Source organism: Microcebus murinus, chromosome X (assembly GCF_040939455.1).
Source record: "Microcebus murinus isolate Inina chromosome X, M.murinus_Inina_mat1.0, whole genome shotgun sequence".
Taxonomy (NCBI): Eukaryota; Metazoa; Chordata; class Mammalia; order Primates; family Cheirogaleidae; genus Microcebus; species Microcebus murinus.
Genome location: NC_134136.1, coordinates 99,100,545 through 99,166,783, shown reverse-complemented (window position 1 = coordinate 99,166,783; position 66,239 = coordinate 99,100,545). Strand labels below are relative to the sequence as shown.

Genomic DNA, 66,239 nt, shown 5'->3' with positions numbered 1-66,239 from the left:
AAGGGTCGTTGCCTGGGGTTAGGGGAGGAGCCAAAGGGGAGACGTTGTCTAATGGGTTTCAGGTTTTTTTTTTTTTTTTTTTTTGAGACAGAGTCTCGCTTGTTGCCCAGGCTAGAGTGAGTGCCGTGGCATCAGCCTAGCTCACAGCAACCTCAAACTCCTGGGCTCAAGCAATCCTCCTGCCTCAGCCTCCCGAGTAGCTGGGACTACAGGCATGCACCACCATGCCCGGCTAATTTTATATATATATATATATATATATATATATATATATATATATATATATATATATTATTTGGCCAATTAATTTCTTTCTATTTATAGTAGAGACGGGGGTCTTGCTCTCGCTCAGGCTGGTTTCGAACTCCTGACCTCGAGCAATCCGCCCGCCTCGGCCTCCCAGTGCTAGGATTACAGGCTTGAGTTACCGCGCCCGGCCGGGTTTCAGTTTTTTAAGATGAAAAAGTTCTGAGACCTGTTTCACAACAATGTGAATATACTTAACACTTCTGAACTGTCTACTTAAAAATGGTTAGAATGCTAAATTTTTTTGTTATGTGGGGTCTTCTTTTTATCACAACAATAAAAAAAGAGAAAGAAATGCAGCATTTCCAGCTCCCTGAAGCCTCCGTGCCCCTTCTCAGTCCCTCCCCCTTGTCCAAGATAACCACCATCCTGGTCTGTAAAAATAGCTTATCTGCTTTGAAAAGATTCTAGAGTTACTAAGGGAGAAAAAAGTTCATCAGATCCCTTTCCTCTGACAGGAAGACTCTAAAATCTGAAACAAATTTGATAGTGCATACCATGATGCCTAGCATACAGAAGTAGCTCAGAAATGCTTGCTAATTCTGCATGAACTGAGGGCCCTAGGCTTGTAGGGTGAGGAGTGCTTAGGAGAGAAAAGGGAACCAAAGAAGGAAGATGAAAGTGCTGGAAAACAGACGCCAGCTACTTTGCAATCTTGCCAAAGGTCAGCCCTGCATATTTATTACAGGTTTATTCACTGCTGATGCATTTTTTTTTCTTTCACCGTGTTGACAACATGATCTGTAGGTTCATATCTGAACCCAGCTCAAAGTGTATATTTATTTTTTTGTTATTGCGTGCATAACACTAACTGCTTATTTTCATACCAGGATGTTTATTGCCAGTGTGCATGGTGCAAGACCAAATAGATGTGCCTGTTAATGCTTGCTTCCAAATTGCTCAGGGGGAAATTATAAACTCAAGGAAATTTACGTTCACTTCATTTAAAAACTGTCTTAAAGACTCAATCCACTGGATTTTTTTTTTTTTTGATTATGTGCTTTCAAATGTTATGAGGCCATCAAATGTTCTCAAAGAACAAATGACAAAGCTGTAAGCATGTGATCAAGAAAATGGATAAAATTGTTATTTTAGACCACAAATGGTAGTGACTAGGGCAGAGCTGAACAATCTTTTTACAGTCTTGAAGCCAAGGGAATATGATACACTGCTTTGATGTCAGATGGTAGGCAGATACGCTAGGTGCCTCGGAGACAGTAAAGGTATTGTCATATTATGCTAAAGATTAGTTATTTGGATCAGTGGTCTCAGACCCAATGATCTCTTTTATAACACATATTTAATAAACCCCTTATATTAGCCTGAAATGAAATTCATAGGTGATATCACATACTACTACACATAGTTGTTCAAAAAAAAAACAAAACAGTGTAATGTCCTGGTGGAAAGGAGAAGTAAAAGGAAAGTAATGTACAATAAAATAACATGCTCCTCAAAATGTAAGCTCCGAGGCATGGCAGCACTAGAAGATATAATAAAGTAGTCAGATGCTTATACAAATCTGTAAGTGATAGCTTGTGATGCAGACTGAACACAGGTACGCTTTAGTGGCAACTCAAATAAAAAAAAAAAAGCGCTTCTGCCCATGTTGTTGTGACTTCCCAACATGGTGAACAACTCTTGGAAAGTTCTAAGCAAAACAAAATGCAACTACCCTTCAATTTGTACAGTGTTTGTGTTGTTGGAAAATTAAGTGCATATTTTCACCTATGTGAAGGTTCAGCAGGGCATTTGAAGGTCATTTAGAACATAGGGCAATTTCCAATTCTAGAATCACTGGCCCCCACCGTTTAAATGTCAATAGTGAAGTTAGGGTGTACTTTAAAATAACTAAAAGAGTGGAATTGAATGTTCCTAACACAAAGAAATGTTAAATGCCTGAGGTGATGGATACTCCAATTACCCTGATTTGATTAATTCACATTGTATGCCTGTATCAAAACATCACGTGTACCCTATAAAGATATACAACTATTATGTACTTGTAATAATTAAAAGTTTAAAAAATTAAAAAATGTCCATAGCCCCTCAACCATTGGGACAACTCCAAAAATGCCACCATCGACTTCTAGAATGCTCTCCACCCTGGACAATACTACCTCTCATTTATAATATCTGATTTAGAGTTAAACATTTTATTTTGCAGATCACTTTTTTAAAATGTTAAAATCTTTAAGATTTCAATCTTTAAATCTTAAAACACATCATTGATAAAAGGATCCATATCCTTAGCGATTCCCCTATTTGTGATTAATATTCCTTTGTATTTTTTGAAATATTTGATCTTTGATTTTACAGTCCTACCAAAAAGGAGTTTCCCAATATCTGAGTCAGTAAGATCATGAGGTCAATAAATAAAATTACATAGCACTTTTTCTTGGAAATACTTACTTTGTATTTTAGTCATTAACATAATAAGTTGGCAAAAGGGAAAAAGAGCCAAAAAGAGAAAAATCCTGCAGGTTGTCTCATCAAGAAAAGCAATTTAGGCCAGGCGCGGTGGCTCACGCCTGTAATCCTAGCTCTCTGGGAGGCCGAGGAGGGTGGATTGCTCGAGGTCGGGAGTTCGAAACCAGCCTGAGCAAGAGCGAGACCCCGTCTCTACTATAAATAGAAAGAAAACTAATTGGCCAACTAATATATATAGAAAAAAATTAGCCGGGCATGGTGGCTCATGCCTGTAGTCCCAGCTACTTGGGAGGCTGAGGCAGGAGGATCGCTTGAGCCCAGGAGTTTGAGGTTGCTGTGAGCTAGGCTGACGCCATGGCACTCACTCTAGCCTGGGCAACAAAGCGAGACTTTGTCTCAAAAAAAAAAAAAAAAAAAAAAGAAAAGAAAAGCAATTTAATGAGAAGAAGGTGTCATATAGACCCAGGATAGCAATAAATATTGTAATTATTGTTTTGTTCCATTTTTGCAATTATTCTGTTTAGTTGTATTTTTCAAAAAGGCTCAGTAATTGTGAAAATTATTTATTAGCAACGTAAATATAAATCAAATATCCTACAAATGCTCTCAGTCCCAGTCTATAGCACACTGTTCTCAGGTGGAGATTTCATATGTCTTGGAGCTGGTGGTGTGCTGGAGCCAGCCAGCATGGGCTCAGAAGAGATGACCACACACATGTATCTTCCCAGCTCTGCATTTGGTGATGTCAAGTTGGTAGCCCGAAACCAGCAGTGATGGGAAAATTGACACCACAGAAATTGGCAATCGCTGCGAATCAGCTCCACCCCCATCTCCCACTTCCAAAGAGCCCGCTGTTATTACAAATATTTATCAGCTACCACTATATGGGTTGGCTTATAGAAAAGAGGGACCTGTTGTGGAAGAACAAAAGAAAACATTGTTACAAACTCATTTGGAAAAGATGAGTCCAAATTGGGTTCTCTAGTGTTTGATCAAATTCCAGTAAAATACCAAATTATGGTTCATAAATCGCCAAGGAGCCAAAATTAAACAAAGACATTAATTCACTAGTATTCAAATATAAATTTAGTACCAAGTATGGAAACCAAACAGTCTCCATAGATCCTTTCTGGAACAAGGCCAAGAGATAAAGTATATAATGTGCAATAGATGAATGTATATGCTGCTAGGATAGCACCCTGTCTAGTGTTACTACTTTCCTCCCATTGCTGTCACATTACCCCGATTTATTTTATTTATTTATTATTATTACCATTTAAGGTAGGCTAGGCTAAGCTATGATGTTTAGGTGTTTAGGTATGTAGTTTAGGTGTATTGAATGCATTTTTTAACTTGTGATATTTTCAACTTACCATGGGTTTGTTGGGATGTCATCCCCCCAAAAGTCAAGGAGCGTCTGTAGTTTATTTGGGAGGAGATTTTAGGAAACACCAGTAGGACAGTGGGGAAGTGAGACAAAGAAGGGTAGGTAAAGCAGCCACTTAAGGGTATGTTGTCAAGCAAGTTACCATTGTGGGCAACTGGAGCTTAATCCTGCTATGGAACTCTGGGTGACAAGGTAGAACCTCGCCTGAGATGCAAGGACACTGTTTGAGGGCTGCTCTGGTGTCCAGAGACAGTCTCAGGGCAGTGCAGCAGTTGCTGACTGCTGGAAGTTGGGCTGGTATGCATGAAAATGGTAAGTGCTGAGGATTGTGAGCAAGGTACCAAGCATCTGCTACAGATGGAGGAAACAGGCTTGAGCGTGGTGTTTTAGTTTGTTTTGATGCTTATCTTTAAGTGGTTTCGGTGATTTACATTTATGGTTGAAACTCAAAGCTGACTTTCGGCCACTGTCACGCCTGTAACCCTAGCACTTTGGGACCCCCGAGGCAGGAGAGTCGCTTGAGGCCAGGAGTTCCAGACCAGCCTGGGCAACATAGCAAGACCCCATCCCTACAAAATAAAAATAAAATGAAAAGTTAGCCAGGTGTGGTGCACATGCCTATAGTCCCCGCTACTCAGGAGGCTGAGGTGGGAGGATTGCTTGAGCCCAGGAATTTTAGGTTACAGTAAGCTATGTTTGGGCCACTGTACTCCAGCCTGGGCAACAGAGTGAGACCCTGACTCTAAAACAAAAACAAAACCCAAAAAAACCTGACTTTCTGTCTACAATATTCTCTTGTGTGCACGTTCATTTTTCTGGCCCCGATAATGCACAGGGGCTGTGCCCCTGCTGTTGCCCACACAGGCTTTTTCTTGCGCCACCTTCCTAGAGGTTGTGGCTGGTTAACAGCAGGGCGAGGGCCTTGGTGTTCAAACAGCTTCTTCTGGTCTGACTTGTTATGTATTCTTGGTAGATGTGGTTCAGGACAGTGGAAAACATGGTCTAGGCTGCTATTACAGCAGAAGGGCCTGGAACCTTTAAAGCATTTCTACAAACAACCTGATCCAGTTTTATACTTGTTGAACATGTTCCTCCGGCAAGGAACAAAAGGCCAAATGCAGTTAGTCACTCTAGAAGGGAAACTGGCAGTTTGTATTCCAAGAGGACTTTATCTCCTCCTCTTTTCCTCCTCCCAGCCTCTCCCCACATCCTCTCTTGAGATGAAGTATTCCTTCCTAAGCAATTTTCAAGGTCCAAAGAATGATTGCAGAGTTCATAGCATGCAGTTTATGGCATGAAAAACACTTGGCAGAGGAAACAATAACAAAGTCAATGCCACTTTGCCTGTTTTGCGATAAAAGGTAAATTGCTGTCTCATGCAGAGCAGTGAGAGGGCTGGGCCAACAGCTCTGTGCACATCTGTGCCCTTTGGTGGCTTGAGGGTGGGGGAAGGCACACACTTGTGGGTGTCAGAGGCTTTGGCACAGGCAGTTTTTGGCCCTCTGCTCTCTGAGCAATCACCTGGAACTAGGGCTGCCCCTACGACTCCTTAATATGGATTTAAAAAGGCACCCCTTCCTCCCGGAGCATGCAGCCCTGTGCTGGGGCCCACAGCTTGGCAAGTGGGGTGTGGGATGGATTTCAGCTCACACTGGGCTCCCTCTGCCAGGTGTCTGTGTGCAGGGCAGAGCCCACACACTGCACCTGGGGACCCTATTTGGGACTAGAGAAAACTTCCCTCCATCCTCCAGACTGTCATAGGCCACCTCACCCCAGGTCTTTTTTTTTTTTTTTTCTTGAGACAGAGTCTTGCTCTGTAGGTAGAGTGCAGTGGCATCATCATAGCCCACAGCAACCTCAAACTCCTGGGCTCAAGCTATCCTCCTGTCTCAGCCTCCTAAGTAGCTGTGACTACAGGTACATGCCACGATGCCCGGCTAATTTTTTTCTATTTTCAGTAAAGATGGGGTCTTGCTCTTGCTCAGGCTGGTCTCGAACTCCTGAGCTCAAAGGATCCTCCTGCCTCAGCCTCCCAGAGTGCTAGGATTACAGCTGTGAGCCACTGCGCCTGGCCCACAGTTCACTCTTTATCTCACTTCTCTGTAAGTGCTTGGTTCAGAATCCTAAAGAATTATTCTTTCCACTTCGGAGGACACCTCTGAATTCCTGTCTCAACTTGCTTCCTTTATAAATTACCTGGATATCCCTGCCTCTCTATTTCAGTTGGTTTACCTAGATCATTGGGCCTGCTCTATCAGCAGGTCCCCTCCACCCAAGGTTACACTGGTCCTTCCCAACAAAGTGGCATCACTTTGTGGCAAGGTGTCTGAAGAGGCAAATTTCCTTTTTTTTTTAATGTTAAACAAACAAAAAGCTTAAAGGCAGGGAAACGGTCAGTGTAGAGGGGAGGGAAATCTGCAAAAGAGGCCCAGGTGCCTTCTGGGAGGCAGGTAACCAAGACCCCAGTTCAGTGATTGAGAAGACTCTAATGGAGGGCCATAGGCAAGGGGAAAGGAGACAGGGAAAGGGAGGTTGGCCCCTGCGCTGAACCGTGCTGTTGATGAAAAGAAAGCAGGATTTCTTTTCAGACACCAGCAGACACCAGACATGGGCTAACTGGGTTCTCCTGCAGGCAAGCCACCACCCTCAGGAAAGAGTTGAGTGAACAAATCAGGAAGTTGCCCTCTGGGCAGCTGGCTCTGGAATGGCCACCCTCAGATGTAATCTGGACCAGGAAGCCATTGCTGGAACCATTGGCTTCAGAGTCACACCGGACCTGTAGTAACCTGCACCAGCAAAACAGAAGCTTCCCACTATGTCACTTTCCCCAAAATGAGTTCTGAATTTGTATCACATGACTGCGCCTGATTGGTGGAACTTAAATTACACTGCTGCAAGGGAGTCTGGGAAATGTAGTTTTTCTATTTCAAGGCTCAGCTATACATAAAGGCACACTGAAAAGAGGTTGAAATAAATGCAGAATAGTTGTTTCCATCATGGTTCCACTATTTGAAAACCTTCAGTAACGCTCTAGATAGCACTGTTGAAGGGAAGCCAGGGTCTGGGTCCAAGATGCAGGAGACACCAGCCATGATTTCCAAACTGTGGCCTATAGATGCCTGGGGACACTTGGAGACATCACAATATGTTCTCGAACCTCCTTGCACTCCAGTCATTTTCTGTGGACTGAAAAAAACATGTGACTTCCATATATGTGTTTGCCTATTTTAAAAACATGGAAGCAATTGTGATTCAAAAAATAGAAATCAGTTAAAACCCTTCCTTACACATACCCTGTTTCTCACCCATAGTTCCCTCTCATCTGCTTAGAATGGCAATACCATCTCCTTTCTCTCTTGCTGATTACTATCAATCAGTTAAGACTAATCTACCTCCCCTGGCCTGAGGGGTAGAGAATTCTCATCTGTTCTTCTCGATATCCTGGGAAATTATACTAATGATAAGAATCCTACCACTCTGGGAGGCCGAGGTGGGTGGATTGCTCGAGGTCAGGAGTTCGAAACCAGCCTGAGCAAGAGTGAGACGCCCATCTCTACTATAAATAGAAAGAAATTAATTGGACAACTAATATATATAGAAAAAATGAGCCGGGCATGGTGGCGCATGCCTGTAGTCCCAGCTACTCAGGAGGCTGAGGCAGGAGGATTGCTTGAGCCCAGGAGAGTGAGGTTGCTGTGAGCTAGGCTGACGCCACGGCACTCACTCTAGCCTGGGCAACAAAGCGAGACTCTGTCTCAAAAAAAAATAAATAAAATAAATGCTAACTTTTATTGGCTTCCTTTGTGCCAGGCCCCATGAGGTAGGTACTCTTACTAATCCATTTCACGGATGAGGACACTAGAGCACAGAAAGGCTGCATAACCTTTCCAAGGTCACTTACTAGTCAGTGGCAGCTGTGACTCAATCCCAGGCAGCAGTCTGGCTTCAGAGCCCATGCTCTTGGCCGATACTCTAATTTCCTCTTATCCTATCTATATTCTACTGCTCACCCTGCTATCTATCTATCTCCATCCATCCGTCTATATTGCAATCTGTGTGTCTGTCTCCTACACAAATAACCAGTGTTTTTCTATGATGTTAAAATGGGGGTGGGGCAAGTCAAAATTTTCTCTTCCTTCCCAACACATTGAAAATTCTAGGACCAGGGCCCAAGCTGCGTGATCCTTCCTTCTCGCATCCTCCACTGTCTGTTAACACAGGGACTATTTTCTCTTTCGACAGAGAATACCAGACTAAATTATAGAGCAGGCTACAAAATTGCTACCCTCAGCTCCCTTCTTTGCCTGTTTTCTCTAAAATAGGTTTTTTCTGTTGGTTGTATAAATATAAGACAGAACCCACCACTGCTTAAAATCACGTGGGAAAGTGTATCATCAGCTCCGAGCTCTGTTGGAACAGAACTCCTGGCCAGGATCCACTGAGTATTCCTCAGGAAAAGATGAAGTTCCTGGAAACTCCAGCTCACGCATCAGCATTCTTATGTGAACATTAGGAGAGTAAAATTGGGGATAGCTTGACATTTTCCCAGGAATCAGGAAACATTTCCATATCTGTGCCTTTGCCTTCATTGTTTATCACTCTCTCTGTGTAACACAGACAACACTTGCTGGTGTTTCCTGCGCTTCAGTGCCTAGAAGGTTCTACTTACAGTTGCCAATAGCCTTATGAGGCAAGCTAGCTGGTCATCCCCTCTCCTGGGTGTCAGCCACAGATCTTGGACATCCTGGAGGTACCAACTTACCCCAGACTCATCTCTCTTTCTTGCTTTGCTCAAACTCCCTTCTCTTCCTTTTCTACTTTTAAGTGTCTGATTTCTGGTCAGCCCACTTGCTTGAGATCATAAACCAGACATTTCCTTTTCCTTCTTGGAGGTAACTTATAAAAGAAACATTCTATAGTCATGTTTAAAGTATGCTCTCTGGGCCCCTATCTGGGAAAGTCCCCCCTGCCCATGGAGTGCCCTTCCGAAGCCTTGTGTGCTTTGCAGGAAACAGCCAGAAAACAATTCAGATGGATCAGGCATGATAGCCTGGCAAATCTTTCGTGTAATTTATACATCCGAAACCCTCATTTCTTCTAGTGAGCACACTATTTCATCAAGGCACATCATCTGCAGGAGAGGTAGGAAAGCTCATTAAATATACTTAAGGAGTGACTTTTGTAACTCATTATTGTTTTAAAACATTTCAATTCCCATAAAGGCTAAATGACCCAATATATCCACAACCATCTTAGAGGTTGCCAGTTCAATCTATGGAGAGAGTGGCATGTTGTCAAAACAACTTTTTTGCAAGCCCTCTAAGGAAAGCTGAAAAGAAAAAGTTGGTTTGAATTACAAAAATATTATGGAGTCTATGAGATGTGGCATTTAATCCTCAGCTAATGTTGTCATTGAGGAGCACACCCACAATGCCAAAGAGAATTTGAGTTGAGAGCAGTGGTTCTCAGCCTTGATTGAACATTGGAATCACTTGGGTATTTTTAAAACTCTCCATGCCCAAGCCCTACTCTAGGCCAATTAAATCAGAATCTCTGTGTGTGGGCCCTGGGCATCATTACATTTTATGGTCTCCATTGATTCCAGAATGTACCCAAGTTTGAGATCCACTAATTTAGAACACTTGGACCTTGGTCACATCTGCTTAGGCAGGCCCTCCGTACCAGCTCCACCAGGTGTGTGGGGCTGGGCAGAGGGTATCACATAACTGGTCAGGCCAACCAGACCAGGCTCACCCAGGCCAGCCCAACATGCCTGCTGCCCCCTCAGCTATTGAAGCTACATGAAAGGTAGATTTGGAGCTCAGGTAAGGTTATCAGATTCCAGAGCACTGAAAGCAGGAGAGTCAAGGCACAGAAAACAGACAGACACCAGTGCACATTAAATGGCAATCTATGATGTCTTTACTGGCCCTGCTCCAAAGCAGGGTGTTGGATTTGCCAATTTGCTGTAATCAGATGATAGCCAGTTGAAATGGTATTCAGGCCGGGTGCGGTGGCTCACACCTGTAATCCTAGCACTCTGGGAGGCCAAGGCAGGAGGATCCCTTGAGTTCAGAAGTTCGAGACCAGACTGAGCAAGAGTGAGACCCCCCCCCCCCCCGCACACACACACACACCCCGTCTCTACTAAAAAATAGAATAAATTAGCCGGGCATAGTGGCGCATGCCTGTAGTCCCAGCTACTCGGGAGGCTAAGGCAGGAGGATCACTTGAGCCCAGGAGTTTGAGGTTTCAGTAATGCCACTCACTGCATTCTACCCAGGGTGACAGGGGGAGACTCTGTTTCAAAAATAAAATGGTATTCTATTGATATCAATTGATTCAATGACATTAGATTGAAAAAGAAAAAAGACCCAGCAGACAGAGGGCACAAAGGGGGCTTCTGAAGTGCTGGTCATGTTGTTTCTTCAGCTGGGTGCTGGTTACACAGGTGTATTCAGTTTGTGAAAATGTGTTCACCTGTATACATTTATATATGTTTATATATACACATTGTGCTTTAGTAAAATGTTTTTTTAAAGACCCTGCAATAATAATAGATGCCGCTGAAAATTTAAAAAACCACTAGCCTGTTTATAGCAGTGAGTTTGATAACAGCCCAGGTTAGACAACATCTAAAAAAAAAGGACTTGGTTAAATAAAGGTTCAGCCATACAATGAAATACTATGTAGCTACTAAAATTTTATGTTGTAAAAGATCATGTTATGTCATGGAAAATACTCACAATCTATTTTAAAGTTAAAAAAAAGTGGAATATAAAACATTGTTATATGTGTATTACATATTACTGTGCATTTTTCTATGCACAATTTTTTGATGTAAATAAACATATTAGGCATATTTGAAATAGAAAGTCAAATAGAAAGAGTGTGTAGACGGGACCTGGCTTCAAATTCCAGCCCAGCTATTTACTAACAATCATTTGCCCTTAGCTAAGTTGCTGAACTTTGTAAAATATCGCTTTATTGAGATGTAACTCACATGCCATACAATTCACCCTTTCAAATTGTTTTTCAGTATATTCACAGAGTTGTGCAACTATGGCCACAATCCAATTTTAGAACATTTTCATCACTCCAAAGAGAAACCCTGAGCCCATTAGCAGTCATTCCTCATGTCCCCTAGTCCCCTCAAGCCCTGATGACCACTAATATACTTTTTATCTCTATGTAGTTGCCTATTCTGAACATTTCATATACATGGAATCATACAACATATCTGGCATCTTTCCCTTAGCATAATGTTGTCAAGGTTATCCATGTTGTAGTTTATATAAGTACTTTATTCCTTTTTATTGCCAAATAATATTCCATTGTACAGATAGACCACATTTTGCCTATCCATTCATCAGTGGATGGACATTTGGGTTGTTTTCACCTTTTGGCTATTATGAATAATGCTGGTATGAGCATTCATGTACAAATTTTTGTGTGGATGTATGTTTTCATTTCTCTTGGGTATATACCTGGGAGTGGAATTGCTGAGCCATTCGGTAACTACGTTTAACCTTTTGAGGAGCTGCCAGACTGTTTTCCATGGCAGCTGTACCATTTACATTCCACCCAGCAGCACACAGGGGCTGCAATGTTTCCACATCCTCACCAGTACTTGTTATCTTCCATCTTTTGGCCATTGTGGGGTTTTCTAGAATAACATTTTTTCTTTTTTTTTTCTTTTTATACATGTGCCTTTTTATTGTCTATATTTAAGGTGTACAACATGATGTTTTGATATACAAAGTAAAATTATTACTACAATCAGATTAATGTATCCATCCTCTCACTTAGCCATAGTTATGTATGTGTGTGTATGTGTGTGTGGGGGTGGGGGTGGTAAGAGCACCTAAAATCTACTCTTTTAGCAAATTTCCAGTATATAATATAATATCATAACTCATGCAATATTATAGTCCTCAAGCTGTTTGATTTGCATTTCCCTGATAACTAATAATGTTGAGCATCTTTTCTTGTGCTTATTGGCCATTTGTATACCTTCTTTAGAGAAATGTCTATTCAGATCCTTTGCCTATTTTTTAATTAGGTTATTTATCTCTTTATTAGTGAGTTGTAAGCATTCTTTATATATTCTGGATACAAGTCCCTTATCAGATAAATGATTTGTAAATACTTTTTCCAATTCTGTGGGTTGTCTTTTCCTTTCTTGATGGTGTCCTTTGAAACATGAAAGTTTTTAATTTTGAGGAAATCCAATTTAACTATTTTTTGTTGCTGCTTATTTTTTATTGTTGTTGCTTATTTTTTTGTTATTGTTGTTGCTTATTTTTTGTTGTTGTTGCTTATTTTTGTGTGTCATGTCTGAGGAGGCTTGCAGAACAATATATTTTAATCTTTTTTTCTAATTTTATTTTTTTAGAGATGAGGTCTTGCTATGATGCCCAGGCTGGTCTTGAACTCCTGGGCTCAAGCAATCCTCCTGCTTCAGCCTCCCAAATCACTGGGATTATAGGTGTGGCTACCATACCCAGCTTAATCTTCATATTCCTGGTGCCAAACACAGAGCCTGATATATAGCAGACACACAATAATTGAGAACTGAGATGACATATTTTTCTTTATCTGAACTTGGGAATTCACTGAGCGCTGTATCAATTATCTATTGCTATGTAACAAATGATCTCAATTTAGTGGCAAACATTTTATTTTATTAATGATTAGGTGGGTTGATTGGACAGTTCTTGTCTGGACTGGCTCATGTGTCTGTGTTCAGCTTGCATGTTGGCAGGTGATTGGATTTTCTAGGATAGCCTCACATGTCTGGTGGTCGGCAGACTGTCAGATGACATGCCTTGATTCTCTTCCATGTAGCTTTTAACCCTAGGATACCTCAGACTTGTTCATATGATGGGTCTTTGAGTTCCAAGCCCAAGCTCCAAAACTCAAGTGCTTTTCAAGCCTCTGCTTGTATTGCATTTGCCCATGCCCTATTGATCAAAGCACTTCACATAGCCAAGCTCAGATTTAAGGGATGGAGAAGTAGACCCCAGCTCTTACGAGAAGGAAAGAACTTGTGGTCATTGGTGTAATCTACCACAAGTAGCTTCTAAAAGGACACTCTTTCAAACAGTTTATAATGTCATTGTGGGTTTCATTCAACAAATATTGAATATTGTTTTAGTCTATTTTGTGCTACTATAATAGAATAACACAGACTGGGTAATTTATAATAAACAGAAATTTATTTATTGCAGTTCTAGAGGCTGAGAAGGCCAAGATCGAGGGGCTGGCATCTGGTGAGGGCCTTCTTGCTGCATCATCACATGGCAGAGGGTGAGAGGCCAAGAGAGGGAAAGGGTGATGAACTCATCCTTTTATTATATAAAGAACCCATTCCGAAGATAACAAACCCACTCCACAAATAACAGCATTTATCCATTCATAAGAACAGAGCCTTCGTGGCCTAATCGTTTCTTTTTTATTTATTTATTTATTTATTTTTCCAGCATATTATGGGGGTACAAATGTTAAGGTTACTTATATTGCCCTTGCCCCCCTCTTCCACCTTGAATCAGAGCTTCAATCATGTCCATCCCCCAGTTGGTGTGCATCGCACTCATTATATATGTATATACCCATCTCCTCCTCCCTCAATCGCTTCTTAACAGTCTCACCTCTTAATACTACTACAATGGCAATTAAATTTCAACATGAGTTTGGGAGGAGACAAACATTCAAACCATAGCAAATATCTACTAGGTGTCAGGCACAGTTCCGGGCTCTGGAGATATCTCAGTGAGCAGAACGAAGATCCTAACCCCTATGGAATTTACATTCTAGTGGAAATTATCACAGGAAAAATTGCAGATAGATTCCCAAGAAATTGTCCTGGTGGTGGTGAAAAGTTGTTTGCTTGTATCTTGAACTGCAATCAAGATTAAATCCAGGACTTAGTCTCTGGGAGAGGGACACAGAAATACCCCTAAGAACACATGTCATAAGAGGGGAAGATTACAAGAGATCCAGAGAAAGAAAAGCAGGCTGCTATAGAAAATGGAACTTTATTTTTATAATATTTTTTAAATGGGTTTGTATCAGTCTGAGTTCAATCAGAGAAATATAACCAGTAGGAGATATAAAGAAGTTTGTTGCAAGGAATTTATGCGGTCATGGGAGCTGGTGAGGCTAGTCTGAAATCTGGCTGAAGCTTAAGTCTGCAGACAGAATTTCTTCTTCTAAGAAAGCTCAGCTGTGCTTTGGAGACCTTTCACTTGACTGAATCAGGCCCAACCAGATTATCCAGGAATATCTCCCTGACTTAAAAGTCAACTGATTATGAACTTTAATCACGTCTACAGAATACCTTCACAGAAACACCTAGATTAGTGTTTAATCAAATAGCTGGGAGCTGTAGCCTAGCCACACTGCCACCTAAAACTTACCATCACAGATTTAAGCTGACAACTCTATGAATATACTAAAAACCACCGTACACTTTAAATGAGTAAGTTATATGGTATGTGAAATATATCTTAATAAAGCTGGTTTAGAAAGTGGGTTAATTCCGTGCTTTTTGGAGGTCTAATTTAAAAAATACATAAATATGGGCTTCTTTAAAAAAAAAAAAGTCTCATTATGAATGTGTTGGCTCAGCCTGGGAAGTCAGAACAGAAGCTAATGCATGCAAAACGTGGGCTAACTCACCCTGAGCCTGGCACAGTTCTGCCCTCTTGGCTAGAAGTCAGAGTCATTTCTCCATGGCTTCCTTACTGCCTCTGTGCCATAGACGAATTAATGTTTATACTCCTCGGCCAGTCACTGAAGGAGACAGTTTCTGGGAGGGCCAAAGAGCACTGTCTGTGCTAAGAGTCTAGAAGGCTCCTGGGCTGCTTTGGGAATGTAGGACCTGGTGTCACCTCCTAATAAAAAACATGCCACTTCCAATTAGCTCTGTCTTCTCTATGCTCAAGTAGCTCTGGCCTGTGGGCAGCTGTTAGAGCTCAGCTACAGAGACAAATAAGTAGGTGGTGAATATAAAAAAAAAAAAAAGTGTGGTGAGGGTTAGATGTGTTCCAGGGATTTAAGGACAGTGAGATCATTCTGGGCTAGAACTGCTTAGAAAAGGCCCTGGGGAAAGGAAGGATGAACAAAACATGGATACAGATGAAACAGGAGGGCACACATCAGGGCTGGGGACAAACAAAAGGCTAGAGGAGGGAGGAAGCTGGGCTGACTGCAGGAGAGCGCCTGGGAGGTGGGTGCAGGGCAGGGAGGCTCTCTAAGGATAAGTAGAGGAATGAGGGCTGGATGCAAATTAGTGGCCCCCACAGTAGGGGTGCATACCTCAAGTGGGGATCCAGATGACCCACTGGGGTGGGGGAAGAAAAGATGATAACTTCTATTGTATTTATTTTTGGCCCAAAGAGTAAGAAAATAATCTCAACTACTAGATAATATATGGATTGAAGCCACCATACTCCTCCCATCTGTAGGTCAGATAGTTACAAGACAAGAGCAACATCCACGTTATCTTGAAGGCAGAGTGGGAGTTCCTCAATTGAGAGGATGATAAGCCTCATTGTTTACTTTCAGCATTTGGTAACATATTGAAGTTCTCTTCTTCCTGGTTAGAGTGTGTTTACAGATTCTAGTATCCAGATATAATGAAACCAAGCCTCACAAAAAGAATCAATGACTTTGAAGAATCCACAAAGGAACCCCTGTTTGAAAATAATATTGATAAGGCAAGAAGAATCAAACAACCAGAAAATGTTAGATTTCTCCTTTTGACAATGCAGCAAATGTTGCATTTCTCCTCCTTCTAGAACATTCTTTGCCCATCACAGTTAAGTCAAAACAATGATTATCTGCTCTTCCGGCACAGCAGCCATGGCTCTGTGCTACCCCATGGCCATGGGCCTCAGCGAGGACCACAAGGTGACCAACAATGTCAGCAAGCCAAGGCATAGCCACTGCTCCCTCACCAAGCCCACCAAGTCCGTGTGGGACATGATCTGAGAGGTAGTGGCTTTGCCATGTACAAGCGGCATGCTATGAAGCTGCTAAAGGTCTCCAAGGACACACAGGCCCTCAAGTTCATCAAGAAAAGGCTGGGGACCCACATTTGTGCCAAGACAAAGTAAGAAGGAGCTGAGCAATGTTCTGGCCACCATCAAGAAAGTGGCTGCCAAGGACTGAGCCCTTCCCCACCCCCACCCACTGTGCATAACAAAACCTTTACAGAAAAAAAATAACCATCTTTTCAGATCTGAAAAAAAGATTGCTCAAGGTATTCAAAATTATTCAGGTGGCTGTTGGAAATATGGATATATAGCTTGCATGACGCCACAAGTGGAAAATTCCATACCTAACCTCATGTGACAGGCCACAGTCAAAACGCAGTCAAAACTTTGTTTCATTTTTGGGAAGTGCTGTTTCTAAAAAAACAAAAAAAAACAAAAAAAAACAAAAACAAACAAACAAAAAAAAAACTTTGTTTCATGCACAAAATTATTAAAAATATTGTATACATATATAATGAGTGAGATGTGCACCATCTGGGGGATGGTCATGCTGGAGACTCAGACTTGTGGGGGTAGGGGGGGAAAATGGTCATTTATTGAAACCTTAAAATCTGTAACCCCATAATATGCCGAAATAAAAAAAAATATTGTATACAATTACCTTCAGGCTATGTGTATAAGGTATATATGAGACATAAATAAATTTAATGTTTAGACTTGACTCTCATCCCCAATATATCTCATTTTCCAAAAAAATATGAAATCCAATAAGGAATACTCAACCTGTATACCATTTACAAATAAACAAGTATGCATATAATGGGGGAGTATTTATGAATGTACACAAGCAAAAAAATTGGAGTTCATTGCTTACAGCAAGGAGAAGGTTTTTCTTCAGAGAATAGTACATTCTCTGATGATCATTGTTAGTACACAGGATGCCGTTGACTGGGTTCCCATAAAAGCAGACTTGGAGATAAGTATTTGACTGCAAATGGTTTAATTGGGAGATGGCCCCACTGGGCACTAGGAGGGAAGCGGGGATGTGAAGCAGGGAAGGGAAGAAACCAATACAGGGTGTGTTAGTGAGCAGGTTACCTCGGTGGGCAATTGGGGCAACTAGGAAATGGTGTAGAACCTACTGCAGAGTTGCCCCACCCTAAGGGAAAAGGAAAATGGAGCAGTTACACACCAACTTCTGCCATTGTTGGTCAAGAACCACTTCTGGGGCAATTGTTTCCCATCCTGCCCTGTGCTGGGGCAAGCCCAAGAAAGCCCTCAGACTGTTGGCCCCAGGGCCTTGGAGCAGGAGGGTATGGGTGTGCATGGGAATGGTGAGGGCCAAGGGATATGGATGGGGTGTCCACAATGTCTGCTACCTGGACTTGTTTATGGTTCAGATTTTTATAATAAGCAGCATTTACTCTCTGTCTCATTATTCTTTGTTTTTTCACTTTTTACTTGTCAAACCCTTGGCAGGGCATGAGGATCCTGAAGGCCTTAGAGATAGTGCATTACCAAAGGCAGAGAAACAGCCCAGGCAGCCTTTTCTGCATTCTTTGGGGCCATCCCATGGTACTCCCAGTACATTCTAAAGGAGCTCCTGGGCTACTGGGCTAGACAAAGGAAGGAGGTTTTTGTAAAATGTTGCTTGGGGGTCTAACATGTAACACTGCAACAGAAAATACTGAAAGGAAAGGGTGGGGATGGGGGTTCTCAGGGAGCTTCCAAAAGGTTCAGAGAGTTCAATTCAGTTAGGAATGAAGGCAAGACTCCCCACGTTAGCTCTCATTCAGAAGTCAAGCTAAATTAACACCAGGTCTGTCCTAAAAGATTGGGCCATTTATGACTTGCTGTGGGCCAGCCCAGAGAAGTCTGGGCAGCAAAGGAGACAGTCTGAGGGGCTCCAGCACCAGAGAGGGTGGACTTTGCCCACCACCTGCCTGTACCAAGGCCATCTGTCTACCAAACAGGTCCTTCTATGTATCATGCTTGAAGCATGTGCTGGGGAGAGGGATGAGCAAGCCCCATTCTATTTGGTCATTCTACTTTGGAGGAATAGAGCTTTGGGCTCTGTCTACAAGGGAGGGACTGCCACTTGGGTATAGAGTGCTTCCAGGGCAGGGTGGAGAGGCAGCAGACTCCCAGCTGCCCAGGGCAGGCCCATCCTTTGGGCAGGAGAACTAGGAAGCTAGAAACAGTAGAACACAAGGAGCCCCAACTGGCACATTCCCCTGACAAGAAATTTTTATTGGGGGCAGGAAAGAGACAACTGAAGGCTGTTCCTTCCACCATTGAGGGGATAGGAACAGAATGAGAGGCAGAAAGTAGATTTAGGAGGGTGCCAAAGATATGCCACCATTTCCTGATTTACTTAAGTGGTTCCATCATTAGAATGACTTATGGGTTATCGTACAGAGTGTCGTGGCAGTGTGTACAGCTAGTGTTACAGCCCTTGTTACAGCTCTTATTCGTTTGACCGGGGCACACGAAGAGTCGGAGAACAGCCTTTATTCTTCCAGGGCCGACTCAGCACACTCTCTTTGTGTCTTCCGATGTTCTCCCCTTCCTGCCCTTCTGCCCCTGCTTTTATACCCTTGGTAGGGCTCAAGAAGCATCCAATCAACTACAAGCTTTAACATCCAATCAGCAACAAGCTTTAACATCCAATCAGCAACAAGCTTTAACATCCAATCAGCAACAAGCTTTAACATCCAATCAACAACAAGCTTTAACATCCAATCGAAAACAGTGGGATTCAAGAATTACCCAATCAGGATCACCCAAGCAGCGTGGCGGGAAACAGGCCGCTGCACGAGGGCCTGGGGCATTCTGGTGGCACGCGGGGTCCCTGGCGGCATGGGGAGTTCCGGGGTGGCTGGGTGCCTTTAACTGGCCACGCACAGCACTGGCCCCCAGAGATGCGGAACTACGGGGAGGCGGCAATCGGCCATGTCCCGGCTCTCGATATTTTCTGCATCAAGAGGACCCATGTTAAAATGCTGCTATCATTAGTATATTAACATAGGTGAATGCAGGGGAGGGCTCAAGCTAATTGATACCTTGGGACCTGCAGGGAAGAGCTATGAGATACTTCAACAGAGACAGCATGTCAGTGGGAAGGGGTAGGAATGGGCAACATGGAGGCAAAAATCTGGAAATTAACAATAGCTTTTGTGTGGCAAGGTGTGAGATACTTTGCTGAAGTTATTTACGTTGATCCTTACTGCAACCTTAAAGGTAGGTTATGTTATCTCTGTTTAACAGGTGAGGAGATTGAGTCACAGAGAGGTTAGGTGACTAGCTGTGTTAATGCATCAGGTCCTCTGAGAAGCAGAGGCCCAGAGGGATAAGACACATGAGAGATATGTGGAGGAACCGTCTATGAAGAGCTCAGACCGAGAGAGCAGGGGGATACAGAAGCACCTTCAGATGGCAATGTCATCTGATGTCAGATTCTAGTCCCTGTGGAGGAGAGAGGGAAGGAAGCAGGACTGGGAAGGAAGAGTCTGGGCCTGCAACCAGCTCTAGGAAAATCTCAGCCAAGCCTTGAGCCAAAGTGACCTGTTGGAAGAATCTCATATCTCCCAGGGATAGCTAATACTAGTGCCCTGAGTCCCTGACTGTGCTCAGTCATGGGCTGGGAGCAGACCATGGGAAGCACAACCTGGGTACAAATGCAATGGTGGACCCAGAGAGTCAGGAGCTGGGCCATCATTCAGTTATGCTCCTGGGAGTAGGCAGTCTGAGTGGCACACTTTCATGGCCACCATGATAGCCTGAAACCACATGGCCAGTAAGTAAATAGTGGGACGGGGATTTGAGCTGAGACCTTTCTGATTCGAAATCCCACTTTTTTTGCCACTATACCATATACCCATGGTCTTGGGAAGACAAACTTTACAGACTTGCCAATTGTGCTAACGGCTTACCTCATGCCAAGAATGCAGCGTTGATAAAGGAGGCACTGGGCACGTGTTCTGAACTTTCTCAGATCATCCCCAGAAGTCATGCAGACTCCCACAGCACAAATTTCTAAAATTGAAATTTAGCTGGGTAACATGCACTTTTATGAAGAGATCAGAAAGACGAATGAAAATTTTAAATTCTATTAAAATTGTTTTTTCAATTCTCACCCATTCCTCCCAACTCCCCCCCCCATGAAAACACACAAATCCACAAATATCTACTGAACACTTAACTCTATGCCAGACTCTGCACTAGCTACTGGGTCTACTACATGGAGTTGATGATATAGTGGGGGAGGCAGATGTTAACAAAAAAACACAAAAAATTATGGATAAGGTTCTGAAGGAAAAGACCCAATGGAGATTGGGGCAGGGGGAGTGTCAAAATGCTCCAGGGAGGAACGGTGTTGGTTGTTAGTAGACCAGCGTCTATACCACAATGTATGTTGTTAACTCTTTTGAGCATGAGAACTGCTGGAAGCCATGCCCCTGCACTTGACTTCTCTTCCATGGGCCCTGTTTGTATTTTCCAGTGGGCATAGCGCATCATTTTTAGGAGAGGGTGTTTCTTGACTGCGACGTTTATAGTGTTTGAATTCTTAATCCCTTACAGTTGATTTGAAAACATATAAATAAAATAAACACACCACATGGTTCTAAGCTTATTTTTTTTCCCTGGGAACAAACTAGATTCAAGCTTCCTATCAGTTGGCTGTTCAGACTATCACAGTATAATGATTAAAACCCACATATTTTATGCTGCCAGTTGGTAAGATGGCAGGGGGCACTCTCCGATTATATTGTTTAAAGGTTGTAAAGCTCTGCTATCTCCTGGTTACAAAAATGTTTGCCTTTTGTTTGACTGACTCATTTTGAGGCTCACTTGTTACACTGCTTATTCAGATTGGAAATCATTAAACAAAATGATAGCTCTTGGTTTAAGATACAGCCATCTAGGCCGGGCGCGGTGGCTCAAGCCTGTAATCCTAGCACTCTGGGAGGCCGAGGCGGGCGGATTGCTCAAGGTCAGGAGTTCGAAACCAGCCTGAGCAAGAGCGAGACCCCGTCTCTACTATAAATAGAAAGAAATTAATTGGCCAACTAATATATATATATATAAAATTAGCCGGGCATGGTGGCGCATGCCTGTAGTACCAGCTACTCGGGAGGCTGAGGCAGAAGGATTGCTTGAGCCCAGGAGTTTGAGGTTGCTGTGAGCTAGGCTGACGCCACGGCACTCACTCTAGCCTGTGCAACAAAGTGAGACTCTGTCTCAAAAAAAAAAAAAAAAAAAAAAAAAGATACAGCCATCTAAAAACAAAATGCTTCTTGCTATTGAGTGCTCATCAGTTTCTCACTCTTATTAAAAATCATTCTTTTCCCATATGAATGCTTACAAAGACCAAGCTTTTATTAAACAGACTCAAAACTCTTACCAGTCATCGCCTCGTTAATCCTCACATCCTTCCCTGTTAAACAAGGACAAGTGTCGTTACACCACACTGGGCCAAGACCAGAAAGAGTTGCGGTTCAGTGGGCAATTATGGTTCTTACAGGAACAAACAGGGCACTCACTTCCCACTGAAGTATCAAGCTTGAATCACAGAATAATAGAGTATTAAAGCTGGAATTTTCTGTAAGGATGGAGAGGCAGGGTTGAAGAGCAAGTGTCCTGGAGTTAGCCAGTGCTCGCTCTCAAACGGAAGCTCTGACGTTTACCCCCTTGGGCAAAGTTCTGAACCCCTTTAGGCTTAGACTCTTCACCCATAAGATGGAACTAACGAAAGTATCTGCTTCACAGTGTGGTTGTGAGATCATGCAGATGAAGCACTTAACAGAACGGTCAGTAAATATAGTTTATTATTAGGTTCAAGTTCAATTCTTCAGGGATTTTAGAGGGGAGGCTACTGAAGCTAGAAAGGTTGCATGGTTTACCAAGGTCCTAGAGTTAGTTAAGGTCAGGCTAATACAGGAGAGAGACCGTAAACTTCATCCTCCCAGTAACGAACTATTAAAGAGAGTGCAGCGATGATATCTGTGTCCACCAACAATGTCTTTTAAATTCAACCCTGCTGCCAGGCGCGGTGGCTCACGCCTGTAATCCTAGCACTCTGGGAGGCTGAGGCGGGCGGATTGCTCGAGGTCAGGAGTTCAAAACCAGCCTGAGCAAGAGCGAGACCCCGTCTCTACTATAAATAGAAAGAAATTAATTGGCCAACTAATATATATAGAAAAAATTAGCCGGGCATGGTGGCGTATGCCTGTAGTCCCAGCTACTCGGGAGGCTGAGGCAGGAGGATTGCTTGAGCCCAGGAGTTTGAGGTTGCTGTGAGCTAGGCTGACGCCACGGCACTCACTCTAGCCTGGGCAATAAAGTGAGACTCTGTCTCAAAAAAATAAAATAAATAAATAAAAAAAAAATTCAACCCTGCTGGACAGACTGGAGCAGACCCACCCTCTCCCCAGCTTACCCCTCTGTACTGGCCTGGGAGTTAGAAGACCTTGGACAAGTCTTCTTATCCTGTTAAGTCTCTATTCCTCCTCTTGAAAATGAGGGATTGACTTGGCTAGAATGTGGGGTGTCTAATCTGGGGTCCCCAGATGGTGCTCTGAAGGTGACTGAACTGAAACTTGACTAAAGAGAGTCTGTGGCTTTCATTATGGGCTCTGAAACCCGAAGAAAGTAAAAACCACTAAAAAAAAATTCTCAGATCTCTCTGGCTGTGAAATTCTGTGACTCTAAGGGCAGATAATGGCCCAGCTGGGCTGTCTTGACTGACTGAACACACCAGCTTCCTGAACAACAACTTTTTTCAGTGTTGTACCTTGTCAAAGCAATATCAAATAATATTTCACAACAAAACCCAAGGTGGGCATTTGGACTCTGCTTTATAGAACTTGGGATACAGAGAAAAGAAGTGAACCCAGACTTTTGCACTCCTTGAAGCGAAGGGACAAAGGAATAGTTACATTTTGAGGAATAAAAAAAAATTCAGTTTGCTATCATGATGTGAGAGAATGGGAAAAAAATCTCCTTCTTTACCTGGCAACGAGGAGAAAGTGGATAATACAAATTATGTCAGTTGGGACCTCAAGAAAGCAGATGATGAGACAGAGTTAGGAGCATAAGAGATTTATTTGGGGAGAGGGAGAGAGTAACACCTTTGAAAAACAGATGGGAAAGAAGCCAGACCAGGCAAGGAAAACCTTCAAACTATGATGCACCTCTGATGTCCACAAAAGAAAATGTGGATGTGGGGTCCGAGGGCAGAATTGGATGGGGAAAGCTTTAGATCATGATGCAGCTGGGGCAAAGTCTCAGCCAACTCCACAGGGAGCTCCAGAACAAGGACTGCTTGTGACAGGAGTCCCATGTTGGGCAGAGATGTCCAGGCCCTAGTCCCCGCACCACGCCCTGTCGTTGGCTAAAAGTGCTAACAGCTAACTGCACCCTTTACAGCTGAGCATCAAGTTCTTTCTTGGAGGGCTATCTATGCAGTGCACCTTCATGATTGCCACTCAAATATAATTCATTCTCTGTGCTTTTAGGAAGCAAATGAAAGGCAGTCATCTCTGATGCCAGTGAAAATGAGGGCCGTTGGGTCCAATGGGAGCAGATTTCATCATTGACTGGAGTAGCATGTGTACCAGATACTCCTCCACAAAGGTCTATTATTTGGGCCAGGCGTGGTGGCTAACGCCTATAATCCTAGCACTCTGGGAGGCCAAGGCGGGCAGATCACTCAAGGTCAGGAGTTCAAGACCAGCCTGAACAAGAGCGAGATCCCCCCCCCCCGTCTCTACTAAAAATAGAAAGAAATTAATTGGCCAACTAAAAATATGTAGGAAAAATTAGCCGGGCATGGGGGCGCATGCCTGTAGTCCCAGCTACTTGGGAGGCTGAGGCAGGAGGATCACTTGAGCCCAGGAGTTTGAGGTTGCTGTGAGCTAGGCTGACGCCACAGCACTCTAGCCCAGGCAAAAGAGCGAGACTCTGTCTCAAAAAAAAAAAAAAAAAAAAAAAAAGGTCTATTATTTGACTGACCAGGAAGTCTTTGATAAGGGAAATGTTTCCATTTGTGAAACTTCCACAGACATCACAGATGAATAACTAAAATACTCTTAACCTAAACTTGATTTCCACAAACACACAATAGGGCACAGATGCCTGACTTGGAAGTCTGAAGTTTGGAGTCTAATTCTCCTTCTCTTTCCAAAGTGGTGAGTGGTGTTAGATTGAATGTTTTCATAGTGAGATTAACAGATAAAAGTGGTACTTGTTTTTTTAAATTATCTAAGTCATCATTTCTGTGACTACATGAAGAACCAGAGAGAGAAAATGAAGTGTTTATAGCCAGCCATTTCTTCTCTGGAAGGGATGCCTCAGATTTGTCTTTGGATGAATTCCAAGGTGATTTTCAATCCTTTGCCCTTTCCTTTGGCAGCTTGGGTTGGAGTCTTGAGCTTTTATTTCCCTCAGAGAGCAGTGCATCAGGGCAGCCTTTGTCTAGGGGTGGGCAAAACCAAGCCCAAACTCAAACCAGTTAGGGATGCCTGGCACTAATCTATAACATGCATTTCACTGGCTATCTGGCACAGTCCCTTTGGGGAGCCCCTTATCATCCTTGTCTCTGCCCAAAAAACTTCAATGAGTAGGTCTTTCGAGTGTTGTTCAACGCTGGTTCCTACCAGGGAAACTGATAGGGGCCAGGGTGCCTGCCAGTTGGGATAATTTTTAGCTACAAGTAACAGAAAGCTCTGATTCCAACTGACTCAATCAGTAAGGGAATTTCTTAGCTCATTATATATCAGAGACTGTTGTAAAATTTTCAAATCAAATCCACTTATTTTTTTAAATAATGATACATGGAACTGGGTGCCAGGGACTCAGAGCTGAGTAGTGCTTCTAGGGTCATAAGTACTGAAGCCCAGTGATTCCTCTGGAACTGTCACATGAAGCTGTTTCTCCAGCTGGGCTGTACATGGCTGTGTAGCCTTCTAGCCTGGCTCTCTGGCCCTCCCAGAGACTCTGAAAGCTATCTAATATCTTAAATAAACCCCTTAAACTAGTGAGAGTGGATTCTGATGTTGGCAACAAAGACCTCTGAGGGATTCAGAAGAGGATATGTTTAAAATTAACCCAATAATGTCCCCATAATTCTCAAAAGATTGAGAATCAATTTCTCGGAATATTTTTTTCAAAGTAAAAGCAATTTTTTCAAATTGTAGCAAGATAAGAATGCTTTCAGTTCTTCCACATGTGCATTTACTTCCAAGAACACCAACAATCTCCCAGCTGAAGAATTTCATAGGCAAGGAATCTGTTGAAACAGAGATTGCTACTTTGCAATGGCTAGCTAGCTGTTTCTTCCATGGGAGTCTAAGAGCCCCATGGCATTAGAAGGGCCTGGCATTAGAAGATGCCTGGCACTGACCTATAAGAGGAACTTCAAAGTGGTACCCTTTCCTTTACTAGTACCATCATCTCTTATTGTGAACTTTGTAATTATGGGACTGAAACACCATGTACAAGCCACTTACTGTAATCAGAAATCTCCAGAAGTCCTGATGCAGTGTTTTATATCCTGCACTGGCATGGTAAAAACTATTTATGGTTATCAGAAATCTCCCTAGAAGGGTAAGGGAATAGAAATGTCATTGAAAACAAAAATGTCACATGAGTATTATATCAGACTTAACTGACAAAGTCTGCCCACTTCCTTCCATTATATAATGGACAATGGTAACTATTATGCAATTAGTCCATTCTCTTTTTTTTATCTCAAGAGTAAAAATAGATGGTGCCCTGAATTTCAGGGTTACTGGAATTTGGAAAAATTTCCCCTCTAGTGAAGTTTCTACTTACTTTCACTATTTAGAGATTATTATTTAGATACTCATAATTTCAATCTTACATTAATGTTTTGTTCTTATATTGAGATTGCCTTTTTAAAAAATCTGTACTCCAAAACCCTAAAGATTCTACACACAAAAAAATCTGTTAGAACTAATAAATGAATTCAAAAAATTTTCAGTATACAAAATCAGCACACAAAAATTAGTTGTGTTTCTATATGCTAACAATAAGCAATATCAAAAGGGAATTTAAAAAACAATTCCATTTATAATAACACCAAAAACAATAAAATACTTAGGAATAAATCTAATCAAGGAGGTGAAAGGCTTGTGCACTGAAAACTAGAAAACATTTATGAAAGAAATTAGAGAAGACACAAATAAATGGAAAGATATTCCAAGTTCATGGATTGGAAGACCTAATATTGTTAAGATGCCAATACTTCCAAAAGCTATCTACAGAGTCAATGCAATCCCTATCTAAATCCCAATGGCATTTTTTGCAGAAATGGAAAAATATCCTAAAAGTCATATGGAAGATCAAGGAACCCCAAATAGCCAAAACAATTTTGAAAAAAGAAGAACAAATTTGAATGACTCATATTTAAAGCTACAGTAATGAAAATAGTGGGGTACTAGCATAAAGAGACATAGAGACTAATGGAATACAATAGAGAGCCCAGAAATATGTATTTATGGTCAAATGATCTTTGACAAGGGTGCCAAGATCACTCAATGAAGACCGGATAGTATCTTCAACAAACAGTGCTGGGAAAATTGGATATTCACATACAGAAGAATGAAGTTGAACTCTTATCTTATACCATATAAAAATTAACTCAAAATGGATTAAAGACCTAAGCATAAGACCCAAACTATAAAACTTGTAGAAGAAAACATAGTATAAAAGTTTCATGACATTAAATTTGGCAAGAATTTCTTGGATATGGTACCAAAACCACAGGCAACAAAAGCAAAATAGACAAATGGGACTATATCAAACTTTAAAACTTCTGCACATCAAAGGAAACAATTGAAAGAGTGAAATGACAACATGTGAAATGGAAGTATTTGAAAATCATGTATCTAATAAGGTTAATATCTAGAACATATAAAGAACTCCTACAACTTGACAACAAAAAATCAAATAACTTGATTAAAAATTAGGCAAAAGACTTGAATAGACATTTCTCCAAAGATGATATACAAATGGGCAATAAGTATATGAAAAGATGCTCAATATTATGAATCATCAGAGAAATGCAAATCAAAACCATAGTGAGATATCATCTCACACCCATTAGGATGGCCATTATGAAAAAACAAAAACAGAAAATAACAAGTATTGGTGAGGATGTGGAGAAACTGGACTCCTTGTACACTGTTGATAAGATTTTAAAGTGTTGCAATCACTATGGAAAATAGTATGGAGGTTTCTCAAAAAATTAAAAATAAAACTGTCATATGACCCAGCAATCCCACTTCTAGGTATATAGCCAAAAGAATATAAAGCTGAGTCTCAAAGAGTTGTTTTCACACCCATGTTCATACCAGCACTATTCACAACAGCCAAGACATAGAAGCAGCCCAAATGCCTATTGATGGATAAATGGATCAACATGGTATATATATATATATATATATACACACACACACACAATGGAATATTATTCTGCCTTAAAAAGGAAGGAAGTCTTGTCACATGATACAATATGGATGAACCTTGAGGATACTATGCTAAGTAAAATAAGCCAGTCACAAAAAGACAAATACTGCATGATTCCACTTATATGGAGAATCTAAAGTAGTTAAGTTCATAAAGACAGAAAGTAGAGTAGGTAAGGGAAGTTACCTCACTGGTATAGAGTTTCAGTTTTGCAAGAGGAAAAAGTTATAGAGATCTGTTTCTCAACGATGTGAATACACTTAACACTACTGAACTGTACACTTAAAAATGGTTAAGATGGTAAATTTTATATTTCTTATCACAATAAAAAAACCCAAAATCTCTGTAGTTAAAAAAATATAACATGAAGTTTCATGTCAAATCCAGAGACCTCTATCATAACTCTGCTCCATTAGCATTCAAGAATATATCAACAAATAATTTCCATATTGATTTTTTCTTGCCCTTTATTAGCGTGCAACTGGGACTCAGACTTTGGTTTCCTGTTCAAGTGAAGGCCCCCCTAATATTGTCCAGAATGCAATGCTTAGACGTTACCTGCCCACGCTAGTAGAAATCCATTTATTCCCTCACTTTTGATATCCTCTTATAAGAATCCCTTGAGATTTTTAGTGTCCCAGCCTGAAAATTCCCATCTCTCTTTGTGGAAATCAGTACTCACAGCACCCTCTTGACACTGGAGAACATTACAATCACCACCAGTTGGCCACCAGACCACCAGGCCAGGGGAACGCTGCAACTGACGGGACCACTTGTCCCCACTATAGCTGCCAAAGAAGGGATGTAGACTAAGAAGCCATGTTATATGAAAAGAACAAATCCAGTGGCCAGGGCTCTTTAGACCCATCCACATGGCCACTTTACCAGGCTAAGCCTGTCCCCTGCAGGACTGCACTAGGACAAGTACATTGGTTTCCCACACTCCAGACCTAGGAATATTGCTACTGATTGAAAGCTGCAGTCAGCCCACTGCTCCAGTCTCCCCCACCCTCATAGCGACTGCATTGCAGGATCCCTAGTGCTGTTCTCTACTCCCAGTGTTTGCTGTCTGTGGTCCAGGTCCATTTCAACAGATTTCATCTCTGAATCTCGCGGAAAAGACTTGGTGCTGACAGTACCTTTCCTTTCAGAAAGCCCTTGGCCTTCTTATGCAAATTTTCCCATCCCTCTGCCAGCAACCTTCAAACTCTGCATATTATAAATTGGCTCAAGGAGGAATAAGAAGAAAAGCTTACTGGGTACCCAATTACGACACTTCTCTCTTTTATTAATGGATGAGTAGGGTGGAGCTAGGGTCAGAAGGAAATGTCAGGGTGGGAGGACTAGCAGACTATTCTTCACCACAGTTTTTTTCCTGTCTGCCAGTGAGTTTATCACCTCTGAAAAGCCCAATGACCCTCCTTCAGTACTCCAATCTTTCTCACCCCTATGCCCAAAGAGAAATCTTTGGATCTCCAATTCTATCTTTGAAGACTCCCTGTAAGTGTTCATTGAGTTGAATTCCTGGAAAGATAGACAGACAAGGGTTATTTCAAACAAGCACACTCCCTTGGCTTCAAATCAACTGTCATTGTATTTTAATAGGGCACAATTACCTCTACAGGCAGTGGAAGGTGGGTTAATTCCAGGTTTGGCAGTGAGGATTCACTCTAAGCCTTAAAGACTATCACCCGCAGAATTCCTTTCTGGGGTCTTGGTAGAGAATGCGCTCCATTTTGTAGAAGACATAGCCATATACAGAAGAGGAGGTGTATGTATGGGTGTGGGGGTATGTATTGTGGGCGGAGGATAGCCAGTTACAGGCAGAAAGAAAGATGCAGAGTCTGAGAACCAGGTTAGGGATGAAATGACCCTTAGGTGGCCTCCAGGTGCAGAGGAACCAGTTCTGAGTTTTCCACAGGGCAGTTCAAGTTCATCTTGATACTGGCTGATACCTTATACCTTCCTGGAAGACAACGAGAATTTTCCCAGAAAATAATTTACAGTCTAATGCATTTCTACAGGTTTTGAGGTTACAATTTAGATTTCAAAATCCACCCAAGATAGGATCACATTTGGTGACATTATCTCCCAACCAAAAACATTTATCAAGTGCCTTCCATGTGTGAGACATCATGTTAGGTGTTAACAGCTTTGATTATTTAAACCACGCAGCACCCTATGAAATATGTACAATTATCTCTACTTTGTAAATGAGACAATTGAACATCAGAGAATCTTCTCCAAATTCAAATGGCTTGTCAGTGAAAGATAGGGATTTCAAACCCAGATCAGACTGCCTGCTAAGCCTGTGTGTGCCCACTATACCATGACACTGCAGTACCTAGAAGTTCTTGCTGTCTCCTTTTACACCTTGGGATGGAGATGGTGGCAGCCACAGTGGAAGGAGAAAGAGGGATGACAGGTGTGTGTAAGCATAGCAGAGAAAATGGGCAGAAAATGGCCAGACCAGTAAATAGCTGAGCAATGATGGAAAAGTGAGGAAGAGCCTGCTCCAACACATTCCCAAGTATGGTGCAGCCTTAAAAAGCTGGGAAAAGTTTAAGATACTGGATTTGAGGAGCTGTGTCACCTCCTGTGGTATTGTATATTAGAATAGTTATTCTCTTCTTGCATTGCCTTTATAGTCCAGAGCTTGTTAATTCAACAGATTTAAACAATTAGTTCAGGGTCAAAAGCTGATTCCTGGGTCTTTCAGTTTTATAAACACATAATGTAGTAGATTGCATTATTATCCTCAATTCTTCACCCTTCCCTATACACCATACCTTTTGTCTTGTGGCTCTGCAATTCTTCTCACTAGAAGCAGAGTGTATTTCCCCATCTCATTAATACTGCACTTGGCCTTGTGACATGCTTTGGCCGATGGGATGTTAGCAGATGTGATGCAAGGAGACGCCTGAAATGTGCTTTTGCAGTTGGGCTTGTTCTCTTGTTTATATGCCATTGTTGTAAGCAGAACATGGCCTAGGGAGATGACTAGTTCAAAGACAGTGAGAGACAGCTGGAATATACCTAGATCCAACCTGCTTCTTAGAACCAAGCCCAGTCAAGGCTAGCTTAGGTAAGCCAATCTGCAGATGCATGAGCAAGAATAAATGGGCCAGGTGCGGTGGCTCATGCCTGTAATCCTAGCACTTTGGGAGGCCGAGGCAGGTGAATTGTTTGAGCTCAGGAGTTCGAGACGAGCCTGAGCAAGAGCGAGACCCGTCTCTACTATAAATAGAAAGAAATTAGCTGGACAACTAAAAATATATAGAAAAAATCAGCCGGCTATGGTGGTGCATGCCTGTAGTCCCAGCCACTCGGGAGGCTGAGGCAGAAGGATTGCTTGAGCCCGGGAGTTTGAGGTTGCTGTGAGTGAGCTAGGCTGACGCCACGGCACTCTAGCCCGGGCAACAGAGCGAGACTCTGTCTCAAAAAAAAAAAAAAAAAAAAAAGAATGATTGTTGTTTTAAAACAATGAATGAGTTTTAGGATGCTTTATTATACATCGTAACCGTGGCAATAGCTGACTCATGTATGAAGATATAACAGATATAAGCAGCACCCAACAACACATACCTAATAGGGTGTGTGTGTGTGTGTGTGTGTGTGTGTGTGTGTGCATGTGAATGTACCCTGAAGGGGGTTTCAGCATGCATCTTTCACCATAAGAGCATCCTCTTCAAAGCCAAAAGAACCATGCATTTACATGCATACCAATACTAAGGGGATTTCTTCTGCTTGTTTTTTTTTTTTTTTAACTAAACAGTAGGACAGCTGTTCCAATGCCCATCATTGGAATGTTGTGACAAATACTTCTAAAGTTTCCCTTCCCTACGGGTGACACCTGAGAACTCAATTCCCTCCTGGATATTCATGTGAAACCGGAAGCCTCAATGATGTAGAGACAGCCATGGTGGGCATAGGAAGGATTGGCCACAGGATTCTGAGCAGGGGTGTGCTGTAGCAGACTTGCAACAGTTTGCAAGAACTGATTGTTAAATTGTCAGGAATTTTGCAAGTCAGTTGTTAAACATGGTCATTATTAAAAATTAAATTACGTAAACATACACTAGACCTCACCCTGTAGTTCAACTCTGTTCTCAGTTCCCAGGGCCCGTCCTGCAAAGTGGCTATTGTAGCAGGTCACCTGACTGTGGGTGTGTCCCAGTTGTGATTCCTGAACTTCTCCCTTGTGCCCAGGCACTGCCTGGTCAAAGCTCCCCCAAAAATCCAAGCTCGGATCCTGTTATGAGGAGTATTCTTTGGTCCTGTTCTATTTCTATTTAGGAGCCCTGATTTGGGCTGTAACGCAGAGCTTTTCCTGGGCCTGAGTTCTTGCTTTGCCCTTGAATATCACTCTCCCAAGTTCTGTGTTCTCCCAAACCCCAGCCAAGTGACCAGAGCTTTTAGCCTCTCAAAAGAACTGAGTGTTGACTGCCTGCCTTGACCTATAACGCCTAACCCTAATCCCTAACCTTTAACCCTAAGCCTAACTTTAAATCCTAACTCCTAACACTAACCCTAAATCTTAACCCTAATGGTTACTCAAACCCTTAACCCCAACCCAAACACCAAACTCTACTCCCAACCCTAACCCCAAATGCTATCACATAACTCTAATCCCTGCTCCCTAACCCCAACCCCAAACCCAACCCTAACATGTAACTCTAACCCCTAACCTTAACCCCCAAACCTAACCCTAACTCCTAACCCTCACCTGACCCCTAACCCCCAATCCCTTTCTTCAGAATCCTCTGCCCCCTCACCTCCCACTGCTGCAACTCCTTTCCCGTGCTCCCTCCCAGGGTCAGCTGAGCCCTTTAAGGCCAGGCTAGGCCAGCCAGCTGGAAACTCTGGTCTCTACTTGAAGGCTGCTCTATGTGACTGACCAGATTTGAGTCTAACTTTTTAATCCCAGCATCTCCCCACCTATCCCACCCTACTCTCAGGAATGGTTTCTTCCCCAGCCCAATCCCAAGACAGAATGACAGGCTTCAGTTATCTGGGAAATTACTTTAGGAGGAAAAATTCTTCCTTAATGTTCACTAGATTAGACAGCTTGAACTCTAGAATCAACCTGCTCAGCCACTTAACTCCTTGTGTAACCCTGGGCAAGTTACTTAACTTCTCTGTGTCTCAATTTCTTCCTCTGTAAAATGGATTCTATTTTCTTATCATCATTATTATTATTTTAGACAGAGTCTGGCTCTGTTGCCCAGGCTAGCATGCTGTGGCATCAGCCTAGCTCACAACAACCTCAAACTCCTGGGCTCAAGTGATCCTCCTGCCTCAGCCTCCCGAGTAGCTGGGACTACAGGTGTGCACCACCACGCCAGGCTAATTTTTTTCCTATTTTTAGTTGCCTGGCTAATTTCTTTCTACTTTTAGTAGAGATGGGGGTCTCGCTCTTGCTGAGGCTGGTCTCAAACTCCTGACCTCAAACGATCCTCCCACCTTGGCCTCCCAGAGTGCTAGGATTACAGGCGTGAGCCACCGAGTCCAGCCCATAAAATGGATTTAATAGTAGTACCTCTCTCATAGGGTGGTTGTGAGGATTAAATGAGTTGATATATAAAAGCACTTAGGACAGTACCTGGCACCATAGTAACCACTAAGGAAGTGTTTGCTTTTGTTAACATTATTATAACAATTGCCAAAAAAAAAAGTATACATTTTCCTCTTCACACTCCCACTTGCTTTTATAATAAAGGCAAAAAAAACTAAACATGCTTATTTTAGAAATTTAACAAAGAACAGAAAAGTATTAAAAAGAAGGAAAAAACCCACATCCAGCCAGTTACTTACATTTCAAGGACAAAAGATAATTTGACTTTGCTAACAGTCTGCGTTTTAGTAGATTTTTGAATTGCTGTAGCCATGCCCAGCCAAGCAGAGCTGTACTTTGATTTTATTTTGCTCTTGGCACTTAACTGTAATTCCAGGCATAACATGAGGTCTCTGTATGTTTGTCTTTCCCACTAGGTTGGAAGCTCCCAGAGGAGAGAAACAGTGTCGCTTTAATCTCTGCATAGCCAGTAATACCCAACACAGAGCTAGGCCGGGAAAGATGCTCTCTAAATGACTATGCGCCTTGTTTCCCACAGTTGTAACTAGTTTGGAATTCTGTTTCACGGCCCTTTGCTCAGAAATGCAGGTTTCTAGCAGAACTCTCCCTGAAATAAAATGTAAGAAAAGAACTCCCCAGTGGAATCTGGTGGAGTTTTGTATTACCTCTTCTCACAAATCTTTAAAAAGACCTCTTCCCTCTATCGGGTAATTTCAAACATTTTTACCATAGGGTACATAGCTCATTAAAAAGCAGTAATTTTCCACTTGCAGGTACAAAAATGAAAAGAGAGCTGGCCAAAGTTATTCCCCAAAGAAACATGGCATCTGTTATGAGCTTATGATTTTTGCTAGCTTCCTGCCAAAGACCACAAACCAATGGAGGGTTCTCGCTTAACACAGATAACTGTACTCTAATCGACATTGTTCCCTCTCTTAAGCAAGCTTACCAAGTGGCAGCAAGTGCCACCCAAGCAGTAAAATGAGAAATGAGAGGCTTAACGTAGCATGAACGTGAGTTGTTTCTTTAAAATTGTTTTTTAAGAAACGTTTGGAGGAAGCAAGAGAGAAGATTGAGCAGACATGTCAGTTTCAGCGGGTGATCCTGCTTTCCATCCTAGCTCCTTTCCCTTTCATCTTCTTTCCAGTTGGCCTGATGCTCACAGCAGAGAGAGCTGATCTAACCATGCTTTTCCCTTTCCAGAAAGGCATTTTTTTTATGTTTTCATGCAAACCTAATATTCTCACTGAAAGCGAAGTAGGGGAGAGAAGCAATAAAAGAGTGAATGTGCAAGCTCATAGTCCAAAAGAAGAGCAGGCTCTTCTCCCAAATTATGAGCAGCTTCTAAATCACATAGAGCATCAGCAGAGGCAGAAAACAGATGTATGCGTATGAAAGATATGCTTACGTATTATATAAATCTATGTGTCTGCCTCCAAAAGCTGATGATTAAGAAGTAGAAGAAAGTAATCAAGGCCTGACTCTGTATACCAAAATCCAAGAAAATGCCAGGGCTGTTTGTCATTGGTGTTTTTCCTCCCCTGTAATAGAGCCTCTTCCCTCTTCCACAAGCATTTTACAAGGCTATGTTTAGAATAGACGTCAGAACTGGGAAACCAACTTTCAAAGCAAGACTTTCCCAAGGGTGTCATCTTGTGGTGCTTCTGTGTATTACAATATCACTTTGACCTGAGGCCCACAGGGCTGGAAGCAAGAGGCAAACAAACAACTGAGAAATCAGTCCTTTCATGATTTACAAAGTCGAACCTTCGAGACTTGGCATTGGATCGTGTGTTGCAAGTGTCAAACACACAGGTGTTGAGAGATGGTTAAAAATGTTAAAGTGCTGCTAGAATGTGGAAATCATACATTAGGAGACAGAATGTCTGAACACTCACCTGGTTTCATGAATTAGCACACCTGAGTCTTTTTTGATAATCAAGCCATAAAAATGTTTACAAAGCACCACTGAGGAGAGAATCAGGAAAATGCAACTTCCAGGGAAAGAATTTAGAATCCCTGCATTTTAGAGACAGAAGAATCCCTTTAGAGGTAGGCTTACCCTGGGGACTCCGGTCCTGCTTTTAGGGAAAATGAACTCCTTGAAATTGAACATAAAGAGTATAGTGTATTGGCACATATGGGTATTTTACTTTGTTTTTCTTTTTTGCAGTTTTGATGTCTAGAAACATATGAGTATTTTAACACTTAGAGAATCCACAGTTTTTATCAGATTCTCAAAGGAGTCTTTGGCCTAAAAAAAGACTAAGAACTAATGCTTGAGATCCTAGCCTAACCTCATACACTGTATGAAAATTCTGTCTGCAACAGCCTTGACAGGTTCAGTTACCCTCAGTTTGGACTTCACTGCTGCAGAGACACCATTAGTTTGAGGCTATTGTTTAATGCTAATTGCTCCTTTTTTTTTTTTTTTTTTTTTTTGAGACAGAGTCTTGTTTTGTTGCCCAGGCTAGAGTGAGTGTCGTGGCATCAGCCTAGCTCACAGCAACCTCAAACTCCTGGGCTCAGGCGATCCTCCTGCCTCAGCCTCCCGAGTAGCTGGGACTACAGGCATGCGCCACCATACCCGGCTAATTTTTTCTATATATATTAGTTGTCCAATTAATTTCTTTCTCTTTATAGTAGAGACAAGGTCTCGCTCTTGCTCAGGCTGGTTTTGAACTCCTGACCTCGAGCAATCCGCCCGCCTTGGCCTCCCAGAGTGCTAGGATTACAGGCGTGAGCCACCGCGCCCAGCCTAGTGCTAATTGCTTCTAAGCATTTGGCATTTTCATATTGAATCGGACTGTGCTTCCCTGGAATGTCAACCCACTGAGCTTAGTTCTTCTCATCCGAGTCCTTTTCCAAATGGCAGGCCTTCACATCTTTTGTGCTGCTTTCATGTCCTTCCTGCGTGTCTTCCCTTTGCCAGGCTAAACCTACCCAGCACTGAGAGCTTTCATTTGCCATGGCTTTTGGAGGCTTAGGGTTCCAGGTACCCTCTCCATCTTTTTTTTTTTTTTTTTGAGACAATGCTTCTTTGAAACTTAACATGCAAAACTGAATGCACTACCCCCAATGACAGCCCCTTCCACCTACAGATTGCCTGACTTGAACTTGTTCAAAACACCCAGACACTCTTTTCTATTTCTGCCTCTCTCTAGTTTAACCAAGAGTCTTTCACCCTTTCCAAATTAAAGAGCACTCCTCTTAATAAACAATAAGAAGAAAGGAAAGACGAACTAGGAATTGTAGAATTCTTTCTCCATCTTTTGTTGGCATCGCTTCACCCACCCCAAGCAGACCTACCCTTTCCTTATTTTATTTCTGGTCCAAATATAGCATAAAAACTCTTTTATTGCTAACATAAGATTTTTCTCAAATCTGAGCTATTATAGTCTTTTGATTTCCATTCTGATAAATTTATGACATGCTTTGTGTTTATCCTTTGCTGATGTCTGGTTTCTGTTTTTGTACATAACCCTTTAAAATCAAAGCTATTGAAGAGCTGCAGCCTCGATGACTTCTTTAGATCTGCCCCATTTCGCTTCTCTCCTGCTTCCTTTGTGGTTATATATTATAAATAGATTTTTAGGAATCACTTTCTCTTGCTCATGTCTGTCTTTTGGACTCTCTGGCCATGAGCTCATAGCCATATTTTCTTGTGAATTTTTAAAAGTATTCTTTCTCAAACTCTCGGGATGTGCCTAGAGGTCCCTTTCTTGGCTATGTCAAATTGTCCTTGTCATTTTTTCCTGTTTTGTGTCACTCCCACTGTCACCTCATTGATGATAATTAGCACTGGTATTTCAGTTCTCATGGCTTCATCAGTGCTGCAAGGTAATGAGAGGTAAACAAAAGAGACAGTGACAAATGATCAAAGCCCGAGATGAAACTAGGAAGAAATGGATAGAAAGGGCCATTCTGGAAGGAACTCGGCTGGAGACAGTGGCTCCTGCCTATAATCCCAGCGCTTTGGGAGGCCGAGGCAGGAGGATCACTTGAGACCAGGAGTTCGAGGTTACAGTGAGCTATGATCATGCCATTGCACTCCAGCCTGGGTGACAGAGTGAGACCCTGTGTCAAAAAAATAAAAATAAAAAATGAGAAGGAACTCTATGAATGCTGACTGGGTCTCATAATTTTCCTCTTGGACTTGGCCTGATACAATTGCAGCAGCGGTGGATTTTCTGAGATGAGGCATGCTTCCACAGCCAGCAATGGAGTGAACAGAAAATGTGCAAGGCCAGGGTGGGTGAAAACTCTTGCCTCATTCTTACCTTGGGTACACTAATTCCTGGGCCACCAGTAGCACAAGTGTCCTGAAACTTCATGAACTAGAGGACCTGGACCTCTGACAATCCCATGGCTGAGACAGTCCCAGAAATCTGGCCAGGCTGAGCACACAGACTGAAGCCACCAGAGCCTGTAGGTGAGGGACTGAGGATGGCTGCAAACAGGCAGACCGTCTTAATATAAACTCTGCAGGCAGCAGGCAATTTTGTGTGAGAGACTGTCATGTTTGTGAAATGAACAATTCCCACTGGCCCTGGCAGACGCTATAGGTGTCCTGCCCATATCAGCTCAGCACTCACCAGCCCTCAACGTGCTGACAGCTCTCCATTGTGAGCATCTGCGACTCTGCCTGGGGCTCTCTCCAGCTTCAGAAGTGGGTCCCCCACATTCCCAGGGTAGGCCAGAAATTTCAGGCAGCAGCCCTGAGCCATTGAGGAAAGGGATTTGATGGCAAATCCAAGGGATTTGATGGCAAATACCCTAGCTTCTCACCTCAAGTGGGACAACTTGGAGCCACGTGCTTACACAGTCTCCCAGATGTGCCCAGCAGAATAGAGCCCCAGTTACCCAAACTGGTAAGCCACTCGCTGACACCAATAACATATCCTGTGCTGATTGACTATCTTCCTTTCCCTTCCCCACTTCCATACCAGTGCTTCCTGGAATCGCCTCCCTGGTAAACTATTTGCTCTCAGATCTTATTCTCAGGCCTTCTGGGGGGCTCAGCTTAAGACACTCCCTAATTACAGTTCTTTAAATCACACCCCTTGCTCCCCCTTCCCTCAGGGCTCGCATAATGACCACTCTGGGGAAACTTCTTCTGCGCCCTGCTCCTAACTAGTCGCCTTACTTTGTGCCTCCCTGGGAAGGTGGTCACGAAGCAGCTGCCATGCTTTTCCACGTCCATTCACAAGTGGCCCCTGCCTGTGAGCCAGCCTGGCCACTCACTCTGGTCGCCTTCCTGCCAGCTTTCACCAGTACCCTAAGGTAGTGGGTTTCAGGGCATCGTCCAAGGATCCCCACATCGGAACTACCTGGGGAGCATGTTGAAAATGAGGTTTCCTGGGTCCTACCAACTGAATCAGAATTTCTGGAGACGAAGCCCAGGAATCTACATTTGAAACAATTCCTCAGGGGATCTTGCACAGTCGGAAGTTTGACATCAACTGCTTGGATGTTTTAGCAGTCAGCAATGTACCCCAATCAGTTATTTGCCCAGCCTTGTTGAGCAAAACCCACGGTACTCAGTGGACAATATCCAGTGCTCCATCCCTTTTCCTGTTTCTGCATGGCCCTCCCTGAGGTTCTGTGTGCTTTTCCTGCCCTCTCTGGCTTCTGACACTATTTTGCTCATTTGCAGAGGGCAGAAATGCCTGAGGGGTTAGGCTCCCTGGGGTGGAATTTAGCCAATGACTGACAGGTGTGAGCATCTGCAAGTCTAGCTGCCTTGTCTGGATTTGGGACACACTCTTACGGTGTTACTTCCTCTCAAGAGCTCCCCTGCGGGATCAGGCTGAGGCCAGGACTTCACTTAAGATCATCCCCTTGCTTAGTTTCCTCCCCTTCTCTGTCCTGCCCCTCCATTCTCTCCCTGCCTTCCCTGGGAGCATGTCCTTAATAAATGACTTGCACACAAATCTTCATCTCAGGGTCTACTTCTGGAGACATTTACCTAAGAACTTACTTACTTTTTCCTGGCTTTTGCGATGTGAATGAACTTGAGAATAGCTAATTACACAATAAATAACAATTCTGCTCAGTATCAAATTGTTCACAAGGACTTTAAGTTATATTCAAAGAAGATCCCTGTGTGGGTGTAGGTCATGAAAGCTAATGCCCTTTTTCCTACTCTACCATTTCCTCCTCCCTTTCAATGGCAGCTAATATTTAATTAGCACTTACTATATTCCAGGCACTGTTCCAAGCACTCTCACATATGTCATTTAATTCTCACAACAACCCTATGATATTGGCAGGTTTATCATTTCATTTTAGGATGAGGAAACTGAGCACATAGACAGTGACTTGCGCAAAGTCACACAACCAGTAAGTGGCAGAGCCAGCAATTAATCAAGACAGTCTATTTCTGTCATCTGTGGCTGACATGGATCTCTCCCTTTTTAGAGACACATATTTATTTGTTTGGCATAACTTTGACATTATGCCCTGTCTTGTTCACCATGCACTTCTGTGACTATATCTTGTCTCATCCCAAAGATATAAGCCCCTTGAGGGTAGATCCCACTTTTCATGCCACTGTAGCTTCTCCCTGGGACGAGGCATGCCCTGTATGTACTTGTATATTGGTTGATTATATTCTTCATCAATTTCCTCTTGCCCTGTCCTTGGTCGTCTTTCTTCAGCCACCTCCTCTAGCTACAGGCCCAGACTTTCTTCTCTTCTTCCATGTCCATCACCAGCATATGCCATAACCAGTAGGTTGTCTAAATCTTAAATACTATATAACCAAGTTGTGTGTATGATAATATTAATATAATTTAAGCCTACATAAATCCCCTAGTCCTCTTCCCCAAATCAAGATATATTTAAAATACTTTTCTGTGTTGTCCAATTTGGTAGCCACTAGCCACATATGGCTATTTAAGTTTAAATTTATTGAAATTAGATTAATTAAAAATTCAGTTCCTCGGTCCCACTAGCCACATATCAAGTGCTCAATAGCCATATGTGGCTAGTGGTTACCATAGGAGGAATCACAGATACAGAACATTTTCATCATTGCAGAAAGTCCTCTTAGTGCCACTTCGGAGGCTAGCATAGCTGATTTTTCTCTTGAAGACTAAATAAAATTACTTCTTTCTTGCCAGCTTCCATAGACTCCTATACACTGCTACTAAAATCGCATTCATGTCCACCCTAATATACAAGGATGCTAGTATGCTGCCTGTGATGTGAGCTGCAAGATGGAAATGAAGATAATCTCTTCCCTAACCCCACTGGGTCCCAGGGAACATTGGAGGCACCTGAAGTTTTGCTGGCTACAGCCCTGCTTCCTCATTTAGGGGAATTTTCTGGAACATCAAGCACATTCAAGCACATTCCCTCTTGTTTATCAGCACTCACCTTCACTGAGTCCTCGGTCCTTAAAGGACATGGGAGTATGAAGAGTTTTAACACAAAACTACAGGACCCACTTTTTCCCTCTCAATGTTGAAATCTCTGGTTAAAAACAAAATGGGACGGCAGGGCGCGGTGGCTCACGCCTGTAATCCTAGCACTCTAGGAGGCCGAGGCGGGCGGATTGCTCAAGGTCAGGAGTTCGAAACCAGCCTGAGCAACATCGAGACCCCCATCTCTACTATAAGTAGAAAGAAATTAATTGGACAACTAATATATATAGAAAAAATTAGCCGGGCATAGTGGCGCATGCCTGTAGTCCCAGCTACTCGGGAGGCTGAGGCAGGAGGATTGCTTGAGCCCGGGAGTTTGAGGTTGCTGTGAGCTAGGCTGACGCCAAGGCACTCACTCTAGCCTGGGCAACAAAGTGAGACTCTGTCTCAAAACAAACAAACAAACAAAAAAACGGGACAACTCAACAACAAAAAATCAAATCATCTGATCAAAACAATGGAAACTTAAACAGACATTTCTCCGAAGATGATATACAACTGGTCAATAAGCATATGAAAAGATGTTCAACATCATGAATCAGCAGAGAAATGCAAATCAAAACCACAATGAGATTTCACTTCATACCCATTAGGATGGCCACTATAAAAAACACTAAACAAACAGAAAATAACAAGTGTTGGTGAGGATGTGGAGACATTGGAACATCTGTTCACTGTTGGTGGGATTGTAAAATGGTACAACCATTATGGAAAACAGTATGGAGATTCCTTAAAAAAATAAAAATAGGACTACCATATGACCCAGCAATCCCATTTCTGGGTATATATCCAAAAGAATTGAAAGCAGGGTTTCAAAGAGTTGTTTACACACCCATGTTCATTGCAGCACTATTCGCATCAGCCAAGAAGCAGAACCAGCCCAAATGTCCATTGATGGATGAATGGATAAACATATGATATATACATACAATGAAATATTAATATTATTCAGCCTTAAAAAAGAAGAAAATACTGTCACATGCTACAACATGGGTGAACCTTAAAGACATTATTTTAAGTGAAATAAGCCTGTCACAAAAAGACAAATGCTGCATGATTCCACTTATAATTAACTTAAAGTTAATTATAGTATACTTAAAATGGTTAAGTTGGCAGAAATATGTATAAGAGGGAATCTAAGAGGACCAGAATTGCAAAGGTGAGGAAGATTAAGTAGTGTATCAGGCAGGTCCTTTCAGGAAAGAGATGGAATACTCGAAACTGGAATTAAAGAGGGTTTAATAAAGAAACTATATACAAAATGAGAGCAGGGTTAAAGGAAGTCAATAAGGGTTGGTGAAAGACCCCATCACCATCCTTTGGCAAGCAACAGAGGAAGCCACTCTCACACTTAGGCCTGAAGGGGCAAGGAGAGGAAAGGAAGAAGTCAAATTAGCCTTGTTCACAAACAACATGATCTTATATTTAGAAAAATCTAAAGATGCCACCTAAAAAACTGTTAGAACTGATAAATGAATTCAGTAAAGTTGTAGGATCCAAAATCAACATACAAGAATCAGTAGCATTTATATGTGTCAACAGCAAACAATCTGAAAAAGAAATCAAGAAGGCAATCCCATTTACAATGGCTACAAATAATATAAAATACCTAGGAATCAATTTAAGCAAAGAAATTAAAGATCTATACAAGGAAAACCATAAAACCCCAATGAAACAAATGAAGAGGACACAAAAAATGGAAAGATATTTCATGCTCATGGATTGAAAGAATTAATAGTTTTAAAATGGAATACCATTCAAAGCAATTTATAGATTCAATGCAATTCCTATCAAAATACCAATGACATTCTTCACAGATAGAAAAAACAATCCCAAAATGTATATGGGACCACAAAAGATCCTGATTAACCAAAGCCATCCTGAGCAAAATGAACAAATCTGGAGGCATCACACTACCTAACTTCAAAATATACTACAGAGCTATAGTAACCAAATCATCATGGTACTGACAGAATAACAGACACATAGACCAATAGAACAGAATAAAGAACCCAGATATAAATCCATGCATTTAAAGCCAACTCATTTTCAATAAAGGCACCAAGAACATACAGTGTGAAAAGGACAGTCTCTTCAATAAATGGTGCTGGGAAAACTGGATACCCATATGCAGAAGAATGAAACTAGACTCCTATCTCTCACCACATGCAAAAATCAAATCAAAATGGATTAAAGACTTAAATATAAGACCTGAAACTATGAAACTACTAAAAGAAAACATAGAGGAAATGCTCCAGGACATTGGTCTGAGCAAAGATTTTTTTGTGTAAGACCTCAAAAGCACAGGCAACTAAAGCAAAAACAGACAAATGGCATTGCATCAAGCTAAAAACCTTCTGTACAGCAAAGGAAACAATAAACAAAGTAAAGAGACAGCCCACAGAATGGAAGAAAATACTTTCAAACTATCCATCTGACAAGGGATTAATAACTAGTATATATAAAGAGCTTAAACAACTCAATAGCAAAAAAAAAACCCTCAAAAACAAATAATCCAATTAAAAATTGGGCAAAAATATCTAAATAGACATTTCTCAAAAGAAGACATGCAAATGGCCAACAGGTATATGAAAAAATGCTCAACATCACTAATCATTAGAGAAATGCAAATCATAACCACAATGAGATATCATCTTACTCCAGTTAGAATGACTTTTATTAAAAAGACAGAGAACAACAGATGCTGGTGAGGATGTGGAAAAAGGGGAACCCTTGTATACCGTTGGTGGTGGGGATGTAAATTAATACAGCCATTACAGAGAACAGTATGGAGGTTCTTCAAAAAACTAAAAATAGAACTACTATATGATCTAGCAATTCCACTACTGAGTATATATCCAAAAGAAAGGAAATCAATATAATGAGGAGATATCTGCACTCCCATGTGTATTGTAGCACTAGTCACAATAACCAAAATATGGAATCAACCTAAGTGCCTATCAGTGGATGAATGGATAAAGAAAATGTAGTATATACACACAATGGAATATTATTCAGCCACAGAAAATAATGAAATCCTGTCATTTGCAGCAACATTGATGCAGCTGGAAGTCATTGTGTTAAGTGAAATAAGTCAAGCACAGAAAGACACATATTGCATGTTCTCACTCATATGTGGGAGTTTAAAAAAAAAGTGAATATCATGAAGATAGAGAGTAGATTGGTGGTTACCAGAGGCTGGGAAGGGGTAGAAGGGGAGAAACAGAGGTTAATTAATCGGTACAAATATACACTTGGATAGAAGAAATAAGACCCAGTATTTGAAAGATCAATTGTGTGACTATAGTTAATAATAATCTAGTGTACATTTCAAAATAGCCAGAAGGGAATAATTGGAATGTTCTTAGCATAAAGAAAAGATAAATATTTAAGGTGATGGATATCACAATTACTTTTATTTAGTCTTTATACATTATATGAATGTACCAATTATCACATGTACCCTCAAAATGTGTATATCCATTATGTATTCATTTCAAAAATGAAAACAATTCCCAAGAAAGTCATAGAAAATAATTTTTTAAAGTATACAAGAAAGAGGATAGTTTATCTAAAAACTCAAAATGACATATTAATTTTGTACTTGGGGACCAAATGTGTATTAATACATAGACTGAAATTTAACTATGTTGAATCCCTTCAGACTGCTTCCATGACCTAATATTTGGAATTCTTGAATTTTGCACTGTAAGAAAATCAATTACTTTATTATCATAATTTTCATGTTTTGTTTCTAAAAGAAGAGACATGAACACTTTCTGGCTGCTATTTCCAAGTACTTCTCCAGAAATAACACACTGTGGGGTTGGATAATTTTATTTTCAATAAAGGAAAAAAAGCCAAATTGGATGAAAATGTCTCCTTTTAACTTGTGTTTTAAAGAACTAGAGATATTTTGATGTACTAAGAAATGATAATATGAATGTACCTTACAGGTCTCAGGTCAAATTTCAGAATGATCATTTTTATGTCCCTCAGCAGCTCATTCTATGTATTTAATCATTTTACACATTTTAAGTGTACAGTTCAGTAACTCATTCTATTTTAAATAAGTATTTTGATGCCTCCTCTCTTTATCCAATAACCCACTGTGAAAGTAAGTTAGACAATTGAATAAAAATAACTGAAAGCTACAAAATGGTCAAAAACCACCATAGCAGGTGAAGCAGTCAGCTGAGTAAGATAACAGCCAAGTGGCTGATTCCAGAACAGGGCACCACTAACAGGAACTCCAATAACTGCCCGGCATACCCAGTCAAAACTTGACTACAGAATGAAGACAGATTCCACTATTATTTTTTAAAAATCATGAACCTCAGAACACTTTCACAAACCCCCCAGGTATTCTTAGTTGCTGAAACTGCAGTTGGAAGTCTTGGATTCATATCTTGGTTTGACCTCTCACTAGCTCTGTGACCTTGAGAAAGTTATTTTCTTTTTCTTTTTTCTGATGCTCAGTTTGTGTATATACAAATGTGGACTTAAAATCTACTTAGTGAGCTTGACCATCTGGGCACACCACCGTCAGAGGCAAAGACGAAGAGAATGTCAACTTGGCCTTGGCTTAAGTTGTTTTCACGTCAACTTACTATTGAACCAGCAGATGGATAAAAGCTGAGCAAAGAATAAAAGTGATAATGATCCAAATGAGTGAACAGATAGATGTAGCTCATCAAAGCAGCCCTAACAGAGCGAGGAGTCTGCCAGGTTAGAGAAAGAAAAAACTCAAACTCATCATATCATTAGGCTGGGACATGTCACCATAGCAGTGGTTTTCAAAGTATGGTCTCTGAACCAGCATTTTTGACCTGGGTATTTGTGAGAAATACAATTATTAAGCCCCAGCCCAGACCTGCTGAATCAGAAATGCTGGGAGTGAGATCCAGCAAATTTTGTTTTAGCAAGCCTCTCCCAGAGGATTCTGATGCACTCTCAAGTGTGCGAATCTGCAATATAGCATGAGGTCATTCTTTTTGGAACTGGCTTCATGTTCTCATTCCCATTTTCCTTATGGGCCTTCTTACCACCCAGAGTTATTGTGAGGATAAAATCTTACGTGGTGGGAATATTCAAAAGCCTCTCTTCTGATAAGTACATGAGGTGATAAAAATAAATGAACAAATAAAAATAAAATAGCAATGACAAAAAAGATAATCATGTGAACTTGGAAATGCTTTGTTATCTGCAAAGCACTATACTAACACAAAGGATCTGTTTCTCTCAGGAGAAATACGAATGTCAGTGAACTTAACCAGTTCTGCATGTCACTGATCAATCAGCCCTGTTAACAGGTACAGGACTGGACCATCTCAAAAGGCAATGGCCCATAGGATCCTTTTCCTGTGGTCTTTGAGGATCCCCTGCATTTTTATATGTGAAGGAGGAAGAGATGGCATGGCAAGAGCCTGCTAGCTTAAACTATCTGCTTGGGGACCTGGCTCCAGGAATATCTTCCTGGTTTGCTCTAAGAAGCACTGTCCAACAGAATTTTCTGTGATGATGGAAATGTTCTATAATCCACATTAATCTGCACTGTCCAATACGCTAGCCACTAGCCATAGGTAGCATTTGGCTACATAACTATTGCAACCAAGGGGACTGCCTTTTAAATTGTATTTCATTTTAATTAATTTAAATTTGAATAGTCACATGTGGGACAGAGTTATACTAAAAAAGTATTTGTTGTTTATCTGAAATTCAAATTTAATTGCGCAACCTGTATTTTTATTTACTAAATCCAGCAACCCTAATTACAGATTATCAGTAGCGCAGACATTGGCTCCTCCAATGGAAAGTTTGATTGAGAGGTTCTCTGTCCATGATCAGAGGAAGCAGATTTGATCTTATTTACCTTGGCCAGAAAGGGCACGTGGCTGGTGTTCTTTTTTGAAGACAATTTTAGGAAGAATGTCTGAGCACATCAATATAACTGATGACTACAAAGACGAAATTGTACTATTATTCATAGGGTCATGCTTATTTCTCTGCAATTGAATCCATCCTCCACAGACAGGTGGAGGCAGATAATTTATTGGCAGATAATTCTGGGCTTGGAGCATGGTCCTAGGCAATAGGAAGGATCACAGAGGAATGATATCTATGGGTCATGTTATAGATTATAAAACAAATCTCCCCTCCTTTTTTTTTTTTTTTTTTTGAGACAGAGTCTTGCTTTGTTGCCTAGGCTAGAGTGAGTGCCGTGGCATCAGCCTAGCTCACAGCAACCTCAAACTCCTGGGCTCAAGCAATCCTTCTGCGTCAGCCTCCCAAGTAGCTGGGACTGTAGGCATGCGCCACCATCCCCGGCTAATTTTTTTCTATATGTATTAGTTGGCCAATTAATTTCTTTCCATTTATAGTAGAGATGGGGGTCTCACTCTTGCTCAGGCTTGTTTCGAATTTGTGACCTTGAGCAATCCTCCCGCCTCGGCCTCCCAGAGAGCTAGGATTACAGGCGTGAGCCACCGTGCCGGCCAAATCTCCCCTCCTTAATTGCTGAATCCCTTAATTACATCAATGGCTGAATACCATATTAAAGCAATCATGGGATTGAAAAAAATAAGACCCAGATTCTTTCCTAATGATTATTCATATGCTTTTGCTCTGCTTCAAAAATAAAACAAAAAATGTATGGCAACTAGAATATCGCTAGTTCTCAAGAAGACTTAATATTTTTCCAACAACCCTATAATTTCAAGATGTGATGAAATAGAGGTGCCTTTATCCCTTCCTTCCTTCACTCTACCCCTCACTCTTTGCCATTACTATCTCCTCTTTTGGTATTGACAACTTCTTGAAGCCTCCGAACTCATCCTTGACATAATAAAGAAGGTATTTTTTACAGTTACTTATTAAGTAGACATATGATTACATCATTTTTAACTAGAGGAAGGGATTTTGAAATTGGCACTCCTTCCCCAGGAATATCAAAGAAATGCAAACATGGTATTTTTATTAAGTAAATGATGTTTCAGGAGTTGAATCTTATAAAACCCAGGTCTCCATGTTTCCACGAATTTTCAGGTCAAAGATTAATGGTTTTGGTTTTTCTCTTTCAAAAAGTTTTAATATAACAAACATAGCCAGCAGGTTTAACAACAAATCTTAATAACACTGCGTCTAGACCATCACCTTTGATATTTTCCTATTTTCTCTATTTGCTTAAAGTATTCACATGGATATATATTTAGCTTTGGAGATCTGGTGACTTAGGAACCAATGGGTCTCCAGCAAGAGATTATTAGCTGATGCAATTGCTCTCCTTTCCCTCCTCTCCCCTCCAATGGAGTCTTCCTCTGTCTTTTCTACCCATTTCACTAAGAAAAGGTATTGAATCTGGGAGACAATTGGCATTCTGCCCAGAGAACCTGAATATTTGAATGGGCTCCTCTAAGAATAACTCAGAGTTTAAATTTGGAAATACAGCACTCATCCTGGAGCGCTGCCAGGTGATTGGCACCAAGATTGTGGTTCTCAAAGTGCGGGTGGTCTCTGATCCAGCAGCAGCTGCAGCAACACCTGGGAACTTGGAAATGCTAATTCTCAGGGCCCACCCACCCAGACTCACCTGGATGACTCCAGTTACCTCAGTACTCTATCCTTTAAAAAAACAGAAACCCTTTCATGCTTCATCTTCCTTTCTTCAGAGCAGAGCATCCATACATATTCAGACTGTTTTGCATAAAGTACAGCAGTGGTTTTCAAAGTGTGGCGTCAAGACCATCAGCTTAGGCAACCCTGAGAACTTGTTAGAGATGTAAATTCTCAGGCCACACCCCTGACCTGCGCTTATCAAACTCTCAGAGGGTGGGGCTCAGCATTCTGGGTTTTAACAAGCTCCCTTTCCTCAAACCCCCCCCCCCCCCCGCCCCCGTGATTCCAATGATTGGTCAAGTTTTAGAAACAGTGAGATAAGAGCATTCCCTGCTATTGAGCCTATTCTGTAACTTAGATTTGTTCTGAGATGCCAAACAGCTATCACAGCCCTGTTAAATAAGCCCTGTGAGTAGTTTACAAGCCCATGGGATTTTAATTCCTTTGTCAGACTGCCTTATCCTCAAAAAGGTATTAAAAACAGTAAATGCCACTCACAGTATTACTGTGCAGATATAAATCTGTGTTTCTCAGGAGGATTCATTTGCGGGAGGGTGTCTCAACGGGCTGTGTGAAATCTGTGTGGATGGGATGGCAATTGGGGAGAGCTGTGGATTTGAAAGTGCCTCCTTTCCTCCTTGATATAGGCAGATGAGTGTGTGTGTTTAATTAGGTTGGTAGAACAGTCCGCCAAGAATTGGGACCATTGGGATATAAAAAGCCCATTTTTACAGTCCACCCATAGTGGCCTAGCATTGAACTCTCAATCTTTAAAAAGTTAATGCTCGGCCTGGGCAAAATAGCGAGACCCTGTCTCTACATAAAATTTTAAAAATTAGCTGGGCATGATGGTATGCACCTGTAGTCCCAGCTACTCTGGAGGCTGAGGCAGGAGGGTCACTTAAGCCCAGGAGTTCTGAAGTCACAGTGAGTTGTGATCACACCACTGCATTATAGCCTGAGTGACAGAGCAAGACCCTATCTCTACAAAAAAAGATAATGCTAATTTAGCTACTCAATGGATTTATACTATGAATACTATAGATGGATCTAAGGGTATTATTTCAAATTCAATGGGTATGAAAGTACAGTTTGATCCGCAGGCTCTCCCCCTCCAATCCCTCCCTCACATTCCTGCCAGATAAATTGTGCTAAAAGGCAGCTTCAATCATAGCACTTCTCCCCTAGTCGTGGCTCCCCAATATGTACCACATCAACTTCATATTCCTCATCTGGCATTCTAGACTGAAACTGTAGCTATTAGGTTGAACCGTATGAAATTGCCATTTTAATGGGGCAAAAATTATCAAACATCAGCAATTTCATACGGTTCAACCTAATATTATCTACCTCATTTAATTTGTTAAACATCTCTGTAGCCTTTTTCTTTTCCAAATTGTAAGATTTAAGCTTCTTGGAATCTTAATGCTTAACCTTGAAACTGCCAGCCTCAACTTCTGGTGAAAAAATCTCAGAAGGATAAAGAGAAAATGTTCTCCCTACTCCTGCAGCTGCAGAGAAACAGACACTATCTATCGTATGGCACAGAGCCAGCTCCATGTCATAAAATTAGAAGTGGAAACATTCACTCAAGCATCTATCCTGGCCAGTGTGGAACTTGAGTGAAAGGCCATGATCCTAGTCTGTTTTCTTTTGCTATAAAATTGTCCTTGGAAGTGTAATTTGTAAAGGAATGTATTTCTTAAGATAAATGGTTATCAACCGTTTGTCGCTACGTCCTGAAAATGGAACCTATCACACCGAGAGGTATGCAACTGTCATTAGTCATCTTATTTAATAATGTGTTGCTCTGGTAATAATAATACTGAAAGTATCAATTGTGTTTTCCATAAGGCAACCAATATTTCTGTTAGAGGTCTTTGTTAAATGGAAAAGGAGCTTTAGAATTTCTTTTCCCTCCCTTTAGGCACGAAGGTGTTATAAATTCTTGGCTTCCTTATTCGAACGGTAGCGTCTGTCTCATTGAAATTACAAGAAGATGCATGCTACGGAGCCAGCCTGTCATTTCAGCCCTCTCCTTCACTGCCCCTCTGAACATACACCCTGCTCTGGGATAGCTCCTCTTCTGCACTGATCATGCCCCACTATCCCTCTGCTCATGCTGTTCCTCTACTTAGAACACCCTCTTCCCACCCCCATCTGAACCTGTCAAAATCCAAGTCAAGATTCCAAGAAAGCTCACCTCCCCAATTCCGTCCAGTAAGATTTATCTTTAACAGTATTTGCCATAGTTTCCTTGATTTATGATCATTTGTATGTTTCCCTTCTCTCTCTGAGTAGAATTTAATCCCACTGAGGACAAAGAATGTGCCTTACTCTTCCCCCAAGTCCCTAGCAAAAGGCCTTGCACGTAAGCATGCTCTCAACAAATACAAAATGACATCGAAGAAGGTTCCCACAACCAATATTAAGGGTCATCTTGATCTAATTGAGTTCTAAAACCAAACCTCTCTCCCTCTGCATTGTGGGAAGTCAACTTCCCACCATACCTTGAAGATTCTAGGGCCTGATTCATTGTCACCCTCTCCCATATTATGCCACCAGTAAGAATTATGGGTGATTTCAGTATCCACATCTATTGGAAGGATAGATGATCCTTTCAATAGCCCAGCCCCTTGGCTCCTTGAACTTCTCTCCTCCAATAATCCTTTCAACACCTGCCACAGGCAGCCATTCCCATGGTTTTACCCTAGAACTTATCATTACCAATAACCATAAAGTTCTCTATGATGTCAACTTCAAGCCTCCCACCCTCCAAACATTGCCAAACAATAATTTCAAAATAACTCTGGTTTCTCAAAGAGTATACAGAAGATGCATAGCTCCAAATACCACTTGTTGAAATCACCCCTTTCCCTCTCTTCCTCTTCCAGCAGAAGCTTTAACATTTCTGTAGAGAAGCCACTTAGAGCCCAAGAGTAATCCTACTCCCAAGAAAGTAGGGCTTTAGAGGATTTGTTTTCTGAAGCTCTATTTGCATAACGCTTTCCACAATTCGGAGGGAACTTTCCACTTCAAACAATGCCCCCCATAGTGACTATGGGAATGGAGAGCTAAAGCTTCCCAAGCTGCCTCCCCTGCTCCACACGTCTTACAATAAACCCTTTAGAGTTTATTAAACTCACCCAGAACAGTCCTTCAAAAAACTGTCCCACCAGCTCAGCTCTTTTCCTTCTGCCCTTTCCCATTGGAAATTGGAAGGGCAAAGGCGGATATCTTAAATAGGCAAGGTGGAGGGATGAGGGCGAGTTGGGAAGCAGTCTGCGCATGCGCACGTGGTGTCCGCACGTTGGGACCTTTCCTGTTGTCCCAGAGTTGGGACAATTATTAAATTATTAAAAAATTAGAGGCAGTGTATATATATTAATAATAGAAGCTACTATTTACCTATGCGTGCGTTGACGCATGTAGGGAGGCATTTGTTTCCAGTTTCCCATGACAAAAGATTTGCAGTAGTTTATGACAAAAGACAAATAAAAAGAACGAGTGAAATGGAGTTAAAGCTGGAAACAAAAAGCATCAGGTGCTCCCACATCCTAAAGAAAGGCTGCAACCAGCCAGCAGACACGTTGTCTCAAAGAGGACTGAGATGGCAGAACTGTCCCTTTTTGGACTCTGACCATTCCCTTCAACCACCAACCGCCACTAAATACGAGGGGACTGGGGAAGGGAGGGAGAGGAGTTGAGTGTTCCCGGGGAGAGGCTGCTTTGTCTTGGGGTGCAGTGGGAAGGGGAAGGGAGAAGAGTGCCAGGGCTCTCCTGTTCTCCCAGGCCTAGACGTGTGCAAGGGAGGGCCCTAAGAGAGTAGCTGGAGGAGAGGCGAGGTCTGCAGGAAGCGAAAGTTGGCCTCCAGTTTCCTGCCTGGACTCCTGCGGGGCTGCACGGACACATAGGCCCACCTTGGACCACCCCAGAGGCTTGGGGATTGAAGGCCGGGCGCGGTGGCTCACGCCTGTAATCCTAGCCCTCTGGGAGGCCGAGGCAGGAGGATCGCTCGAGGTCAGGAGTTTGAGACCAGCCTCAACAAGAGCAAGACCCCCATCTCTACTAAAAATAGAAACAAATTAACTGGCCAACTAAAAACATATAGAAAAAACTAGCCGGGCATGGTGGTGTATGCCTGTAGTCCCAGCTACTCGGGAGGCTGAGGCAGGAGGATCGCTTGAGCCCGGGAGTTTGAGGTTGCTGTGAGCTAGGCTGACGCCAAGGCACTCTAGCCGTGGAACTGTTGGTGAGCGAATTCTTGGGCGAGCTTGACAAATATTCTCGGAGGTTCGTGCTGTGTGTGAACCTGGAGTCTGGTGCCCCCTTGTGGTCTAGAGACAGCTGAACGTGAGAGGCTCAAAAGGTACCGAGGGGCAGCGTGCCTGAAAAGCAAGCGGGAACAGCACTCCCACCTGATCCCTGGACTTCACAGCTTTCAGAATGCGGAAAAGGGCCTTAGCAATTCCCAAGGCTCCATATGGAGGAGTACAGGGCTTACTTGGAGGGCCACTCGGTGGAAGGCCCCAGAGAAGTTAGGATCCAGGTGCAGCTGAACACTGTCACCTCAGGAAAATCAGAGCAGCCCCCTGCCCAGAGACCACTCACGCAGCAGATGACAGCATTAGACCTGGAAAAGGATCATTTCTGAAGCAAGATTCCTGTCTCCTTTCACCCCCTCACACACAGACCAGAGGATATGATATTGAAATTGTGATTGGGACTGTCAGCTTTACTAACCAAGGGAGCCTAGCAAGTTATGAGATCTCCCCAAGGTGTTATTAAAGGATGGGAAAAGGGGTTTGGTGCCACATGGCTGAAAGCAGTGATTGGGAAAAATAAAACGGTTTTACATATACAGTCCACCACTGAGTTGACACCCATCCACAGATCAGTTACATGTACCAGACACCAGGCATGGATTTTGGAAGCAGACAGAAAGGGAGCTCAAATATCAGCTTTATTGCCTCAAGCAATTCTTTCTGAACCCCAGTTTCCTCATTTGCCAGTAAGGACAATAATACCTAACAGACATTATTATTAAGTTAATAAAAGGATTAGAGGCAGTGTATATAAATAAATACAAGCTACTATTTATACATGCATGCATTGATTCATGTAGAGAGGCGTTTGTTCCCAGTTTTCCATGACAAAAGATTTCAAGTAGCCTATGACAAAAGACAAAAAGAACAAGTAAAAAAATAGAAATTAAAAATAAGGAACAAGGAATGCTGAAGCGTTAACCATAAAAGGAAACTTAGTGATTTGCACTTGAAATCTGGTTTTGAGTTTCCTGGCAGCTGAGGCGCAAAGGGAAACCTCAGAACTTGCACAACTGCAGTTATCAGAAAGGAGGAAGGATACTGCCTTCTCAGAGGAGACGAAGCTTTTCCTGGCTCCAAATTTCAAAAGCAACGTCTCAGGAGGTGTTTTCTGCGTTGGTTTGTAAATTACCTGAAATCTTGACTATTCCTTACTACACAGGTTCCCAAAGCTTTAGAACTAGTGATGTAGTAATTGGGACTGGGACAAATTACTGAAGGTAAATGACCCGGATTTCTATGCTTTGGATGGCAATGATATTGTGCCCCAATTACTATCCTATAATTCTTCAAATTCTTTCAGATGAGCTTTCCCTACCACATTCACCCAAAGGACATTTAGACTCACCCCAGAGAAATGTTTTTATTTGTAACTCATGCAGAAGCTTCAGGCTGAGGACAGATCTAAGCAAAAGTACCGATGCATTTTTAGATGAAATAGCTAAATTCAAAAGGCTCTTCACTTTCCCAGACCCCAATCTGGCCAGTGAAAGCCATACTGCTCTCACGTCAAAGGCCACAGTCACCTTTGCGGATCATTAGCACATGAAGTAAACAGCATTTGCAAAACAGTGCTACAGGTGAGCTTTGTCACCCCAGCCTGCAGAGGCACCTCAACTAATCTGCATATGCTAACGTGGGTTTCCAGGGAAGATGCCAAAATAAGCTCCTGTCCTCCCTCACCTTTACTTTAATCCCCACATAGGTTTTGCTTTTACCATATGGTAATTATTTCCAAATCACAAGTGCAAACACTCACTCTGATTGGAAAATTAGCAGATTTCAAACTCAGGTAATTTGTCCCTAATGAGGAACTTGTTGAACTGAATTTAACAATTAACTCATACACCCTTTGCTGCCTGCGGCTAAGGGAGTAAAGCGGGGAAGACTGAAGGGCAAATTGAGGGCTGGGGCCTGGCGGGACTTCGGGAATGAGATGGATGTTGGGATGGGGAAAGGTGTGTTAATGGGTAATGGGGCTGTAGGAACATCAGGAACTTGACTGTTCAAATGGGCGTGTGTGTATATATATATGAATTTCAAATATACGCTCAAAGAGATTAATATAATGAGCCCCCATCTACCCATCACCCAGCTCCCACAATTATCAACTCACCGCTGATCTGGTTTCACCTCTGCCTGAGAAGCTAGAGACTCAGAAGATGGACAGGGAGGAGGAGCAAAAGGAAGATTGAAAGAGCAGGTGGTGCCTCTCCTCTCTCCCATTCCCTCAGGTTCCAAGCTCTCTAGGGTAGAGGTGGGTTGATGAGTTTTAGTTGACTGCTGAGATGGTTAGTGTCTGTCCCCATGCGCATGTTGCATAGGGCTATGCAGAGCCTGGCAAAGGACTGACCCTTGTCTTCTACTCTCTTCCACCCTCCTTGCTCCATGGTGAGGGCCACTTGACCTCTACCTGCAGGTCCTGGTCCAGGTGATAACAGGCCATGAGGATTTCAGGATGTTCCAGCCCAGCGTGGGGAATCAGCATTGTCACTCTCACTCCAATTGTGTGCCCAGCACCCAGGTCATGCCTGAAGCTCAATCCCCGTAATCTGCTTTGCTCCTCCATCCCTCTAGAACTGCACTGTCCCTAACGATAGCCACTAGCCACTCGTGACTATTTATTGAGCCCTTGAAATGTGGCTACTGAGACTAAGGAAATAATTTTTAAATTGTATTTACTTTTAATTAATTTAAATTTAAAAACTGGTACTTGATTCAATTACTGGAAAACTCTTAAGCATGTTTGGAAGGTGAGTCTACATCTTCAACCATAAATTTTATAAAAAACTAAATGCAGGTCAAATATTTCTGATGAAAATTTAGCATCTGAACTGAGACAGTATCTGGAGTTTGAAGACTTAGTAAAAACAAAAAAATTAAAATGTCTCATTACGAATTAAAAAATATTGATAACAGGAATTATAATATTTGGGGTATATTGAGTCGAATAAAATTTATTATTAAAAGTAATTTCCTCTGTTTCTTTTTACTTTTTAATATGTGGCTACTAGAAAACTTAAAATTATATATAGGGCTCAAGTTATACGAGTTCTGTCTGGAAAGTATCCAGCCATGTAATATGAAAAATAGAGACATTTATTGAAGAAGATACAAGAAACATTGTACATGGGACAATGACACCTCAGTCCCCTTCAAAGTAGGCACCTTGGGACCTCACATGGTTCTCCCAGCATCTCTTCTCCTAACTCATACCTGTTCAACATTCTCAGCTGTTCTGCTTGTTGCAGGCCTTCCAGAATGTGGTTCACTTTCAACAGATTCCCAACCATCTTTGAAGCGTTTGTGCCACACTTTTATTTGTGCGGCACTCATTGCATCGTCCCCGAAAGCCTTCTGAATCATCCCAATAGTTTCCATGGAGGAATGTTCAAGCTTAACACAAAATTTGATGCAGATTCATTGCTCTACTCACTAATTCATTTTGAATGTGACAACCACACAGTACCCATGCTCACTCAAGTGTCTAGCACCCCACTCACTTGTACAGTGAGGTCATCAGTGGTCACTCATGTGCTTTACAGTCCACATGCCTTGGCTGCCAGGTTACACTCATGTTGTGCAAACCTCTTGTTATATTAATAATGGCTGGATACTCTCCGGATAGCCCTTGTATTTCTACCAGGCAGCACTGCTCTAAGACTAGGATCCTCCCTTCACTTGCAAGTATCCTCAAGGAATGTAATCCTGTTTCCAAACTCCCACCCTATGACAAACGCCCACATCTGCCTGACATGTCCTGTTATACTGAGCCTACCTGGATTTTCCTGGATGCTCATCCAGGACCACCTTCTCTGCAACCTGTTGGAGCATTCTGGGGCCACCTGCATTCACACAACAACCTCACTGCCAATGCTTTGCAGTTAAGTCCTAAAGATGAGGCCATAGAAAACCAATTTTGAATTTGTCCTGGGTTAGCATCCAGATTCTCACAATATTAAATAAGTGAAAAGTTTACTCACAAAACATAGCCATCTAATATCCTCAAAAGGGAAGTGGCATCGAGGTACCAATTAGGAGGGGATCAATAGAAGGAAATCAAAGATTGCCACACAATCATCTAAAACAAAGCTGAATTTATTTACCTTCCTGGGAAGGGAGAACCCCATCCATCTAGCACAAGTTTGGTGTATGTCTCCATGTAGTGATTCAAAGGACCAGATAGACATAAAGGAAAGAAATATACCAAATCTGATGATATTCTGAGTTCAGGTCTCTGGTTGGCTCTCAAGGCCAAAATATAAACTCTTCTTTGCGAATGGTCATTGAACTGCTTCACTTATTGAAACTCCAGGCACCATTTCCAATTATGTCCAGGATGGTCTGATGGGATGGCTCAGTGTCACTCAGATGTCAAATTTGATATGTTTGCTTGAAGTAGGCCGAATTTCTCTTTAACAACATCAGTATCAAATTAGTAATAGGATCATTCAAGTAAGATTCAAGTAATATTCACCATTTATCTCTTGACTAACGTCTTCCAGAAATGCAAGACCAAAGGTCCTTTTATTTTCTTAAGGCAAAAGGCAGAGAAACATACAAGTGTACTTAGAAAACAAGTATTATACAGACAGGTAGCCCTTCAAAATTGTAACACAGCAAAATATAAGAGACACTAAAACAAATACCTCTACACGAATATTGATAACAGCTTAATTCACATAGCCAAAATGTGGCAACAACCCAAGTGTCCATCAATGGATCAATGGGTAAACAAAAACAAAATGTGCTACATACAAACAATGGCATATTATTGAGGCACAAAAAGGAATGAAGCAATGATACCTGTTACGACCTAGATGAACCTTGAAAACATGTGCTGAGTAAAAGAAGCCAGACACAAAAGATCACATACTTTAGGATCACATTTACAGAAAGTATTTAGAATACATAAATCCATGGAAACAGAAAGCAGTTTAATAGTGGCCAAGGCCTAGGGGGAGGAGGGTGAAAAATGAGTGCTTAATGGGTACAGGGATTTCTTCCTAGGTGATGAAAATCTTTGAAAATAGATAGAGGTGGTGGTTACACAACATTGTGAGTGTGCTAAATGCCACTCTAAATTGTACTCTAAAATAGCTGTTACATGAATTATACTTCAAATTTAAAAAATGGATAAAGAAAGGGAAAAAAGACAACAGAAAAGCTTGGGGAACTTTGAGTCCAGGTGAAACAAGAAAGAGATGAGGGAGAAGGGACTGCTGAAAAATTAATGATGATGAATAAACAAAGGGAAGAGAAGAGAAAGAAAGAGGGGAGCTCTATGTAAATATCTAACAGGGCCAGAGACATTTAAAAAACAAATAAAACAAACTTTCAAATGTTTAGCCATTAAATTTTTGCAAATAACCTACTGTTGTAAACCATGTAACTCAACTTTATAAAGAGAGAGAAAACAAGACATCCCAGAGGGGCCTTTTCAAGGCCAGGGACAGCAGCCTTGGAGGAAGAGAGCCAGGCTCTGCAGGGCACTGAGTGCGGATGGGGCCTGTGAAAGGGCTGGGGACTGTCACACAAGCAAATCTGACACCAATTTCATTCCACAGCTTTGGAGATCTCTGATGTACTCATTCCAACGTGACAATGTGACTAGCACCTTTTTGTCATACTTTATTTTTCTAAATGGATTTGTAGTAATTACATTGCAAACATTGTAAAAAGCCTTTTAAACTCAAGAAGTACCAATTACATTCTTTGGGAAGATGTTTCTCAAAGTTCACAGGTCACCTCTGTACATATTATGTGCAATGAAACCATTTTACAGAGCAACGGCAATGATCTTCCTGTTGCCTGAGACAACATGGGTGAACCTTGGGCACATCACACTGAGTGAAATAAGCCAGTCACAAAAGGAGGAAAATCGTATGCTTCTACTAACATGAGGTCCCCAGAACAGTCAGACTCTTGGAGACAGTAGACAGAAAGTGCCCCGAAGGGGCTGGGGGAGGGCAATGGGGACTGGCATTCAACGGGCACAGACTGTCACTTTTTGCAAGATGAAAACAGCCTGGAGATCTGGGGCACAACCATGTGGCTGTGCTTAACACTACTGAACTGGACACTTACAAACGGTTAAGACAGTAAATTTTACATTGTGTTTTTAACACAATTAAGAACTTTAAAAATCCTACTCATCTTGTTAAAATATTAACTTCAACTATACTGGTATCGCAATTTTATTGTTTAGCGAAATTATAAGCTTTAGGAGCATAAACTGAACCTACTTGGGATTTGGATACACTTTAAAATATTATATTAAAATATTTTTGTTAATTACAACAAAAAGGAATAACTTCAGCAAAACCTTCGAGTTGATTAAATCGCTTCCCTGTTTCCATATAAATTTCATGGGAGCGTGCTTCTGTATAAAGTGTGTACCTTAAAGTGTAAAACATTAATCGACACATTTAAAACACCAAATCTGAAGTAAAAACGGGCAATTAATTTGGATCAGTGCTCCTGTGTTTCTAAAAAAGAGAGAGAAAATGACTGAAGACTCAGGACTTGGGAGGGCCCGGGGGGCCTTTCTTCTTTTTCCCTTTGGGCTGGCTTGCTGCGTGGCCACGCAGACGCAGCTCAGCTGTTTGAGTGGATGCTGTGGCCAGAGCCACCGGCTGCTGCGAGCCTCCCAGCTGCGGCTGCAGCTGCTGCAGTGGCAAGGCAGGGGGCAGCTGGGACGCCTGCTGAGGAAGGCTCTGCCCGGGTCTTCTCTGCGCAGGGCCAAGCTGAGACACCACAGCTGCTTGGGGCTGCTGGACACTTCCCGCTCCAGAGAGGTTAACCACAACGGCCTGCTGAGCGGGCAAGGCCTGGCCCTGACTGCTCGAAGCTTGTACGGAAGCCTGTGGCACTGGCTGTGGAGGCCGAGAAGTTATGGTTCCCTGAAAGTGCTGCTGCGGAATCAGCAAGAACTGCTGCTGCTGCTGGGTGTTCAAAAGGAGGGAACCAGGTGGGACCTGGAGCAGAGCTAAGGGCCTGACCCCTGAGGCATCTTTGGCAAAAAGCTGAACACCTGCTGGAGAAGTCGCCTGCACTACGGCAGGCTGTGCCTTTGGAAGCTGACCTCCTGAGGACGGAGGGCCGCTCGCGCCCATTGCTGCGGGGGCCAAGGCAGCAGTGGGACGGCCCAGCGCGGCGTTTGAACCACTCGCCAAAGCCTGGTTTCCAGGGATCGGGCCCAGCAGTCTGACGACCTTCGGGCCAGCGTCCTTTGCCATGGCCTGGGTGGCCGGGGTTGCTGTGGAGGAGCTGGCGGAGACCTGGACACTGAGATCCACAGAGGACTTCCCGGACAGACCTGGAGCTGCAGGAGGAGCAGGAGCACGAGGAGGAGCAGGAGCAAGAGACTTCAGAACTCTGCCTCCCAGTTTTAGAGGAAAATTGTTTCCCAAGGAACTCTTTCCTGAGCTTGAGGGAAGCTGGCTAGGTGGGGGCTGATGTTTTACTCCTTTCCCCAACACTGGAGGCTGGACGGACATGGGCTTAGGCTCCCATGGTTTTTTCACTGCAGAAAAGTGACTGAGACTGGCTGAGCCACTGGTGCTCTGCGACATCTTGCCTGGACTTTTGGCTTTGCTCTGGACCGACTCCTGGTACTGATGGACCACCCTGGCAGCATCAGTCCGAGACCCCGGCCTGAGACCATCTGAATGGTCACCAGAGGAGATGGTGTGGGGACGAGTGTGGCTCTCACGTCTGGCTTCTTTACCTTTCCGAATTTGACCAGAGAGAAGTGGATCATGAAACGACTGCATGATGCTCAGCTTGGTTTTCTGGGACTGATCACCAGCTTCCCATTCAAAGACACAATCATATACCTCCTGAGCTGGCCACACCGGCCTGAGAACATCTGAAGCATCACCTGACGAGAGGGCGGTGGGGCGCGTGTGGCTCTCACATCTGGCTTCTTTACCTTTCCGAATTTGACCAGAGAGAAGTGGATCATGAAACGACTGCATGATGCTCAGCTTGGTTTTCTGGGACTGATCGCCAGCTTCCCATTCCAAGACACAATCATCTACCTCCTGAGCTGGCCACACCGGCCTGAGAACATCTGAATGGTCACCTGAGGAGATGGTGTGGGGACGCTTGAGGCTTTCACATCTGGCTTCTTTACCTTTCCAAATTTTACCAGAGAGAAGTGGATCATGAAACGACTCTATCATGCTCGGCTTTGTTTTCTGGGAATGATCGCCAGCTTCCCATTGAAAACCACAATCATCTACCTCCTGAGCTGGCCACACCGGCCTGAGAACATCTGAATGGTCACCTGAGGAGAAGGCAGGGGTACACGTGTGGCTCTCACGTCTGGCTTCTTTATGTTTCTGAATTTTACCAGAGATAAGCGGATCATGAAATGACTGCATGATGCTCGGCTTGGCTTTCTGGGACTGATCGCCAGCTTCCCATTCAAAAACACAATCATCTACCTCCTGAGCTGGCCAGACAAGCCTGAGACCATCTGAATCGTCACCTGAGGAGGCGGCAAAAGGGTACATGTAGCTCTCATGTCTGGCTTCTTGACGTTTCTGAACTTTACCAGAGAAAAGTGGATCATGAAATGACTGCATGATGCTCCGCTTTGTTTTCTGGCACTGATCGCCAGCTTCCCATTCAAAGACACAATCATCTACCTCCTCACCTGCCCACACCGGCCTGAGACCATCTGAATCGTCACCTGAGGAGACAGTGGGGGAAAATGCGTGGCTCTCACGTCTGGCTTCTTTACGTTTCTGAACTTTACCAGAGAAAAGTGGATCATTAAACGACTGCATGATGCTCGGCTTGGTTTTCTGGGACTGATCGCCAGCTTCCCATTCAAAGACACAATCATCTACCTCCTGAGCTGGCCACACCGGTGGTGGCGACTCATCATATCTGACAGACGGTTTCCCTCTAGCATCCACTTCCGAAGGCACAGCCAAATCACAGGGTCTCCGTTTCCACATATCTACACGATTTCCTGCTTTAGAAATTTTCAGGTCATAATGCTGGCCTGCTTTTCTTTCTTGTTCTTTTTTGGAAGAAGCCAGAACTCTGAGTTCTGGGGGAGCTGGGCAGTCAGACAGTTCCTCCTGCCGATTTAGAGAGAACCAAGAATACCTCTGGAAGCTCCGATTCATTGGGGCAGTATTCATCTTTTGCTTGTTATACAGCAGCCTGTTTGTAGCACAGGCGACCGCCACAGAAGGATCAAGGCACAGTGGCTCTGCTGTCGCTAAGAGCAGTTGGCTCTCAAGCCTAAGTTTGTCTTCCTGGGTCCATTTGTGGCCATCACTTGCAATTGACTGCACGTCACAGACTAAAGTCTGCATCGTTGGACGTAAGAGAATGTGCCTACTTTGGTAACCAGGAGGTTCCCCACTACTCCACTGCCTATAGTCACGGATTTCTGCTATGACACACCCAGAATGAAAAATGTTAATCTGGGATTTTTCCAGCAAATCAACCAGAATAGGAGGTAGCTCCTCTGCATCAAAGTAGTCAAGCAATTCCCTTTCTTCGTAAGGGACTCGAATGGTCTCTGAACAGGAGTCATTTTGTCCCTTCAGCATGAGAGAATAGCCCTCGTTTCCTGGGTACAGGTTGACCACTAAACATGGCAAGGACTCTCTCCTAACAAGCTTCTCTAACAAGTTAACGTTGCTTCTCAATTCCTCCGTATCCTCAGGCTCTTTTTCACACTCCTCAACATAAATGTCATAAAGTTTCTGATCTAGACTTTTTTCCCCACTAGATGAGTATCTCCTTCTCGGAGGTCTCTGCTGAATACTTTCAATGACAGACTCTGCACGATCCAAAGCTCGTTCTAAAGCTCGTCGCATTGTAGTGTTAAACAGGGGCCCTAAAGAAGAGAAAACGTACGTGCGTGGGTGAAGCGGGGCCAAACTCCTCTGGGGAATATTAACTGTAGCCCTGGGAACCCTGCAAGTGCTCAGCGGAGCAAACACCCTTAGTTCAATATGGGCACCAGCAAACCCACCCGAAAGAAGCGCTACACAAAACTGCAGCGGGATTATGAAAGTACCTGTAGCTGCGGGGAGGCCTCGGCTTCGCGTGAGACACGTCGCGTGTCGCGCGTCACGCGTCAGAGCCGCTGTGCCGGAAGTGGATGTGAGGGGCCAGGGTCGCGCCCCGCCCTTGTGCGCATGCGCACTGCCCAGACAGCCCAGGCCTCAGGCTTCGCATTTCTCTGGGCTGCAGGGCGCGAGGCTCACAGGGCAAACTTCCTCTTCTGGTGCCCTCACTTCTGCTGAACCGGGGGTTGCGGGGTTGGGGTGCCGGGGGCTGGGGGACCCGTCCGGGCCCTTTCTTTTCCGGTAACGTTAAAAGCATGCGCACAAAAGCACAAGCAACCAATGAAATCGTAGACACATCTTGTGCACAGTTGTAACATATACCGATTTTCAGAGAAATGCGAATGCCGGGACATTCATGGAATGTAATTTGGGTGGAAACTTCAGGACTTATTTGCTGTTTGGGGAATGTCTTGTCGCCCATGGCAGGGCTCCTCCTGGCACCCATCAGCAATTCAGCTCACCCGAGTGAGTCTGCAGTGGTCGCCCCTACATGCAGGCGGACTCCGGATATTTGTTGCAAGCGTCAGCATTCTTCACCGTATCCTCCGGTGAGCTCCTGCCAAGGGCTTTTCATACACAGGTACACATAACATGACGTTCTCATACTTAACCAGTTACCTTTGATTTCTCCATGTATAATATTAGAGTTAGGGCATTCTATGGTTTTAAAAAAATTATGTGGTGGGTCTTTACATCGTCTGTGGATTACAATTCAGGATAGTAAGGAAACATTAGACTGTTTTTGAAAGGTCATTTGCACGTGATAGAGATTAGAACAGTTTTCCAGTTGATGACAATAAATTTTAAATAATTAAACTGTACATCATACCTATGGTCCTAATGACGAATTTTGAGTGGCATAATTGAGTCTTAGATAATTCATAGGGCATTGTTTTCCATTTATTTTGTTGCCTTGAAATTCGACAGTCTTTTTGAACAGCTGCTTAAAATAATCTTTTGATGTTTAGATGTAGACATAGTGGTAATATAATTTCACGAAAAGAAAGTCTCAGTAATGAGAAGAATCTAAAATCGGAGAACCTCCTGAATTACAGACTACTTTAAAATAAATGTGTTTTTTTTTACTCATAGTAATAATTATTATATATTGAAATAGATACAGCAGTATATTGGAGTTGGACTTAGAACTTTTTGACTAAGAGTTTTCTTTATAGATGGCCCTGATTGAGGAATAGACAAGCATGATTTTTTTTTTTTTTGAGACAGAGTCTCACTTTGTTGCACAGGCTAGAATGAGTGCTGTGGCATCAGCCTAGCTCACAGCAACCTCAAACTCCTGGGCTCAAGCAATCCTTCTGCCTCAGCCTCCCGAGTAGCTGGGACTACAGGCATGCACCACCATGCCCAGCTAATTTTTTCTATATATATTAGCTGGCCAATTAATTTCTTTCTATTTAAGGTAGAGACAGGGTCTCGCTCTTGCTCAGGCTGGTATCGAACTCCTGACCTCGAGCTATCCGTCCGCCTTGGCCTCCCAGAGTACTAGGATTACAGGTGTGAGCCACTGCGCCCAGCCAAAGCATGGTTTTCTAGTAGCATATCAATTGTCTTTGGGCAAGTGGATACTTCTGGATATAATAAGGGGCTTGAATGATTTTTTTTAAAATTTTTAATAAAGCCCAAATTAGTGAGATGTGGCCATGAGTTTTGACCCTCAATCAAAACACTACCTTATCCTTCCAAGTTCCATAGATGAACTTAGGTGCCTACCAGACACTGTGCCTATCATGATCTGTTCACTTACTATTCTTAGGAATCTGCCGTGTGTTAAATCTGAAAGGTATCAGTTCAGAAACAGTATTCTATTTAGGTAAGAAAGCTAATGAGAGAGGGAAAGCCCTGCTTTACTTGCTGATCTGAACTAGAAATGTTGTTGGACAAGAAGCAGCATAGTAGACCTTGTTTGAGCCAGGCTATCCTACCAAAAAAAAAAAAAAAAGTCTCAAGATTTTTGTTGGCTTTCCTTGACCTGAAGACTAGACGTCCTAGCTTCTTAGGATGGCTGGAACTAGGGTGAAGCAAGCGAGAAGCTAGGGCACAAAATTGAAGGCACACTCAATTTTCAGGGTTGTGCAAATGCCATCAGGGTTGGTGCCCTCAGCACTTGCACCCCCTATCTCCATCCAAGCCCTGCAAAGGAGTCTCCACATTGCCTGGTGCCTGCCTTGTTTCCAGCCTCATCCCTCTCTTCTCCTTTATGTGTTTTTATGCTCTGAGCATAGTCACCATACCACAGGTAGGACAGCCCTTTCTTTCATAGCTGCGTACCCTTGCAAAAGGATGATTCCTTTGCCTGAGAGACCCCTTTGTGCTTAGTCACCTGCCGCTCTCCACCTATTACCTCAAATATCCTGTCTTGACCTCCAAAAAGGGTGACTCCTTCTCCCTGCTGTTCTGCCATAGCACATACGCCATATGCCTTATTAGAGCCAGGCACGCCCTTGGGAAGGAGTGAAGTGTGTGAGTGCAGTTTCCCCACACCCAGCCTCTGGGGCTTCTGAGGGCAGGTACTATGTCTTTTCCATTTTGTTTGATCACCAACTTCAGCTGTGATTGGCATATAGTAAGCACTATAGAATGGATGAATTAATCGCACCTAGCTCCAGTCACCTCAACTCATGACCCATAAGACCTTGTGAAGTATATCTTCCATCCCCGTTTGGAGATGAGAAAAGTACCCAGAACCAGGTCTTTTGGCTCTGGTGTTGCACTGTGGCAGGGTTTCTCAATCTTGGCACCATTGATATTTGTTGGAGAGGGGCTGTTCTCTGCACTGTAGGACACTTGGCAGCATCCCTGGCCTTATCCACTAGATGCCAGTAGCACTCCTCCCCAGTTCTGACAACCAAAATTGTCCCTAGATATTGCAGAATATCCCCTGCAGGGCAAAACTGTCCCTCTCATTGAGAACCACTCTATATCCTGCTTTATAAAACATGAGCATGGTCCAAAGGCTGCCCCTTAGCTGACATTCCCGGGCCACATCTCACTTGGAGAGAGGGACCTCTGTCCACCCTGTCATAGGATGAACTAGGTCTTCAGTTATTGTATCGACTGTGTCTTCAGTTGGGTTTCTGCAGAAGCACTCCCTGAGCAGAGCATTGGAGTGTGAGTAGATTATTTGGGCACTAATCCCAAGAAGTACTAGTGAGGGAAAGGGGAGCTGAGTCAGGGTGGGGAAGAAGACAATAAAAGGCATGTGCCTGAGCAGAAGACAGCTGTGGCCAACTGTCCATGCTGGGGACCTCTGGGAGACAGTACAGAACAAGCCTCCGATTGTCCTATCCTAGAGACAAGGAAGCTGGAGTCTTTGTTCATCTACTTCTCTTTCTCGTTGGCTGAGGAAAGTCCTGGGAGCATTATTCCCTGACACTCTGATTACCACATACAGGGGCCACCCATGCTGATGTGGCTTGAGAATGCCCTCAGACTGATAGTCACGGGTACTTGCAGTAAGACTGTGTGCACAGAATAGTGAGTACTACGGAGAGATGGGCAGGGCGCCAGCAGCATTTGCTACACTTAGAACTGAAATGGGAGAAGTCAGCCCTTCATTCTTCATGAT

The 66,239-nt window shown here is 42.7% G+C and overlaps 1 protein-coding gene and 1 pseudogene across 1 annotated transcript; one reads left to right on the top strand and one right to left on the bottom strand.

Moving 5' to 3' along the window:
- The first annotated feature begins 15,988 nt into the window (after window positions 1–15,988).
- Window positions 15,989–16,297, top strand: LOC105882307 (large ribosomal subunit protein eL36 pseudogene; annotated as a pseudogene).
- Window positions 16,298–59,071: 42,774 nt separating this feature from the next.
- LOC105882308 (transcription factor SPT20 homolog) lies at window positions 59,072–62,398 on the bottom strand. Its single transcript, XM_075999176.1, has 2 exons — window positions 61,237–62,398; window positions 59,072–60,219 (listed from the first exon to the last, which is right to left on the bottom strand). The coding sequence occupies exons 1-2, from the start codon at window positions 62,396–62,398 to the stop codon at window positions 59,072–59,074; spliced, it is 2,310 nt and encodes a 769-aa protein (XP_075855291.1).
- Window positions 62,399–66,239: the final 3,841 nt, after the last annotated feature.

Bases quoted from the DNA above. Each gene is read 5' to 3' on its own strand.
- LOC105882308 (XM_075999176.1), bottom strand. From the start codon at position 62,398: ATGCGACGAGCTTTAGAACGAGCTTTGGATCGTGCAGAGTCTGTCATT. The intron at 60,220-61,236 runs GTCTCAGGCCGG...GTGACCATTCAG, and splicing joins CTCAGGTGACGATTCAGATG to ATGGTCTCAGGCCGGGGTCT.